We start from the raw sequence: 62,973 nt of genomic DNA on the forward strand, positions 1-62,973 counted from the left end.
CACACAGATCGTTCCAAGCTGTGTACAAAAATTAAAATTCGCTTAATTAAAAGCTTAATAGTTGTTAATTAAAAGCGTAATTAAGTAGTGTTCAATATTCATTGGTGTTCTAATTCAAAGCCATGTTGTATTCCAATACAGCTCACACAGCAAACGGAATTCAAACACGTGGATGACGGCATTACGTATCAGTAGAATTTGAAGTGCGGACGGAATATGCCTCACCACGTGCCGAATATTGCCACACACACAGTGACGGAATTATCGGAATATAGGGATTTGGTAGGTTTGCATTCTAAAGGCTTTTAAATAAATATGGCAACATTTTGTGACGTTTCGTTGTTGCCGACACGTAGTGCAGTGTTTTGAGAGTCACATAAAGCAAACGGAACTTGAGTAACGCATACGGTTATTTTTTTATAGTTTTTCATTTCTTGATGAGTCCTTAATGTGACGGAATATACCGCGTTTACCCTACCTACTCATGAAAGATAATGCTTGTATGTGGTATCCAAGAAAATAAATCTACTTATAAGAGTTGAGAATGAACTTGAAGAAGGCAATGAAAATGTTCTCCTTTGCTAGGCCAACTACCTATGGCTGATAGAAGTGAATTCATCTAGCATATATCTTGCAGCATAGGCTAGCTACCTTGTGGTAAATCTTTTAAAAATCTTCAGAATCTGTTCAGTTTAAATTTGGGTCAATGTGGTATATTCCAACACATTAAGGACGTAGCAAAAAATGAATGGCTATAAAAAAAATCACTATGCGCAACTTGAGTTCTGTTTGCCTTATGTCACTCTCAATTCTCAAACACCGCACTATGCACCAGCAACAATGAAACTTCACAAACTGTTGCCATGTTTATTTAAAAGCCTTTAGAATGCAAACCTACCAAATCCATATATTCCAGCACTGTGTGTGACTAAATTTGGCATTTTGTGAGACTAATTCTGGCTGCGCTTCAAACTACTAATTTGTAATTCTGACCCTCTTGTGTTCAAATTTTGATTGCTGTGAGCTGTAGGTATTGGAATACAACACAGCTCAGAATTAGAACACTATTGAATATTGAACACTATTTAATTAGGCTTCTAATTAAGAGTGTTTGAGCTTTTAATCAAGAGCTATTAAGCTTTTTACTTAAGAAAATTTTAATTTTTGCTCACACCTCACAGCCCGGCCCTTGAAACCAGCTGCGTCTGTGTGTGTCTAATTCCAAGCTGTGTCGGAATTAGATTTCATGTGTCTTAAACGACCGTCTCTAACTAAATCATCTTTTAATTTATTTACCACTTGAAATCAGCAAATACAAGCATACTTAAAGGATTCCTAATATATTCACAGAATTGTTTAAAAGTCTCAAATTATAATATAATATTCTTTCTACACAAACAGTTTATCACTATTTAGTAGAGCAAGGTCTACTATCAACTTTGACACTATGTTCTCACTGGGTGATGTGCACTGTCTCTCTTTGGATCTCAACATTTTCCCAGACACAGAGAACAACATAAAAAATTTTATACCCACCTAGCTCTATGGAACCACTCATATAATATAAAGCGGGAAACTAATGGGAAGTAAAACCAGATCGTTTTGAAGCAAATATGAAAGTAAAACCAGTAGTGGTAATTTGAAGATGTTAAATCATGAAATGTATAAAAACTTTCTTGTCCAATTGAATTTACCTGAATATCCATGGTGAACGCCGCACGCTCGTACTACCGAAGAAGACACATAACGAATACAACTGAGAATATGGTTCTTGACTCAAGTACTTGTAGTAGAGAGGCAGAGTGAAGAATTAAACGGAAATATTCAGGTACTCCACAAAATAAACAAATGCAATTATGTAGCTAATTGTTGATCTAATATTCTTCATTTTGGAAGATTAAAAAATTCAATATATCACCTTTTCAATATAAGAGGCAAATTTTGAATCGACGAATAGAAAGATATGTTCGAATATCACTAAAAATTATATAACATATATTACACTAAAAACTATCGGAAGACTCATTTTACTTTGAAGACTGAAACATAGAGTTACTTTGTTTAATATTACAAGTTCCTTGACTGCTAAACGTCAATAAACTACACGTCTCGGACAATTTTTTATTTCAAATTTGAATAAAATCCGTTCATAATTGACGGATTTATGAGTGCCAGAGTTGAAAATGAAGTTAGGTTTTGCATTCGAGCTCGCAGGCGAGTTCGCTGAAGTGTCGATTCGGTCGGCTGGACTCGCGGCCGTTCTCCAAATTCAGTGAGCAGGAATATCTCCATAACTAAAGAATGTAGCTCGATGGAGCATAGTACACGTATTCACCTAACGGACAGTGATGTTTAGCTCGTGATTTTTTTAATTTCGCCTTAATTCGTGAGTTATATGACAAAACGTGCCGAAATTTGCAGTGAGCAAGACTTTTTCTTTCAGAGTACTGAACAGATTCAAACGGAATTTTGAATATTCGCTCCTAACTATCTATCCAACGGTGATGTTTAGCTCGCGTGAATTTTTTTTCAATTTCCCTTCGTTCGCTATTTTTTCACTTTTCCCTCATTCGTGATTTAAACAGCAATACGTGTATAAATTCGCATTGAGCAAAAGATCTCTTTTAAAATACTTTCTTCACTTTGGGATATATTCCTTGCTCACTGAATTTGGAGACCGGCCGTAAAATTTTCTCCGAGACGTACTACACGCCTTAGGATTTCAAGGTACCTCTCCTCGACACATTTGCGACCACTTATGAGGCCAATTTCTATGTTTAAGAACTAAATTTTTATCAAACGAAGACAGGTCGTAAATTTTTCCATAACTAAATAGTGCAGTTCTAGTGCTGAAGCAATAGAACAGATATATCTTTCAAGAAATCCTCATGCTCATTTCCAAACTCCTCTACCACTCTCATAGCAATTTGGAAATAAATTTATCATTACCACGCAGAGAGAGCAGGAAATTTTTCGGTTGATGCGGATGGATGATAAGTCCAAAAACATATCTACTCAATAATGCGTAGATATTTACTTAATGCGTAGATATGTGATAGAAGCTCGTGAAGAGCTCATAAATGCTTCTATTAACTGCAGTTACAAATTGATTCCCATTTAGTCGTCTCCAACCAAATTCGGTAGAACGAAAAGGGATCCACGATGAGTTTTACAGCGATGCATTTCCGACAGTGAATTTTTGCTTTAATGTTGGCGTAATAAAAAATGTATCATGTTTATTAGATACCGATCGTATTAGAGACCCCAACAAGCTGTGAATGTCCTGTGATGTTAGGAGTCGGCGACTGCCTAATAACAGAAACCGCTATTTTAACATTATTATCTTTATTATCCTAGTGCAAATTTATTGAACGAAATGAAAGTAAATATTATTTTGAATAATATAGAAATAAGAGAAAATTATACTTTTTCTCAACGCCAGTGATCTACGTACATATCAACATATACATAACGCTTTGGAGTTGTTACGTAGAACTAATTCATTTGGTTAGAGATTTAGAGTTTTTATCGATAATTTCTCTGTCGTTATGTCGGGTTCCTGTCGTACCTCATTTATAGGCAGCTCAAACTGCACAGGGAGGTGCTATTTTTCGATGTGAGTTCAAGAAATGCATTGGTTACCTCGTATTTCAAACTTTTCTATTTGCTAACATATTTCCGTGTTTCTTTGTATTCCAATACTTGTGCCATCAGTGAATTACTATGGGACAAGCCTTCTTAATTCAGAGATGAGTTGCTAAAGAAGTAGAACGCTAGTGAGGAACAAGTGAAATACCTGTCCAATGAAACTATATATCAGTATAGGGTATTTCCTAGAGCACGATACCCGTTTCAATTTTACACTACGGAAACATGACAACACGAATATAGTTTTGCCTTTTACCTGCAATTAGTATCAAGTCGTCAATATTATGATCAATAGCCTACCGTCGTCTTCTCCTACACGATTTCTACTCAGTCTTCTAAATTGACGAATTGATTTTAAATCCCCATGGTTTCGCAACGCCGTGCCTGCATCGAGCAATGAATATAAAGAGTTGAGGTTCAGAGCACTTTAGCGGTCTAGCCGTTGTTGAGTTGGAAGTTTGCAAATAGCCAATTACTACATATTTAGGGTAATTATTTACAAACAATGTGGTGGTGCTGGTACTGCACCACAAGCTTGTCACCATCAGGCGTGTGGTGCCGGGGCTTCATCACAAAATTGTCACCATCACATGTGTGGTGCTTCACCACATGCTAGTCACCATCACACGTGTGGTGCTTCACCACATGCTAGTCACCATCACACGTGTGGTGCTTCACCACATGCTAGTCACCATCACACGTATGGTGCTTCACCACATGCTAGTCACCATCACACGTGTGGTGCTTCACCACATGCTAGTCACCATCACACGTGTGGTGCTTCACCACATGCTAGTCACCATCACACGTGTGGTGCTTCACCACATGCTAGTCACCATCACACGTGTGGTGCTTCACCACATGCTAGTCACCATCACACNGACTGCCTCCTCATCCTGAAATCTTGCATTTGATCTCCTTGCTTTTAATTACTACCAGACACTGCGACAGCCGAGCTGGTTTCCTTAACAAGGATCATATCAAGACGCTTACGAACGCAGCAATCGCAAGCCGCTTTACTTGGTAAATCAACACTCCAAGAAAATATTAAAATATTATCTTAGTTTTCTTACAGAAAACATTGAATTACTCAACAATAACCATCTCCACACGAGCATCTATAGAACATAATTTATTGTAGGCTTACGAAAATCACGCGTAGGTATTCAACAAGCAATAGCACGACAAACCGAATATAGACACAACAAAGCCGACAGCAATAAAAATTCATTTCATTCCTACGTGACAATATGTGAGCTCAATTCTCTAGTGGCATCGGCCCTTGTTACTATGACATGTTTCGATGCAAAGTAGCGAGTGTTCGCTCAGTCTATGTAAATAAAATATGTGGGGGGTTAGCAGACAGTCGAGAACTGGTGGTAGTAAACAACAGAGATGCTGCACACCACGACTTGCTTTACCCTCGTCTAGACCCTCACAAGCATACGTCTTGCATGGAACACGAGAGGGAAGAATACGGCTTTGACTCTTGATACCCATACTATTGTACAAATATTGTGGTAGACACATCATAAAGATGTTTCAATGCAAAGATTCTTATTTAAAGGATAATAAACTGATTCGTAATTGTTTACTTCCACCTATAGATATAAATAAACATCATTCAATATATTTTAATTGCTTCTCATGAATTCGCATTAAAATATTTATTTTGAAATCAACCATGTCAGAGTAACAAAATAATTTGTACACGTTTTAGGCTTCCGAAAATATTTCAAACCTCTATCAAAAATATCATAATTAATCATTCTCTTGCATTGAGCATATGAACGTTATGCCTCGTGCTGCCGCATCCGCAATCGTCATTCGTTTCTGTCAGTTGCATGCCGGGAGCCTGCTTTCATTGTTCTATGTAGTCTCGCTCCCATGAATTGCGTGTTTAGTGTGTGCATCATGGAAAAGTTCTTTGCTGTCACATTAAGAGACAAATCTTTAATGAACTAGTACTTTTTATAATTTTAATTGTTGAGTGCAAGCTGCCCTGCAGACACGCAACATTTCCAAGTGAAGTGATTACTTTATAGAAACTTTTTATACCTTTACCTATATATACGTGTTTAAGCATATAAGAAGTTTATTTTTTTGCCTCAAATAATGTTGTATCGAAAAACTGGTCTAGGTGTAGCGAAAATAATATATGAACTGTAAATTTTAGAATTCCATCCTGCTCTGCATGCATCAAATGTTTTAGGTATTAAGTTTTAGTTCAAGTGGGCCGGCTTACCCCATTCCCAAGGGTAATTAGGGATGCATTTATTTTGCATCTGGCACTTTACAAATAGCATATGGAATTATTTCATAGATGCCATGTGAAAGCCCTTGCAAAGACCTTTGAAATGAGCCCAACTTGTTGATGAAATGAATCATGGTAAGAAGTTATAAAAAAATGCTCAAAACCATCCCTTATTACCCCGTTTGACTATAGTTGGTCAAGCTTATTCAGTAGAAGCTTATTTAGCAGAAAGAAGACTTGTGTCTTGCCTATTCAAAATGAGCTCAAACTTCAGTGATATGCTTGCTGCATTGTTTGCACAACTTCAATCATTGCATGAATGTTGTACACAACTTTTGAAGTTGTTTTATGACATTCTAAAAGTCTACTTGCTAATTATGTGAAAATGAACAATGATGGATGCTTCGAACATGACGGTATTTCAGGCCTAACTTAGACACAATTAATCCGTTTTAAGTAAAAATTAGCAACAAATATTTATCTTCAAGTCCTGATTTGTAGCAAATATCAAAAACCAAATTCAACATTTCTGTCGAAATCTTATGCACATAAGATGCCAGATATATTTAGAGTAGATAATTAACGATATTCTATTAGCTTGAAAATCAAGAGGATGAGCAAAATGATTAAATGAACATCTATAAACTGCTTTTCACCTCCAAATTACCCAGGATTTCTACTGAAAACATTTTTCCAATAAAAAAGCATGGCACAAACATGGTGCTAAGAGGAGAGGGAACAAACTTGTTCTCTTGAAAATTTTTTGTCTTGTAAATTTGGAATCTAAACTATTTACATATTGATTGTTTGTAATGCATTATACTATGTTTCAGCAATATTAATAAATTTTCTACTTTTTTCCTATGACAATGAAATGTTCAGATTGGGTCCATTTAGAGAAATATTTGTTTTAGCATGGTGAATTTAGTGAGGTTGCTGTTATAGTGGCATTGGTGGTAGTTTAGCAAGAAATGAGCTAATATGAATGTGCTGCAGTGTGTCTTAAGCTTTTATTTCTGTAAATCCACTATTGTTTCAAGCGTTGTTTATTTTTTGGCTGTATAAACTTACTAAAAATGTTCTTTCCAGGTATTGTAAGCATAAACCTTCTTATTTCTGCAACCAATTCAACCAGCCATGTCAACAAATTCACTTACTACTCCAAAGGATGAGACCTTCTCACATGCCTTCAATGAAAATTTAACAGGAAAGAATTCTTGTCAAATTAATAATAACTTTACAGTGGCTTTGGACAAGCAGATGGGTATTGCTCATTCTGACAATGAATTGCAAACAACTAAAAATCACTCCTTGTCAGAGAGTGCCTTATTCTCACCAGCAATATGTGTTCATCAAGATGGCAACTCTTGCATATCAGTTCAAGATAACCAAGGCTTGAACATGCTAAGCAACTCTTGCAAAGTCAGCCAGCCATGGAAGGTTATAAAACATCTCTCAAGTTCAGAATGTAAGTTTTCATTAAAGTCATTGTATTCTAAGGTATTGAGAATACTAAAACAACTAAATTTCATGTATATACTTTTCTATTGTTTACAGGTGAAAAAAGTATAAAATTTGAGTCAAGTCTATATATGAATCTCTCTTTAAGAAGAATGGCCCACTTTTGGACTTGATTTGCTCGTAAAGTTCATGGGCTTGATGGTACAATTTTTTTAATATGTGAGATTGTTGATTACTTGATTTGAATTCTATGGAGAGGGATAAATATAATGTGTTCTTCATATTCACCTTCTGAATGAGAGAATGAACTGTCATTTATTAAAGTTATTAAAAATTTTAGATTGGTAAAAGTTTCAGCTAAGCATGTAAGACTGACCCTTAAATATGTTGCTAAGTAATTTTAGTGTATTTGCATTTCATCACATTGCCTGATATGTCCTTAGGATACCAAATGCTCTAATAGTATTTAATCACATTGCAGTGGAGGAGCTGAGTGTTGCTGAACTACGTCAAATTCTGGCAACCCTCCTCTCGGCTAGTCAGGGTGAGTGCACTCATAATGCATTTCAATTTTGAACCTAGTTGTTAAATATTTTAGCACATTTTCTCATTTATTGAAAAAATGCACTAGGTAGGTATTGTGCTTGTCATGTCCGTAGGTATGTCCGTCCGTCCGTTTGTCTGTCTGTCCGTGACTTCACGTTTTTATTGATGAGGAAATGTGCTCTCTGTCACTCACTGCAGTTAGTACTGAGTTATATTTTTAATGAATTTCATCATGGTAAATGTGTGTTTGTTTCTTGCTGAAATGGAATTACTACATTTTTGGTTGTCTGATTTATTTTGATACGTACTCATGAGTATGTTTCTGTTTTTAACTCTGTCCTTGGGAAAGCATTGAAATGTGCACAAAATCAAATTTGTGATACCAGTACAAGTAGTAAATGAAAACATACCTATTTAAGATAGGTATATTTAACTCATTCGTATTTTCTAGATTTTGCATATTAAAGGAATAGTTATGAGTTGAATAATATAGTAATTTAGTATACCCATACCTGTACTATAAATATTTTATATACCTAATTCAAATTTAAACAATAAAATGTATAGGTTCACCAAAAAACATCAATTCAATTTAACAAAGTTACCTACACTAATTATCTTGTATTTAAAAAAAATAAACAGTCGTTTCAATCCATGCCTACTGACAGAAATTTTTCATAAACAACCTATAAGTACAAATAGCATTTATGAAAGCTGATGTATCTGGAGTCAAAGGGTTATTCAAAAATTTTCAATTGTTGTAGTGTTATGAATGAAGGGTGGCTCTTAAATTACTGTTTTGACTGGTGACACATGTGTTATTTACAGTACTTAGTATCAGATTTGATCCTATTTGAATTGTATTATCTCTTAATCATTTGTCCTAATTTTGCATGTTGTTTAATAATATTAAAGAAGGAAGTTTATTTACAGGAGCGTCTCTCTGCCTGGTGTCGCTGCTGCAGTCCCGGCACGAGCTGGAAGAGCAAGTCGAGCTCCGCAACATTGCCATAGAGCAGCTGCTGCGGCTGGCTGAGAAGCATGCTTCCCTCTCGTCCTGCCCTTCTTCTCCTGCCATCACTGGCCGGGGCTGATCTACAATGCTTCTCTTACCCTTCTTCTCCAACTGCTCCTCGCCCTCATCTTGACACTCTTTCTTCTCTTCTTGACAATCTTTCTTGTCTTCTTGACACTCTTTCTTCTCTTCTTGACAATCTTTCTTGTCTTCTTGACACTCTTTCTTCTCTTATTGACACTTTTTTTTCTCTTATTGAGACTCTTTCTTCTCTTCTTGACTCTTTTTCTTGTCTTCTTGACACTCTTCTCTTATTGACACTCTTTCTTCTCTTCTTGACACTCTTTCTTCTATTCTTGACACTCTTTCTTCTATTCTTGACATTCTTTCTTCTTTCTTCTATTCTTGACACTCTTTCTTGTCTTCTTGACACTCTTATCTTCTTGACACTCCTTCTTCTATTCTTGACACTCTTTCTTGTCTTCTTGACACTCTTTCTTCTCTTCTTGCGCGGAGAGAAGCATGATTGTCGTCAGGCTTGAACCTTGAAGTGTGGCTGATAGTCAGTATTTATTTCTCTTGTCCGAGGCTTATTGGAATGTTTTCCATGGAATGTGCTCTTGCTCCTTGATGTCAATTTTTAGCAGTTGATGAGTTTCTAATATAGATTTTTCTTAATTGGGGACTTCTTAACACAATTGGAGATCGTATCATATAAGAATTTTATATATTTCATGAGATACGGACGTAGCTTAGGTACCTACCTAGATTTATTGGGCAAATTCATATTTTTGTAAAGTCGATTATGGGCTTTGTTATTTGATTCATCAACAACAGTATTTTTTTCTCCATTGTTGGGATACTAAAATTACAGCATATCTTCAATTTAATTTTTTTTTCAGCTTGAAAGTGTTCTTAGGAATTTCAACCAATAATTTTCTTTTGAAGTAACGTTTTATTCAATTCGTTCTCATGTCTGTCCATTATATTTATTCTCACAGTGACGAATTTCTGCTTCTTACAGACTTCTTAGTTTTGTCATTTCCTTTCATTTTTTATTTCTTTGTGAAGTGTTTTGGCGGCCATCGTTTTTGAAGGTAGTTTTTAGGTTTCTCAGGCTCTCTACCATATTTTCAGACCTTATTGAAAGTCGTAAGTTTATGTTTGTTTGTTGTCGACGCTTGTATATACGTCTTAATGACTTCAATCGTGCAATACTCTCACATATTTGGTTGCATCATGGCGAATGTTTTGAGCTGATTCGATCTAATTTGACATCTGAAATTTTATCTTTGAGGTTGAATGTACCTACACTCTCGAACTTAGTTTTAATTTCAAAATATTATCACTAGCGTCTAATATATAGTTTAAACAGAGGTATGAATTTTAAATTCTGGAGGGAGAACTAAATTGCATCTGTTGAAATAGAATAATAATTGCATTTTCTGGTATGGGAAAACGAATCCTCATTTTTCAGGGTTTTAAAAATGAACTTTCTACTTGTTATAAATGTTAAGAAGCTCCAAAAATTTTAAAATTTTCCAATCGTTCATTAATAAATACGGTACATAATCAGGAACAGTTAGCTCACCAACCGTTTCATTCGTATCTAGAACACGATGACGCTTGAATCTAAATATTCTCGGAGAAATTGTAAATCTACTTCTAAGCCACTATGATAAGCAATGTGCTTTCCCCGACTTCATCACACCCGTCGTGTGGTGTTGCCAATTTGTTTGGCAGTGAGATTAATTCACTAGTTTGTGTCCTGTGCTGTAAGTACCTCGATGTGATCTGGAGTCTATTTTAAATGGGTTCTGATAAGTCCTCCTCAACTCTTTTTTTGTTTCCTCACCACCTGTTTGGCAAGTTTTATTGTGCGTATGGGGTAGGGGTGATTCTTGCCCGGCTTGGGTGATTATTGCCCAGCTTCCCCTGTCGCTTCAACGAAAATGTTTAGAAATTATTTGTTAACTTTTACCAGATAATGTCCCAATTTTCGTCTTTTCCTTCCTCAGTTTTATTCACCCTCATATTGGGCGCTGAGAAATAGACGATAACTGAACGATTTCTGTATCGAATGATGAATTTAAAGTATCCCCCAATTTTAAAGACTAAAGTTGTAGATAGATTATTATTATAGAGTCCAATTGCCCATATTGGGCTTATACTGAGAATGCAACAGCCACACAGTGTATGTTCTGAACTAATATAACTCATTTGTATTAATTGACTTATTCTTCGCTAGAGGCTTGTTTGTATACACTCATAACTGCTTCAAGGACTGGGCATCAGGCATTTGCATTGATTCATGCACCAATAAATCAATTGCAAATTTTGTTATTTCTACCTCTATTTCATTGAATCATTATTTGTAGTGTTATTAATATCTGTATATCACTGGAAAGTTGTGAAACATATTATATTTACTTACTTTTCTTGAATTGTTTGGTATGAACGAATGCTTGGCGTTCGTTTCCATCATCAAATTATTGGGCATTTATGGAAAAATGATTGCTCCTTGTGGCGACTCGAGTCTCCCTATTGGTTCAATTAAACTCCAATTTCATCACAGCAAATATTTTGGTCACTGGGATATAATTATATAGATTCTTCATAGAAAAGGTTATTTCGTTACGGGGTTGAACAGAAACGAGTTGGGTTCCATAAAACTTCATTGTGTGTAGTTTTATTCTTCATCAATGTTTCGGAGAAATATCTGTATAGAGGCTCTTTACACCTGTAACTTGATGTTATTCGTCACTAATAATAATCGTGAAATTGTTAATTGTAACATTTTATCTTCATATTTGTATTAATTAGAAGGCAGTATTGTGTAATTCAAGTACAATTGTGGCTAGACTTCTGAACGTTATTCTTAAACAAGTTTGAAATTTTGTTAAAGATGAACTCCGATTTCTTCCCGGGTAGTAAAGTAAGAGTCAGTGTTAAGCTCTGTTCATATTGCCCACGTTAAGTATCCTTGCTGCTAATGTAACCTGTTACTAGTCTATATGTGATTGTAGGTATTTTAGTCGAATATTGTTTCTTGTGTAAGTCTTCTTTGTTACTTCATTTGTCTGCTCGGTTGTGGCGAGTGTCTGCTCGGTTGTGGCGAGTGTCTGCTCGGTTGTGGCGAGTGTCTGCTCGGTTGTGGCGCGTGTCTGCTCGGTTGTGGCGCGTATCTGTTCGGTTGTGGCGAGTGTCTGCTCGGTTGTGGCGCGTGTCTGCTCGGTTGTGGCGAGTATCTGCTCGGTTGTGGCGAGTGAATGGCGCCTGTATGATTGTCTTGATTGATTGTATTTCATTTAAATAGGAATTATTATGCGAGATTATTTGTATCACGGATTACCGCTTGCTGGATCGTCTCATATTTTAATAATTAATCATCTCCTAATCAGCCCGTATGGAATTTTGATCATGGGATGGATGGAAGTTAGTTCAATACTTGGATATAAATGTGCGTATCAATTTACTTAAAAACAAACAATTATTTCTATTTAACAAACAATTCCACGCGTTTTTGTGATGCCTTGGTGTTCGGGTAATTTTACCGCGTGTATTATGTGGGGTTTTTGTTTATAGAAGCGGAAACAAGATTTGTGACTTGAGAGTGAGCATAATTTTGTATTGCTTATTTGAATACTCTGTGCGATGTCGAATTAATGTCAAGTCTTAATATCCAGTGCAGGTTTCTTCGTTGCTTTCGAAATACACAATTTATGTCTGGCTTCATATTTCTTAATAAAACGTGCCGTTTTTGTGGAATTGCCAATTTTTTGTTAATTTTTAAAGCTTGATTACGTTTATTCGATCAAACGGAGATATTTTCAAAAGTTAATTTCTCCCATCCTGCTTCTCGTGCCAACGTATCACAGTGACATGAAAACAATAGCTTGTTCCTTCATGTGTTTGAAGCGCGATAGTCGAGCAAAAATGATAGATTACAGAGTTTGTGATGGATCAACAAGAATTTGATAATACTGGTTGTATTATTGTAGAAAATCCATTTGGCGATAAACTACACGTTGACTAGGCTCGTGGACACACGAGCTCGGAAAGCTGGAGACTATTGTGCTATGTTACGTGTCGCTGGGTCGAGGTTCTGTACGAAGATTTGGGAGTTAATGCTTGTGCGTGTGTGCGGGATATGGTCTGGGAATTTTCTCGTACGTTACGCTGACATTTATTTTGCATTATCTGATGCGATTGTGGGCCAGTACGCTGCTTTTCGGGTTCTAAGTTTTCACCGCGAAAACATTGGTGTGTTGATTTCGGATTGTTCACAATATACGTTAGAGTATTTTTTTCATTAAGAGTTTTTGCTACCGACGAATAGCTACTTCATTTTAGTTCGTTCGCATCAGTAGGTAGGAGGTACCTTGAGTGTCACGCATCATGCAAGCGTAGGTACCTCGATATGATAGCCACAGCAACTTGCGACGCCTGGAACGCAACGGACACTAGCGTTCTTCAGATTCAAATTCACATATTTGCTTGCAATCATCTCCTTGTCGTTCATCGTGAAGCTGTATGAATGGACATGCCTCATTTTCGCTATTCTCTTGAATTAAACGTTATGACACGTTTAAAATTATGATTCCGCAGGCAGACTTCAATCCATGTCAGGGCAACAGTACAAAAAATATTTCATTCGCGTCTCGTTCCCAGATTGCCTCCCTAGTATCAGGTTGCTCTCCCTAATATCAGGTTGGTCAAGTCTTACATGACGGTTCGGCATCCAGCATAAGAATAACATATCTGAATGTCTGACATTCCATGTATTCGCTACAAATAAACTTGAGTAAAATATCGTGCTATATAAATCCTTGTTACGTCTCGCAATAGCAGAGGTAAGTAATTAGGCGGACTCCTGACAGCAGTTTATTTAGAACTTGTTGAACTGCTTCTTGGCACCAGGAGCCTTGCTCACTTTCAGGACGTTGAAGCGCACTGTTTTGGACAGCGGCCGGCACTCTCCCACCGTCACGATGTCTCCGACCACTACGTCTCTGAAATGCAAATGATCCTTTGAAATAATCTCGCAGATCTAAGCATGTTACTTCGATCAGAATTACACACATTTAAAGAACTATCAGAAGCCGTACATAACAGCAGATCACGTGCTAAAATACTATAACTATAACAAACTTTATAAGCATTTGAGCCAACAGTGGCTATCAGTTGCCCTAACTACTTCACAAAAATAATTGTCAAAATAATAGACACGTGTGGCAGGAGATTGTGGGAGGTGGCCTAAGCCGCGTCCTCACCCGAACTCCTTGCCTTCGATCTCCTTGCACAATCAAGACCTCGGGCACTCGAGCGCTCTGGTATCCATGATACAAGGTGTCAATTACAATTACAATAATTTAAACCATTGAAATGGGTGCGTTTTTTGCCCTGCATGTTGGATCGCTGGGCGGGCAAAATTCTGGACCATAACTGTAGTGACGCAAGCAAATGATGTCGATGCGATGGTCAAGTGAGGCTAGGTAATGTTAGAACACCAATCATAACCCTAAGCTTGCGCTTCGAGTTTCAGATTTGATGTTCAGTTGCTTTGCCCTCTGCTTGACCCTCCCAAGCACAAAGCTTGCAAGGAACACGAGAGGAAACAAGCCAGTGCCAACATCGTGGATAAAACCCGACAGCTGAACAAGGAAATGAGGTTAGCAATAGAACCAAATACATTGCAACGAAACAACGTTCGTGAAAATCCTTAGCACAACACCAATAAAGAAAAGCATTCGGCTACTTTGTAAAATCTCGACTTTTGCCCAACTATAAATTGTGTTGAAAATAAAATTTTGTAGTTTATTCTTTGTATGTTCACTAATTACTTCAATAACTCAAGACCTAAATAATCCAATATGAAGCACTGGTAACCGAAATAAGACTGACAACGAGGTAAATATTTGACTGTCGTTTCCCAGAGCAGATAAAGATAATATGCTCCGTGCAAGATCAGTCATTTTACTCTGTCTCTGACTACATGTTCGGCAGCTCTGAGTCTGCAGCACTGGTGGCAGAGATCTAATCTTTCTCTTACGAAATACCAAAAACATGAGCAATATGCTGACCATTGCTTGTTATTGCCATACACAGAATAGATAGTTCATCATTATTGCTCAAAGCTTTGAAAACTACAACCCTGGCATAGCAAATTTTCTCATGGCACCCTTCAAATATAAGCAAGCAACTTCTCGTTAATACGTTGATTTCATTAGATCACTACGGGCAGGAATTCGTCTGTGATCTGAACAATGACAGATTCGCCGGCAGTCCCTACCCTTTTTTATTAAAAAGTGTAACAAAATAAATCAAGAATGACCGCAATGCGGCATCCTAGTCCTGATATTTTGAATTATTCTCCTTGTGGCTTCAAGACCAGAAGTGAACACCTGACCGCTGGTTTCAAACTTAACAAGGATTTTTACATCGAATTAATATACCTACTCATAACAATGATTAACAAACATCGCCATGGGAGGCTTGACAATAAAAATAATAAGTTATTCAAGCACAGCAACGGGCGACTATCAACTGGTCGTCGACGCATCTGAGCCTCAATAAGCGCACGAAAAACTTTTTTTTGTCACAACGTATCCAGTGACCCACAACAACCTTTCCATAGTGTAGATCATTAAATTTAAAAATATGAATTTCATTGCTAATAGCGCAATACTCATTTCATGGAACAGTCATAAGCTTCCTATACCCTGAGAATATATTTTGACTTTCCCCAGACGGATTTCGAATCGGCATTGTGTGAAGAACGCTAACCACAGGCACATCAAAAAGAACATAATTCAACCAAAACTAATAAATTTTAAAACAAAACTATCATTTGCCAGAGAAAAATCTGTGACAAGATTGATTGGGGATAACAGCCTTGACTGCCTCCTCATCCTGAAATCTTGCATTTGATCTCCTTGCTTTTAATTACTACCAGACACAGCAACAGCCGAGCTGGTTTCCTTAACAAGGATCATGTCAAGACGCTTACGAACGAAGTTATCGCAAGCCGCCATAACTTTGGAAATCATCAACACTCCAAGAAAAAATAAAATCTTACAGAGAGCATAGAATTGATCAACAATTAACGCATCACCACACAAGCATATAAAGAAAAGAATTTATTGTAGGCTTACGAAAATTACGCGTATTCACCGAGCAGTAGCATGATAAACGGAATATAGACACAACAAATATAACTCAGTACTCACTGCAGTGAGTGACAGAGAGCGCATTTTCTCGTCGACGAAAACGTGAAGGCACGCACGGACAACTCACGGACGGACATGACGAGCACAATAGCGCCTTTTTCATAAATGCGCTAAAAAGCTGACGACAATAAAAAATTCATTCCACTCCTACGTGACAATATGAAGTCTAGTCTCGATACAAAGAAATGTTTCGGTGCAAAGTAGCGAGTGTTCGCTCAATCTATGTGTGGGGCTGAGCAGACAGTCGAGAACTGGTGATAGAAAACAACAGATACGCTGCACGCCACGACTTGCTTTACCCTCGTCTAGACCCTCACAAGCATACGTCTTGCATGGAACACGAGAGGGAAGAATAGCAAGATGATAGAAAGTAATTCTGGCAAGCATAGGATGATTACTTTCAAGCTTTATCGGTAGGAAAAAAGAAATAGCTTAAAAGATTATCCATCAAGCATTAAAGAATAGTAATGACGAATGGAAAGAGCGGGTCCTTTCATTTCCAAGAAACTTATATTTCCAGGAAAAAGCATAATAAACTGAAATCGTGAACAGCGTTGACAGAAGAAACCAGATTACCAGACTAGCTCAATAGTTAAACGGCGGTTAAATAGAACGACGGTGAACCTACGAGGGACTGTCGAGAAGTTCAAGTGACTTCAGGGCTGTAGAGAATTTCACATTTATAACAAAATATCAAGTTGCATCTAAGGATTGACGAAGTAAATGTGTGACCGTCGTTTCCCAGAGCAAACAAGAAAGATAAGAAGCTCCGTGCAAGATCAGTCACTTTACTTTGTCTCTGACTACATGTTCGGCAGCTCTGAGTCTGCAGCACTGGTGGCAGAGATCGCTCAAGAGCTAAACTAATCTTCCGACAGAACAACACACAAACTTCATCAACACCTTATATTTTGTTATCCTAACAGAGGCCTCAGCTGACTTCAGCTTGAAGGGTTTCATTAGAGGTCTCAAGTTAGTGAAGACAAAGTATGATATTCATTTTGGTCTATATCTATCAAGTAGTTGGATTATTGCAATTTTGGACATTGCAATTTTTATTGCAATTATTTTGGACAAAAACTTCGATTAACTGGCTACTACTGCTTCAGATCACTTATCACAAAATATTTTGAAAATAAACGCCAAGGCGGTATTCTCATTACGTTACTTCATATTGTTCTCCTTGTGATTTTATTAAAGACCATGAAGGACCGCATGCCCGCGGGCTTCCATCGTAGGATAATTAGAATTAATGCATTAACATTAATGACACCATCGGAAGAGTTGAAAGCAATTTATTTTCATAAACGCCCTGAAGAAGGATATTTCTCTATACTTAGGATATTTTCGATACTAGAGTTGCAAAATCCCATCGTCGGCCTCGAATAGCTACACCAGAAACAAACGACAACAAAAAAATTCCATCAGGATTTGCAACACGAGAAATTATGAATATTTTTTAAACGATTATCAAGTCTAAAGATATCTTGCAAGTATTTATTTGATACACGATGATTAGCTTCTTGCAACATTTTGACATCATGGACGAATTTACGAACCTCTACTCCATATAAAATAAAATTATTAGTTCACCGTTCAAGACGCAGTAAATAACAGTTTGCGTAAAAACGTGAATTGGTTAGAGAGTACAACCAGAACCATTGGCAGAATAAAAAAAAATTAAAAATGCTCTCTGATGTATAACATTCAAGGTACAAAAGTCAAATTAAAAGTAAGTGGTTGCAAGGAAAATCTGCATCTGTGACAAGATTGATTGGGGATAACAGCCTTGACTGCCTCCTCATCCTGAAATCTTGCATTTGATCTCCTTGCTTTAATTACTACCAGACACAGCAACAGCCGGGCTGGTTTCCTTAACAAGGATCATGTCAAGACCATTTTGAGCCAATCGATCCCAGAAACAAGATCAGCGTAAAAATAGCACGTCAAAACTAGGAAAAGATGTCAGCCGAAGCTAAAACAATGAAATACTATGCATATAAAAGAAAAAGTAACATCTAATCAAAATGTTAACTAATGCATAGCAACAATCACACCGAGTGTTACAGAGTTGAGAACAACATGGACATGAACTCACCGGAAGGCAGGGGAGAGATGAACGGACATGTTGCGATGCCTCTTCTCGAACCTGAAATACAATAAACATTAGAGGACTCATGCTAAGAGCTGTACTGTGAACAACTATCAGAACCAAGTAAACCTCATCCTGCACACCAACCACTTCTGTTGCCAGCCTGCATGACTACACAATTCTCAGCACTGAATTTTAACAGCGCCGACTGCAATTAGTCCCTACTGCATTAAATGTGAGGACCTTCAAGTTATGATTACAGGAGCAAGTATGATGAACAGATGGATTGGACGCTCAATATTATACAAGGAATTTATGATAAATCGCGTTGCAAGAAGAGACTAAATGAGTTCAGATCATCTACACAACTACACACAATACTGATCAAGTCCTCAACCATACGACCATTATTTTTCAGGAAAGTCTGTAGCTGTTCACCATTGAAAGGCAAGATGATGGGAAAATAAATAAATTATTTGTATCAGTAAGAATCCACTCAACATCCTAGAATGCCAGGATGACCACAATACAACAATCTGCAAATAATTTATTAGAATAGGAAGCAAGATAAACGAGGGGCTGCACTATCAACACCCTAAAATGTTGATATTACGCATCTTGAATGCAATTCATATTTTAAGGCCTGATAATAATACTTACAGTGAGTAGTTGCATCGGTTAATACCACTCCAAGTGAAGCAAAATATTGCTTTTCAGGTAGTGACAGGTACAGCACGACAGACCTGTTCTATTTCTCAACAAAGTGAAGGCCTGACAACTACAGGTACCTATATAGTTACCGCCATAATTCATTGGAATAAATGCCACCTCAATGCCAGCAAAGTGCCGCTCTATATACAGAACGCCTCACCTGTTCTATTTCTCAACAAAGTGAAGGCCTGACAACTACAGATACCTATATAGTTACCGCCATAATTCATGGGAATAAATGCCACTTCAATGCCAGCAAAATACCGCTCTACATAGACCACGCCTCACCTGTTGTATTTCTTAACGAAGTGGAGGTAGTCGCGCCTGATGACGACCGTGCGTGTCATCTTCATCTTTATGATGACGCCGGTTAAGATGCGTCCTCTGATGCTCACATTTCCAGTGAAGGGGCATTTTTTATCAATATACGAGCCTTCCATCGCCTGTAATGATGAAAAAAATGAAAAACCTTAATATTTGCTATGTTGTATTTATTTACCTTTTGAAATAGACAGCTCTAAGCCATCTCATAAGGCACAATCTAAAGTGTATAATGCTGGACAACGCAATAAACCTTCCAGGAATGTTTGCAAGATTCAAGGTATAATAATAATAATCCCAACATACTATCCGCACATTTTTTTTCTCTTAGTACAATCATCAACAAGAAAAAATGAAGTCCACCATATTAAAACATGACATTTCCCTAACACAAATAAGAGCAAATTGAGAATAATTAGTTTGTCCTCACCTCACGAGGAGTTTTGAAGCCAAGTCCGACATTGCGCACATAGCGTTTGGGTGCCTTCTTCTTAAGCTGGCCCTTGATCCACCTGGGCTTAGCATTAAGAAATACTGTGGGCTGCTTCTGGAACGATTTCTCTGTCTGCAAGAAACATTTTGATTAGCATCTCAAATCTACTGAAAATGATTCTAAGAAATAGTACATGAATAACAATTTACTAAATCCACTAAGTATATAACTGGACTAGCTTCAGATCTGTACAAGTTTACCTGTTTAGTTAAAGCTACAATGTAGAGTTGACCATTATAGCAAAAAAAAAAAGGTTGTATAGATTCATGACTGTACAAGATCCTCTATATTGCATTCCAGTCATTTAGAAATATCAATGACATAAAAGCAAACAAGCAACTGCCAGACATCTCCATGTCAAAGCCTATTTTGCAAGTTAAGCAATTTCGCCAATACCGTATTCTGAGATTTTTTTTGCCACTTTGGTCACATCACTGCTCAAAGAATATATTTCAAAGTTTGATTGTGACAACTTTATGTTTGCATCAATTTTTTCAGCTTTAGCTAAAAAAGTAATCTAAATTGCAGGTTGAATTTTCTCAAAGAAAAAATATTAAAAGCACATTGGTGCAAAGAAGTCTTGTTTGCCACTTTAGCTACAATCTGTCAAGTTTGATTTAGAATATTATTATTATTAAGTGGTTGAGATAAAGACTTGAAGACAATATTACAATTAATAAGCAATTTAGATGAATTGATTAAAATAGTATTATAATTGTTGAATCATGAATTGCTATGCAGGATCAACCAGACCTCAGTTTGCCATTCCGGTGTTAAGTTGAACTCTAGTACTTGATCTGACTCTTAAAGATCTTGATATAATAATTAGTTGTCAAGGATACAAAACTAATGTACAATAATTATTTTCTTTACTTCACTCAAATCTTCAAGCTTCCCAAAAGTTGACAATCGTATTTATTATTGTCGCTTGCAACATTAAATTTTTGCCATCTTGAAAATTGATTTTGACTCAATATAAGAGCAACGGATGTCAGATGGTAAACTAGCAACAAAAACGTGCAGCACCCAAAAAATGTTGAGCTTACAAATAAATATTGGACTACAGAAATATCAAACAATTTCAACTCTAAAAAATCCAAAACTACAATGAAATTGTATCCCACAATAATTAATAAGCTGTTTGCATAGCAACTTCATTACCTATATTATAGTTAATAGGAAGTTTAGATAACTTGATTACAACATAATAAGCTGTTTACATTATGACTTCATTATAATATATTAATTAATAATGTAAATGCACCATATTGCAACACTTTAAGGACATAACAAGAAATGAATGGTTATAAAAGATCACCATATGCGCAACTCAAGTTCTGATTGCTTTACGTCACTCAAAACACCACACTATGTGCCAGCAATGATGAATCGTCACAAACTGTTGCCATATTTATTTAAAAGCCTTTAGAATTAAAATCTACAAAATCGCTGAATTTTAATTTAAATCTACAAATTTAAATCTAGATTTTAAATTTAATTTAAAATCTACAAAATCGCCAACACTGTGTGTGACTAAATTCGGTATATTGGAAAAATAATTCCGACATCGCTTCAAAACCATAATACGTAATTCCGACACCCTGTGTTGGAATTCCGACGCCCTGTGTGAGCTGTATTGGAATACAACACAGCACAGAACAAGCAGTGTGTGTCTAATTCCAAGCTGTATTGGAATTAGTTTTTATGTGTCTAAAACCATCTCTTAACTTAATCATCTATTAATTTATTTACCACTTAAAATCAGCAAATACAAGTATACTTAAAGGATTCCTAAAATATTCACCAACTTATTTAAAAGTCTCAAACCATAATATTCTTTCTACACAAACAGTTTATCACTATTTGGTAGAGCAAGGTCAACTATCAACTTTGACACGTTTTTCAATGTTCTCACTGGGTGATGTGGACTTTTGCGTTAAGGATCTCAACATTTTCCCACCCGACCTTTTGTTTTGCAGGAATCTGGCGTGCAATAGTATGACGTCACTATTTCAACCATCTATGCATGCGTGGAACTAAGACAAAGCTAAAAACAAAGGAAAAAGTTGAGAAGTATCAAAATTACCCACGATGTCGGAATATGGTGCGTTTACCCTAAGCTATTTAGATATATAGATAATGACTCAATTACAATATATACAATAATATATATGAACCACTAATGTTCTAGAATCAGTTTATTTGAAATTCCTAATCTACTGAATATTTTAATCAATTAGGGTTAGCACGGTATATTCTGACATCGTGGGTAATTCTGACACTTCTCAACTTTTTTCCTTTATATTAAGGGGAGCGTCTAGGGTAAAATTTATCTCGGCTATTTACAAACGGATCACTGAAACTTGGTACACATATGTAAAATAGAATTCTAAGACATTTTTGTTCGTGTGAATTTTTCGAAAAAAATGAAAGAAAACGTGAAATTCTTAGAAAACGGCCAAAAAAGGGGGTACCATAGAAATCTATCTCCTCCTAGGATTTTCAAGCTACAACATTGAGACACATATCATTCGATGCGTAAAGACCATATCTAAACCGCAACACGAGGGTTTTTAGGATTTCTCAGTTTTGTGGGTGTGGGAGCATTTTTCGTAAATTTTTCGAAAATTTGATTTTCCCCCCCGCCACCCCCCCTTTTGCGGAATAAAATCCAAACTATAATGAAATTAGAAAAACGCCCGTGTTACGTTCTAGATAATTTTGTTGCGCATCGAATGGTATATGTCTCATTGTTGTAGCTTAAAAACTCTAGGAGGAGATAGGTTTGCAGTGACAATAAGTTAACTTTTCAGTAGAGCCTGTCAAAGTACTGCGCGCATCGGAATAGGCACTCAATGTACCAAGGATACAAAACTAAACGTTACTGGAGCTTGATTCCAGTCAAGGATGGTGGGAGCGACTGCATGCACACCTCCTCATACGACGCCTAGAGATGGTTTTGGTACCGTTGGATAGATCAGAATGTCAGCTTTAAGATGAGACTAAAAACCAGAAAAGCCGAAATCCAAAATTTTACCCTAGACGCTCCCCTTAAGCTTTTTCTTTATTTCTTAGTTCCATGCATTTGTTGATTGAAATGGTGACGTCATACTTTTGCGTGCCTTACTATTGCCAAAACACTAGGTCTGGGCCGTCTGGCAGGAAAATGTTGAGATCCAAAGAGAGACGGTGCATGTCACCCAGTGAGCACATAGAAAAAGGTGTCAAAGTTGATAGTAGACCTTGCTCTACCAAATAGTGATTAACTGTTTGTGTAGAAAGAATATTATGGTTTGACTTTTAAATAAGTCTGTGAATATATTAGGAATCCTTTAAATATAAATGTATTTGCTCATTCCAAGCTGTGTGCAAAAATTAAAATTTTCTTAATTAAAAGCCTAATAAAGAAGTGTTCAATATGCAATAGTGTTCTAATTCAAAGCTGTGTTGTATTCTAATACAGCTCACACAGTGTTCAGAATTCAAACACAATAGTGTCGGCATTAAGAATTAGTAGAGTTTGAAGCACGGCCAGTGAGCCAGAATAAGTCTCACAAAATGCCAAATTTAGTCACACACAGTGTTGGAATATATGGATTTGGTAGGTTTGCATTCTAAAGGCATTTAAATAAATATGGCAACATTTTGTGACATTTCTTTGTTGCTGGCACGTAGTGCGGTGTTTTGAGAGTGACGTAAAGCAAACAGAACTCGAGTTGCACGTATGGTGTATTTTTTATAGCCATTCATTTTTTGCTACATCCTCAAAGTGTCGTAATATACCGTATTTACCCTACTCATGTAAGATAATGCTTGTACCTATGTGGTATCCAAGAAATAAGTCTACTTATAGGAGTCAAGAATGAACTTGAAGAAGGGCAACAAAAATGTTCTCCACAGCTAGGTAGGTAGGTTAAGGTAGGTACTATGGCTAATAAATTCATCTAGCAAAAATCTTGAAGCATAGTGGTAAAACCTTTTAGAAATCTTCAGAATCTGTTCAAATTTAATTTACTTATTGTTTCAAACCAATAATTTATTTAGGCCTATGATAATACTGGTACCTACTTCATGATTCCATGTCTATACCTGCTGGTACTGACTAGTGACTACTGTGTTGATTTAGTACTAGCTATAGCCATTAGCCTATAGGCTAGGACTCAAAATTGAACTTGAGGTACCTAGTTTTTTAAAAAAATCTCTTTGCTTTGCCACTATGCGGCTTCATGTGTCAATTAAGCATTTACCTAATTCAAGGTCAAACAAGTGATCCAGCTGAATTCATCTTCAATGTATGAACCATTAATCATTTGCACTCTAATTTTACCCAGGTTGCTAGGGTTTCAACTTCAAGTTAGAGTCTGTTAGACTTGTGATAAACTAGAAGAAACCAATTCACTTTAATTGCCTGAATTGTGGGCACTGTGCATGTGGCGCTGCTAAACCATAATATACAGTTACTTTAATTTTCAATTAGGTAGGTATAAATATAATTCAATATCCAGGGCGGGCAGGCTTTTTCAAACTTATTTTAATAACCATTTCTACAGAGTACAGAAAATACGGTATATATATCTTTTGCATGTTTTTAGCACCCAACTGCTGACATGCTGTTGATGAAGCAATAACACGATCGTCGCAATGCGAGCAAAATGAATGATATTTAGGTACGCAGAGAACACCAGTTAAAAAATTTTTAGCTCTATGGAACCACTCATATAATATAATGCGGGAAACTAATGGGAAGTAAAACCAGATCGTTTTGAAGCAAATATGAAAGTAAAACCAGTAGTGGTAATTTGAAGATGTTAAATCATGAAATGTATAAAAACTTTCTTGTCCAATTGAATTTACCTGAATATCCATGGTGAACGCCGCACGCTCGTACTACCGAAGAAGACACATAACGAATACAACTGAGAATATGGTTCTTGACTCAAGTACTTGTAGTAGAGAGGCAGAGTGAAGAATTAAACGGAAATATTCAGGTACTCCACAAAATAAACAAATGCAATTATGTAGCTAATTGTTGATCTAATATTCTTCATTTTGGAAGATTAAAAAATTCAATATATCACCTTTTCAATATAAGAGGCAAATTTTGAATCGACGAATAGAAAGATATGTTCGAATATCACTAAAAATTATATAACATATATTACACTAAAAACTATCGGAAGACTCATTTTACTTTGAAGACTGAAACATAGAGTTACTTTGTTTAATATTACAAGTTCCTTGACTGCTAAACGTCAATAAACTACACGTCTCGGACAATTTTACGGCCGGACCTGCTGCGGGTCTCGCGGCCGTCCTCCAAATTCAGTGAGCATGAATATCTCCCCAAGTAATGAACATAGATCGATGAAGCATGGTACACGTATTTACCTAACGGTGATGCTTAGCTAGTGAAATTTGCTTAAATTTCGCCTTCATTCGTGAGTTATATGACGATACGTGCTGAAATTTGCAGTTAACATGACATTTCTTCCAAAGTACTGAACAGATTTGAACGAAAATTTGCATATACACTCCTAATTATCCAACGGTGATATTAAGCTGGTAATGTTTTTTTTATTTGCCTTCGTTTCCCAGTTTTTTCCCTTTTCCCTCATTCGTGATTTAAACAGCAAAATTCGCAGTGAGCAAGAGCTTTCTTTAAAAATACGTTCAATACTTTGGGATATATTACTTGCTCACTGAATTTGGAGACCGGCCGCGAGTCCGGCTGTAGAATTGTTTCCGGGACGTACTACAAGCCTAATGATTTCATGGCACCTCTCTCACTTCGACACATTTGCGACCACTTATGAGGTCAATTTCTATGTTTAAGAACAAAATTTTTCGCCTACATTTTTATGAAAGAAGACAGGTCGTAAGTTTTTCCGTAGCTAATTAGTGCAGTTCTAGTGCTGATTCAATAGAACAGATATATCCTTCAAAATTTCTACACCATTTCTACTCAGTCTTCTAAGTTGACGAATCGATTTTAAATCCGCAATGGTTTCGCAACGCCGTGCCTGCATCGAGCAATGAATATAAAGAGTTGAGGTTCAGAGCACTTTTAACGGTCTAGCCCAGCGGTTCCCACAGTGGGCGATATCGCCCCCTAGGGGCGATGGAAAGAACTTACCCCCAGCTGGGTGCATGGACCACCCACCCCCCAACGCGGCGCTATACTTAATTGACATCGAAAATATTCACTAAATTGTATAATTTAAAATATTCCCTAAACATTTCTATAATCATTTTGACAAAGAGCTGGAAGTAATCTGGAAAATATTTCTCAGTAATGCGATGAGAAAGGAATATTGTTATATATTGAGCGAAAATTTTAATGGAACTGAAGAAAACACACACGCAGGTAAGACAGTTTATTATTGGAACTCAAGTGTGACCGAAAACTACCAATTCACAAATGAATAAATACGCTGAACTCTCAATAAAGCACGCTGATATGAAGCACCATTTATCTTATAAGTAGCATACATCATTTACGACATTTTATTAGTAGTTTTCAATGGCACGTTTTTTTCATAAATATCTAATAGAAAGAATAATACAACTAAAAAAATCCAATAAAACCGTTTAATAAGATGAAATAACTTCGACAAATGATATATTAATGATATAATGGTTGCATACGGCCTCTTATTTTGAAATATCATACTTGTGCAATAAATGATTTATTGGCTTAATAAATAAAAGACCAGTTAGCTCTAAGATATAAAATAGAAACTCTCTTTTTAAAAGCTCATCCCAAGATCAAGCGCATGTTTCAGTCAACAAACGAACCATTTCTGCAACCCTAACAAAATTGTTGTAATGGAAGAGCTTCTCAGCAGACTCGCTACAGTTGCATTTAAGCTGTACACGGGGACAGTATTGGCGACAAGTGAACATTGAGGAACCAACCGCATGTATTTACTATGCTAGTGGCTTCGTGCATATATAGGTGTTATACTGGCCACGGAAGGATCCAGTAACATTTTACCCGAGGCCAGTAGCACGGTAGTTTGTGGCGGTTAGCATTTGAAAGTTGTAGTGGCCGCCAATAGTGAGACTAGTGCAAGCAACTAGGTCCGATACGAAACTTTATTTTTACGTGTGAAGCGATGGTTTTACAGTAGTCGATAAAAATAACGAACATTATATTGCCATCTCAATCTGAGAATAATTCTTCAAACGTAGCATCACTATGTCTCAAGCATAAAGCTTTTGCTAACTACTCAAATTACTTGCTATAGATTATTTGTATTATTACCTACTATCGAATGAAGTTTCTTATTCGTCGAGTTTTTCCAGTTCCAAGCGTTTCAACGTGTCAAGTGTGTCAACGTGCCATGTATTCCAACGTAGTGTTAAGAAATGTCAGGAGTTTCAATGTGTCAAGAGTTACAACGTACCAAGTGGTATAATGCATCAGGAGTTTCAATGTGTCAAGAGTTACAACGTACCAAGTGGTATAATGCATCATGTGTTTCAATGTGTCAAGTGTCCACTTGCAGCTCTCCTTGCCAGTCTCGGCTGGCATTGTATAGTGTGGTTCACATAAACTTCCTGATTTAAAAGCTTGATAAAAATTGAACTAAATATGATATCATTACGATATGAATTTTATTGAAAAAGACATAACCTGAAATTTTTTTATGGTCTAGTTTTTAAGATGACATCGGGCAAAAGACGGCCCCCTTTGTCGATGAATTCAGTCGGTTGATTTTTGAAGTTCAGTGCAACTCGCTGAAGCATATTGACGGGTATGTTGACGAAGGCTTGGCGTATGTTGCTCTTCAAATGAGGTGTGGTCTTTGGACAGTCATTTTAGACTATTTATTTAAGATAACCCAATTAAAAAATAACACGGAGCCAAATCAGGGGATCGGGCTTGCGAAAGATCGGGCCAACGATATACTTCGGCGCGTTGAACGGAATTTAAAAATAAACTAACTAAATTCATTGAAAATGGGGGCCGTCATATGCACGATGTCATTTTTTAAACTAAACGATATAAAAATTCATGTGATATCTTTCTAAATAAAATTTATATTATAATACTATCAATGCCAGTTCTTTTCTTATTGAGTTTTCAAATCAGGTAGTTTTGATGAATCACCCTGCGCAACCAGGTCAGTGCACGTAGCAAGGCACGAAGCGTACCCAAGTCATTGAACTAATCGTGCCCGTATGCCCGCAGCGTTAAGAGCCTCTTGCCGCTACGACCGTGACCAACCCACATGCTTTTCATCGCACCTTCTCGCTGCTGATGGCTCGACCAATCACAGACGCGCGTCTTCAATGCACGCGCATCATCTCCATCAGCGACGCAAGACGCTGCTTAGCTCGGCCAATGTAATCGTGTGCAACACTTGGTGCTGGGTGGTGGCGGAGGTGCTCAGACTGAAGGTAATCGTGTGCAACACTTGGTGCTGGGTGGTGGTGGAGGTGCTCAGACTGAAGGTAATCGTGTGCAACACTTGGTGCTGGGTGGTGGCGGAGGTGCTCAGGCTGAAGGTAATCACAATAATCTTCTGCAATTATCTGTATTGGGTTGTTGTGATGTCATGAATGAAGGTAACCGATGAATTAAAAAAACATCATAAATGGTGATAGTTAGGGCTCTGTTTCTTATTAAATTGACATCCTTTGACGTGGCCAGAGACAGGCTTGAGCATTGTCCTCTGCTGAAGAATTTAAGTATTTTTAGGTTTATTTAGGTTTAATTTAGGTATTTGGTATTTAGTATTTAGGTTTAATTTCGAATAACTTTTTAAACGACTAGAATTGTAGACAAATTTCATCTTGACTGTATAAATATGATGCTATTGTTTTTGTTTAAACATTCCTTCGTTACTAACGTCCACCATTTTATTATATATCACGGCAAGTTTATTAAAATGTTTTTCATGGATTACAATTTCGCATTTCAAAACTACGGCTTTTCATTGAAACAAAATGTTCAGTTTGTGACAAGATATACAAGCTTGTGTTGGGCTGTGTGTCAGCAGGACGCTTGTGTGGCGCGCTGTGTGTTCTAAAACAAGGATAAATAATTTACAACATTGCCATTAGTGACAACAGTGTCCTCAGAACCATTAGTTCCTGCTATTAGTGTCATTAATGGCATTAGTGTAATTATAGTTCCATTACTGTCATAGGTGCTAGTATTAACGCTCACATATACAGTGTACGCCTTAACTGCGTCACTACGCCGGAGGGAAGGCAGCGACTGCGTCACTACGCCGGAGTGAAGGCAGCGACTGCGTCACTACGCCGGAGGGAAGGCAGCGACTGCGTCACTACGCCGGAGGGAAGGCAGCGACTGCGTCACTACGCCGGAGGGAAGGCAGCGACTGCGTCACTACGCCGGAGGGAAGGCAGCGACTGCGTCACTACGCCGGAGGGAAGGCAGCGACTGCGTCACTACGCCGGAGGGAAGGCAGCGACTGCGTCACTACGCCGGAGGGAAGGCAGCGACTGCGTCACTACGCCGGAGGGAAGGCAGCGACTGCGTCACTACGCCGGAGGGAAGGCAGCGACTGCGTCACTACGCCGGAGGGAAGGCAGCGACTGCGTCACTACGCCGGAGGGAAGGCAGCGACTGCGTCACTACGCCGGAGGGAAGGCAGCGACTGCGTCACTACGCCGGAGGGAAGGCAGCGACTGCGTCACTACGCCGGAGGGAAGGCAGCGACTGCGTCACTACGCCGGAGGGAAGGCAGCGACTGCGTCACTACGCCGGAGGGAAGGCAGCGACTGCGTCACTACGCCGGAGGGAAGGCAGCGACTGCGTCACTACGCCGGAGGGAAGGCAGCGACTGCGTCACTACGCCGGAGGGAAGGCAGCGACTGCGTCACTACGCCGGAGGGAAGGCAGCGACTGCGTCACTACGCCGGAGGGAAGGCAGCGACTGCGTCACTACGCCGGAGGGAAGGCAGCGACTGCGTCACTACGCCGGAGGGAAGGCAGCGACTGCGTCACTACGCCGGAGGGAAGGCAGCGACTGCGTCACTACGCCGGAGGGAAGGCAGCGACTGCGTCACTACGCCGGAGGGAAGGCAGCGACTGCGTCACTACGCCGGAGGGAAGGCAGCGACTGCGTCACTACGCCGGAGGGAAGGCAGCGACTGCGTCACTACGCCGGAGGGAAGGCAGCGACTGCGTCACTACGCCGGAGGGAAGGCAGCGACTGCGTCACTACGCCGGAGGGAAGGCAGCGACTGCGTCACTACGCCGGAGGGAAGGCAGCGACTGCGTCACTACGCCGGAGGGAAGGCAGCGACTGCGTCACTACGCCGGAGGGAAGGCAGCGACTGCGTCACTACGCCGGAGGGAAGGCAGCGACTGCGTCACTACGCCGGAGGGAAGGCAGCGACTGCGTCACTACGCCGGAGGGAAGGCAGCGACTGCGTCACTACGCCGGAGGGAAGGCAGCGACTGCGTCACTACGCCGGAGGGAAGGCAGCGACTGCGTCACTACGCCGGAGGGAAGGCAGCGACTGCGTCACTACGCCGGAGGGAAGGCAGCGACTGCGTCACTACGCCGGAGGGAAGGCAGCGACTGCGTCACTACGCCGGAGGGAAGGCAGCGACTGCGTCACTACGCCGGAGGGAAGGCAGCGACTGCGTCACTACGCCGGAGGGAAGGCAGCGACTGCGTCACTACGCCGGAGGGAAGGCAGCGACTGCGTCACTACGCCGGAGGGAAGGCAGCGACTGCGTCACTACGCCGGAGGGAAGGCAGCGACTGCGTCACTACGCCGGAGGGAAGGCAGCGACTGCGTCACTACGCCGGAGGGAAGGCAGCGACTGCGTCACTACGCCGGANAGGAATGCTTACAGATTCACTGTTGGTTCCTAAAATCATTGGAGTGACGGAGAACGACTTGTGGTGTCGTTACTGTGTGATTGTATTTTTGTCTGTATAGTGTTAGATACAGCACTTGTACATTGTTGAGATTGTGTTTATATAGTTGTTTAACTCGTTTATTGTTGAGAGTGTGTTTCTACTGTTGTTTGTATAGTGTAACATACATATATCACTTGTATATTGTTGAGAGTGTGTTCGTATTGTTGTTTGTATAGTGCAACATATATCACTTACATATTATTGGCTAATAGACTAATAGTTCGACATNTACTGCTCTTATAGTAATAATAATAGTAATAATGGTATTGATAGTAAGAACAGCAATAATAATAATTTTATTAATAATGTGATCGATAATAATAATAATATAAACAATAATACTCATAATAATGTTGATATAAATAACAATAATAATAATAAAACGCTAATATAGGGGTCAGCATTTATTAGGCCGTAGACTAGTCGCCGATTCTTAACATCGCAGAACATTCACAGCTTCTTGCGGTCTCGAACTCGCAACTCACTGCTACAATTTGTTGTGCTTAATAAATAAGTTTCTGGGCAGAATTTTTGCCGATTCTGACCAGAAATTGTCGCAGGTAGGTGGAATCGAACCCGCACCTCACTGGAGCTGTAACCACTGGGCCACAGTGTTCTATATTGACAATAATAACTATTCACGAGCTCTGTATAATTTTTGCATATGCAAAATTTATTGCAAAAACGATCATTCTTGAAGAATATGCAAAGAAAAAATAATTTAAATGGTATCCTTTTTTAGTGTACACAATAAGTCTCACTTTGATAATAAATATTGTGTATTGTTTCATTTTTTATTGTACATATTAAGCCTTGCTTTTAATATTAATAATGGGTATAAAATCCATATTTGTTGTACAGATTCAACTTTAATTTGAATACAAATATTTGATTTAAAATCCATATTTATTGTACATATTGAGCCTTGCTTTGATAACATATATTGGGCATAGCTTCCGTATTTATCAAGTACATATTAGTCCCCTGGAAAACAATAGCTCTAGTGAACCTACTTATTACCTACATCTATTTATTTATCTTCTTCCTCTGCAAATATCTGTAATATTTCTATTTTTTTGGCGAAGATTCAAGATGGGAGACTTTAGATCAGTACTCACTGCAGTGAGTGGCAGAGAGCGCATTTTCCCGGACGGGTGGAATTCACGGACGGACAGTCACGGACGGACGGACATGACGAGCTCAATATAGCGCCTTTTGCCACAAATGGGAAAATGCGCTATAAGTAAAAAATTTCAAAATATAAACGAATTTGATGCCAAGTGGCACCGTACTTTCATTATGATTTATTGGTGCGTTAGATTATAATTGTATGATATATCACAGCGTATATTATAGTATATATAATATATTATTATATTATATTATATTATATTATATTATATTATATTATATTATATTATATCAGGGAAAAATGATAGTAAAATATACCCCTTACCCCCAACTGTGGGCATGGACCCCCCACTCAAGATGCAACGCAGCGCTATACTTAGTTGACATCGAAAATATTTACTACACTTTAAATTTTGAAATATTCCCTAAAATTTTTTTATAGTTATTCAGTTGAATGTCGGAATATTTCCTGAAATTATGTGAAAGCGACAAAGCGCTGTAAGTAATCTGGACAATATTTCTCATTAATGCGATGAGAAAGGAATATTGCTATATATTGAGCCAAACTTTTAATGGAATTGAAGAAAACACACACGCGGGTAAGACAGTTTATTATTGGAACTCAAGTGTGACCGAAAACTGCCAATTCACAAATGAATAAATACGCTGAACTCTCAATACTACGCTGATATAAAGTACCATTTATCTTATAAGTAGCATACATCATTTACGACACTTTATTAGTAGTTTTCAATGGCACGTTTTTTTCATAAATATCTAATATAAAGAATAATACAACTAAGGAAATCCAATAAAACCGTTTAATAAAATTAAATAACTTCGACAAATTATATATTAATGATATAATGGTTGCATACGGCCTCTTATTTTTAAATATCATAATTGTGCAATAAATGAATTAATGGCTTAATAAATAAAAGACCAGTTGGCTCTAAGATATAAAATAAAAACTTTTTTTTTTAAAAGCTCATCCCAAGATCAAGCACATGTTTCAGTCAACAAACGAACCATTTCTGCAACCCTAACAAAATTGTTGTAATGGAAGAGCTTCTCAGCAGACTCGTTACAGTTGCATTTAAGCTGTACACGGGGACAGTATTGGCGGCCAGTGAACTTTCAGGAACCAACCGCATGCATTTACTATGCTAGTGGCCTCGTGCATATATAGGCGCTATACTGGCCACGGAAATATCCAGTAAACTTTTATCCTAGGTCGATGGCACAATAGTTAGTGGCGGGTAGCATTTGAAAGTGTAGTGGCCGCCAATACTGAGGCTAGTGCAAGCAACTAGGCTGATACGAAATATTGTTTTCACGCGTGGAAGCGATGGCTTATACTAGTAGTTAAAAAAATTGTTTTGCTGTCTTAATGTGAGAACTATTCTTCAAACATGGCATCATTATCTCTCAAGCTTTTATTTTTTGATACCTATCCGCTGGCTATAATTTGTATTAATGAATACTATTCAATGAAGTTTCTTATTCGTCGAGTATTTCAAGTTTCAAGTGTTTTACCGTGCCAAGTATTTCAACGTAGCAAGTGTCCCGAAATGTCAAGAGTTTCAATGTTCCCAGCGTTTCAATGTGTCAAGAGTTACAACGTACCAAGTGGTATAATGCATCATGTGTTTCAATGATTCATGTGTCCACTTGCAACTCTCTTTGCCAGTCTCAGCTGGTCTTGTATAGTGTGGTTCACATAAACTTCCTGATTTGAAAGCTAAATAAAAATGAAACTGGTTAAGATATCATTACGATATGAATTTTATTGAAAAACCCATAACCTGAAATTTTATTATAATTTAGTTTTTAAGATGACATTGGGCAAAAGACACCCCTTTCGTCGATGAATTCAGTCGGTTGATTTTTGAAGTTCAGAGCAACTCCCTGAAGCATATTGACGGGTATGTTGGCAACGATTTAGCGTATGTTGCTCTTCAAATGAGGTGTGGCCCTTGGACAGTCATTGTAAACTATTTATTTAAGATAAACCAAGCTTAAAAAATAACACGGAGCCAAATCAGGAGATTGGGCCGGGTAAAGATCGGGCCAACGATATACTTCAGCGAGTTGAACAGAATTTTAAAAATCAACATTGAATATGGGGGCCGTCATTTGTCAGATGTCAGATTTTAAATTAAACGATACAAAAAATCATATGATATCTTTTTAAATAAAATTATGTTATAATACTATCACTACCAGTTCATTTCTTATTGAGTCTTCAAATCAGGTAGTTTTCATGAGTCACCCTGTGCAATCAGGTCAGTGCACGTAGCAAGGATAAATAAAATAAGTATGGTTAAATGTTGCAAACATTATAAAAAGGCGATTGGATGATACAATATCATCAGTAAATAAAATAAGTATGGTTAAATGTTGCAAACATTATAAAAAGATGATTAGATGATACAATATCATCAGTAAATGAAACATGTATGGTTAAATGATAGAATATTATTATTAAATGAAGCATTATTCAGATCATTCAAGAGTTACAAAAACGATAAAATACGACAATAAATGGATAATACGACATATTTTGTCACTGTACAGAAATTAAAAGCACGCTGGATATTATTATCAGGACTACACACCACATTTCATACACCACACACACAACGCACACCACACACCACACACCCGCAGGCCACCATGGTGCCAGAAGGGGCGCATAACACTACACACCACACACCACACACACCACACACCACACACACCACACATCACACACCACACACCCGCAGGCCACCATGGTGCCAGAAGGAACGTATAACACTACACACCACACACCACACACACTACACATCACACACCACACACCCGCAGGCCACCATGGTGCCAGAAGGAACGTATAACACTACACACCACACACCACACACATCATACACCACACACCACACACATCATACACCACACACCACACACCATACACCACACACATCATACACCACACACCACACACCACACACCACACACACCACACATCACACACCACACACACCACACACCACACACCACACACCACACACACCACACCACACACCCGCAAGCCACCATGGTGCCAGAAGGGGCGTAAGCGCAGGCCATCACCCAGGTGGTTGCCATGGTGATGGCGTACTCCTTACGCGTCGAGAACGCATCCCATATAATTATCTTGCCGTCCTGTATATACATGTAGAATTATAGTATTTAATTAGTGCATTGAAATATTGAACTTATACATATTGTTAAAAACGCGTCCCATATAATTATCTTGCCGTCCTGTATATACATGCAGAATTATAATATAGTATAGGTTGGCAGAATTTCTTCTTTCAAGCAGGTTTCATTGAAGACCAGAGAATTTGTTTTATTCGCAATTTTCTTATTAGTTTTTTCAATATATCGAACAATATTTTTAGTTTGAAGAGGCAAATCNACTACGCCGGAGGGAAGGCAGCGACTGCGTCACTACGCCGGAGGGAAGGCAGCGACTGCGTCACTACGCCGGAGGGAAGGCAGCGACTGCGTCACTACGCCGGAGGGAAGGCAGCGACTGCGTCACTACGCCGGAGGGAAGGCAGCGACTGCGTCACTACGCCGGAGGGAAGGCAGCGACTGCGTCACTACGCCGGAGGGAAGGCAGCGACTGCGTCACTACGCCGGAGGGAAGGCAGCGACTGCGTCACTACGCCGGAGGGAAGGCAGCGACTGCGTCACTACGCCGGAGGGAAGGCAGCGACTGCGTCACTACGCCGGAGGGAAGGCAGCGACTGCGTCACTACGCCGGAGGGAAGGCAGCGACTGCGTCACTACGCCGGAGGGAAGGCAGCGACTGCGTCACTACGCCGGAGGGAAGGCAGCGACTGCGTCACTACGCCGGAGGGAAGGCAGCGACTGCGTCACTACGCCGGAGGGAAGGCAGCGACTGCGTCACTACGCCGGAGGGAAGGCAGCGACTGCGTCACTACGCCGGAGGGAAGGCAGCGACTGCGTCACTACGCCGGAGGGAAGGCAGCGACTGCGTCACTACGCCGGAGGGAAGGCAGCGACTGCGTCACTACGCCGGAGGGAAGGCAGCGACTGCGTCACTACGCCGGAGGGAAGGCAGCGACTGCGTCACTACGCCGGAGGGAAGGCAGCGACTGCGTCACTACGCCGGAGGGAAGGCAGCGACTGCGTCACTACGCCGGAGGGAAGGCAGCGACTGCGTCACTACGCCGGAGGGAAGGCAGCGACTGCGTCACTACGCCGGAGGGAAGGCAGCGACTGCGTCACTACGCCGGAGGGAAGGCAGCGACTGCGTCACTACGCCGGAGGGAAGGCAGCGACTGCGTCACTACGCCGGAGGGAAGGCAGCGACTGCGTCACTACGCCGGAGGGAAGGCAGCGACTGCGTCACTACGCCGGAGGGAAGGCAGCGACTGCGTCACTACGCCGGAGGGAAGGCAGCGACTGCGTCACTACGCCGGAGGGAAGGCAGCGACTGCGTCACTACGCCGGAGGGAAGGCAGCGACTGCGTCACTACGCCGGAGGGAAGGCAGCGACTGCGTCACTACGCCGGAGGGAAGGCAGCGACTGCGTCACTACGCCGGAGGGAAGGCAGCGACTGCGTCACTACGCCGGAGGGAAGGCAGCGACTGCGTCACTACGCCGGAGGGAAGGCAGCGACTGCGTCACTACGCCGGAGGGAAGGCAGCGACTGCGTCACTACGCCGGAGGGAAGGCAGCGACTGCGTCACTACGCCGGAGGGAAGGCAGCGACTGCGTCACTACGCCGGAGGGAAGGCAGTGACTGCGTCACTACGCCGGAGGGAAGGCAGCGACTGCGTCACTACGCCGGAGGGAAGGCAGCGACTGCGTCACTACAACAATACAGGCGCTCTAAATTGGCGCCATTCAGTCGAGCTGTGAAGTGTTGAAAAATTTGTACGCATGCGCTGTGTGTTCCTTGTATGCCGTGCAACATGTATTGTGTAGTTGTATAATTCAGTGTATACAAGTATAGCAGTTATATGGCTGAGAGTACACAAGTGTAGAGCAGTTGTATAGCTGAGTGTACACAAGTGTAGAGCAGTTGTATAGCTGAGTGTACACAAGTGTAGAGCAGTTGTATGGCTGAGTACACAAGTGTAGAGCAGTTGTATGGCTGAGTACACAAGTGTAGAGCAGTTGTATGGCTGAGTACACAAGTGAAGAGCAGTTGTATGGCTGAGTACACAAGTGTAGAGCAGTTGTATGGCTGAGTACACAAGTGTAGAGCAGTTGTATGGCTGAGAGTACACAAGTCTACACTAGTCTCTTCAGTGCTCTAGATGACCATACAATGCAGCAACAGCCACTTTAATAACGTAGATGTACACATGTACATGTTTCGTACTATATCTTCATGCGTGGCATGTACTGAACGTATGTTAGTACACAATGCACACACTGTATTGCCAGCACTTGCGCAATATCAATTGTATTAACGTTTATTGATGCTGTGAAGGAAACTATTTGGCTAAGGTCTAAACCAAGACCTAAAAAATTGTGGGGTAATATATTTATATATTCAGTTCGCAAAGATCTCAATGTAAAAAGAAAAAGGACTTTAGGTAAACTCATTAAATCCATACTGTAAACATTTCCGAGCTCGTATTCTTTGCTTGTAAATTCATAATGGATTCCGTTAACATTCATCTTTCGTTGAAAACTGTCTCAGTTAACCGCCATCTCAGTTAACTATTCGTGTTGGCCCACAAAAAAACATGCTTTATCAAAAGCACTTTTCAGAGATAAAGTTCGATTCTTCATACACGACATATGTTAGCAGTATTTGAAAATTTAAATTCAGCCTTGCAACCCTTGAGCTCTGCGTTAAAGGGTTGAATAGCTTATAAAAATGTCAATTATGTGCTTCAGGGATTATCTTTTCAGTTGGATGAGGATTAAAAAATTCACTGATCATGCGTCAAATGACTTTCATATTAGGTACTAAGAAAGGGGTTGGACAAAATAAGGGAAACACCTGATATTTTGATGTAATTTTTTAACATGTTATAAACAATGAAAACGTGACATATTTTCATGTTTTATTGTTCATTGATGTTTATAGATATTTTATCCCTGCACAGATATTTTTGGTAAATTTTTGTGTCTAAATGACCTAACCTCTATAACCTATAAATGGTAAACCTCTCTGACTTTCAAAGAGACCAAATTGTTGGTGCCCGTAAACAGGGTGATAGTGTGACAGAAATTTCCCGAATGAAAGTACTGTCTCAAAAGGAACGACTGCTTTTGAAAGAGAAAGAAAAACGTTCTCATCCGCCCAACCGTAAAACATGGCGAGAGATCTGTGATGATATGGGGTGTTATTTCTTGGAAATCCAGCGGACCAATGATTTCTTTTCATGGAAGAATCAACATCCGTGGTTATTTAAGAATTTTAGAGGACCAAATTCATGCAATGGTTAGGCACTGTACTCGGAGTGTAACGCCATATTTCAAGATGATAATGCAGCGATCCACATAGCTGGAATTGTTAAAAGTTAAACAAAAAATATAATTTATAGTACTCAATGCAGTGAGTGACAGAGAGCGCATTTTCTCGTCGACGAAAACAAGAAGTCACGGACGGACAGATAGACGGACGGACAGACGGACATGGCGAGCACAATAGTGCATTTTTTCATTAATGAGAAAATGCGCGAAAAATGGCACGAAGAACATTCTAATGAAGTTGAGCATCTCATTTGGCCACACAAATTACCAGACCTGAATATTATCGAGCATTCATGGTCGATTTTAGAGATGCAAGTCAGAAGTCGATTTCGCCGCCATCATCTTTAAATGAGCTTAAGAGAATTTCAACTGAAGAATGGGTTAAAATTCATTTAAAAGCAATTCACAATTTCTACATGTCAACAATACCTCAGAGATTTGAGGCTGGAATTGCCGCAAAAGGTGGACCTACACCATACTAAAAATATTTTGTGGATTTCTTGGGTGTTTCTCTTATTTTGTCTAACCCCTGTATGGGTTTTCAACAATTCTCAAAATGGGTTTTCAACAATTGCATGTATTCCTGACGAGAAAAAATTTTCCGCTGTTTCTGAACAACACAGTTTCTTCTATTAATATCTGTATAATCTGTTTTAGTTAAATTATATAGTGACAAATTCTACGTTATTTCAAGTTTAACATTCCGCCATTGAAGGCTTTGTTAATATTGATTTTTACTTCAATGTTATAGTTATGTTAGAAAACTATCGCTAATATAGGAACATGTGAGATATTCTCAAAATAGTGAATAAATTTTTCCCCTTTTACGGGTCATCCTGACTCAATTTGACCTGGCCAGAGGATGCATCAGTGTTTTGGTAGAAAGTGTGTCACTATTTGAACATTAGGAACCATGCATATATTTATCTAAGCGAAATGATATCCTTATTTCATTTTGCAGGTGCGAAAGATAACAGCGTTGAACGTCGACACAGGATTCCAAAGCCGGAGATTGAGTACTTAATTTACTACAGTAAATAGAGTGTAAAAGTACTATAAAAAGAGTAGTAAAGTACTAGAGTAAATAGAGAAGAAAAGTACTAAAATAGACAGTGCATCAAAATACGGCGTCGCATCGCAGTATGGCGGTGAGAACGTCACTTCTGACGCTTGTCTTCATAGCTTGGTGAGTGATAACTTTATCTTCATAGCTTGGTGAGTGATGACTTTATCTTCATAGCTTGGTGAGTGATAACTTTATCTTCATAGCTTGGTGAGTGATATATTTATCTTCATAGCTTTGTGAGTGATAACTTTATCTTCATAGCTTGGTGAGTGATATATTTATCTTCATAGCTTGGTGAGTGATAACTTTATCTTCATAGCTTGGTGAGTGATATCTTTATCTTCATAGCTTGGTGAGTGATAACTTTGTCTTCGTAGCTTGGTGAGTGATAACTTTATCTTCATGGCTTGGTGAGTGATGACTTTATCTTCATAGCTTGGTGAATGATAACTTTATCTTCGTAGCTTGGTGAGTGATAACTTTATCTTCATAGCTTGGTGAGTGATAACTTTATCTTCATAGCTTGGTGAGTGATGACTTTATCTTCATAGCTTGGTGAGTGATGACTTTATCTTCATAGCTTGGTGAGTGATGACTTTATCTTCATAGCTTGGTGAGTGATGACTTTATCTTCATAGCTTGGTGAGTGTTAATTTTATCTCAATTATAGTTGGATTTATTCACCTCGTATTCATGATTACCTGATCCGCTATTTGCATATAATTCCATAATTTAACATGAAAGAAAATTCACAATATAAGTGGTAAAAATTTTCAATTTAAATATGATTGCGATAAATTTTTAAAACCATTTATTTGTTTTCTTATTTTAGGGATATTTGATGAATTTATAGGTAGGAATTCCTTGCAATGCTTGGTGAAAAATGCGATATTTGAGTGAAATTATTTTTACTTGATCACTGCGAATTTTTCATCAATTTAATTTATTTCTTCAATCAATATGCACATCACAGTACGCACCATAAGTTGCACATCACAGTACGCACCATAAGTTGCACATCACAGTACGCACCATAAGTTGCACATCGCAGTACACACCACAAGTTGCACATCACACTACGCACCATAATTTGCACATCACAGTACGCACCATAAGTTGCACATCGCAGTACACACTATAAGTTGCACATCACACTACGCACCATAAGTTGCACATCACAGTACGCACCACAAGTTGCACATCACAGTATGCATCACAGTGAACGCAATTTACGCCGTTGACGAGTTTGTAGCAACTTAAAGTTAAAGTTAGGAAGAACCTCAGTTGAAGTTGAGAAGTTTGTCAACTTGTTAAGTTGAAGTTCAAACTTCAACGTTGCGAGTGTCGCTACTAATTTAATGGAAGTTTGTGGCTTGTTAGTAAAGATTTTTTTCTCTACGTTCTTCCTCCAAGAATTGTATATTTGGTATTCTTATATATTTTTTATTTATGTTTTATCTGTTAGGAACGAATGAATTTAATTTTTTGTTCAAGTATTAGTAACTAAAACAAAATTTAGTGAATGCGAGTTTTATTTCCACTTTAAATTTGTATGTTTAAAATTAATTTCATATTGATTTTACTATGAAATTTTTATGAAAATTCATCAGTTTTAATTTGAGTTTTAATGTTTTTTTTATGCCTCTTGATATCCAATTTCTTTTTGATCTACTGATTGATTTTCACCATAATATGATTTTCTTTTAAATTTTACATATAATTAGAAATGAGCTTGTATATTATTCTGAAAACTGCGTTTATATTCAAGTCATGAATTCTATTAATGGACAAATAAGTAAAATATCATAAAATTAAATCGTGAGACATAAAACACACCACACACCACACACCACACAACGTCACTATGTGTTAGCGCATCTTCTTTAAGACTCGCGCTGCTGCCTCCCTGACTCACCATCACCACTATCACCACTAGCACCACTATTGCCACTATCACCACTATCATCACTGTCACCACTAGCACCACTATTGCCACTATCACCACTATCATCACTGTCACCACTAGCACCACTATCACCNTCTCAATTTACTATCCATTACCAATAAGTACTTCTTGCATTTATACTATAATAAAGGGAGTATGTATTGCTTCGTGCAATGGCAATCGTAGTGCTCTTATAACGGACGAGTAAAAAACCAAGAGACTTGGTGAACAATTGAGAGCACTCACAGCAAAAAAGAAATACATCCAATCACAGCATTTCCAGCGTACATGACGAGCGAAAATTATAAATTGAAGTGAAATGGGGATACGTCGTTTAATTGTCCTTCTTCAGTAGAATTGCAGACTTTAAAATAACAGGAATTTATTTTTTATTTAAAGAATCATTCGAGTTGATCGCAATTTACTGGTGTTTCTTTATTTTCCGCAAATCTACTTCAACATTATATAATATAATATAATATAATATAATATAATATAATATAATATAATATAATATAATATAATATAATATAGTACAAGCTTAGTATTATTATTTGATACTAATTACTACTACCGTTATTTTCAAAGCTGCGAATAAGATGCCCTCACATAAATCGAATTATCACTTAAATCTCAGCAGTTTTTCATTTTCAACCGAAACTCTACGAAAATGAAGGCATTACCACGGGTGAACTATTCACTAATTTCACCAAATATGGTTTCCCGGCTTACACGCATCTAGTTCCAGCTTTCTTTCGCGGAGTCAAATTTATCAGTTTTCATAGCTTCCAAGTGTCTAATTAACACAACATTCGGTTTTACACTTTTCAATGAAGCCGGTTTTCTGGTTTTCTCAGCATTTTTCCTTACCGAAAAGCGTCCAATTTTTAAACTATAAACCAAAATTACAATCGATGTGAAGTCGGCAGGCGATGTTTACGCGGGTTCGATATTGAACTGCGATGTTTGAACTGCACAAGCGGCCAATATATTGCATTTTTAGGTAACTGGCAATTCTGAAAACCTGGATAATTCCAAAATACCTTATCAATTTAACCTTCTACATTCGTTTTAGACCAAAATATTTTTCTACAGTCCACTTTATGCTTTTTTCTTACTTTTCCGCTTAATCCAGTAATCTTTCAATAAATAAACCCTCTAACCTGTCGTACAATTTATTCCTTTAACCACGAGTTTGCACATTATAATTAATATGTAAGGATAAGACATAATTATCCTTACAGCTAGATTATTTCTTACCCCTTACGGCTAGATAATTCCTACCCCTTACGGCTAGATTATTCCTACCCCTTACGGCTAGATTATTCCTACTCCTTAATGCAGCTTAGCCCAATTGGGCATTTCTCATCTAATTAAGCGCAAGGAAGAAGAATGTCAAAATATTCTATATTTTATTTTGGAAAACATGTCTAAATTTTTGCAGCACGAGGCTATAGCCACATTTAGTTAATAGCCACACTAAGTGTTATATATTTTTATATATTTTCTGATGTATTTATTGAACTACCAGCCTCATGGAACCAAGTGCATGTAAATTAAACGTGATGTCTAGGTTTGTGCTGGATTGTTGTCGAATTGTTTATATGTAAAAATTATAAGAGTATGTAATTCAGAATGAAATAACGGATCTGATGCAGTCTTTATTCTTCTTTCTTAAGTTCCTCAAGAAAGTCACAGTTCATTTAGCGTGTGTACTACATGTACTGATTGTTCTCGAATAGATGAATATATATGTCGATCCTGAATTCATAAATCCATTTTGATTTCTTTACAGAGTATTCAGTTTAAGATACATTTTTAGCATTTTTAATATTTGGAATTTTAGATGAAAAAGCTGCTTTATTTTTTGTAAATGTTGCCGGAATTTTGAACAATTCCAGAATGCTCAGAATATTTGTAATTAACCTTAATCGAAATTTATTCGATGTTTTCTACTGTAATGAAAAATTACCCTTAGGAAAGACTCTCTAAAAGAACTTTCTACATAAAGAGTTGATGGATTAATATGAGGGAAATGGGATTGAAATATTTGTTATTTAGGATGAAATGGGATTTGCAAAACAATACATTTTCAGGTACTTACTGTAATATGTAAAAGTTCCACAAAAACAGCACAGAGCAAATGTAAGTGAGCAATCAATTTACATGAATTAATCTCAAACCTTTGTGTTTGCAATAAAATTGTGGACGAAACGAGCAATGTATGGAGAGTTTGTACAGTCATATATAGAGAATAATTATTTGTATAGTAATGTATAGAGAATTTGTATAGAGCCAACGCCTCTTTATTTGTATGCAATACACGGGCGCTTCAGAGTCGCTTCAATAATTCACGGACCGGAAGCTGTTAAATTCTTTCGCTCGCTTTAATGTTTTCACGACCGTACATTTGACTGAGCTTTGTGAGGCTAAAAACAGTGACTTCGGTTGTAAATACAACCGTCTAACGACACCCGACTACGGCTGTATATATGACCGTCTAACGACACCCGACTACGGCTGTAAATGCAAAAGCTTTTCTACAATCGACTACGGTTGTAAATACAACCGTCTTTCTAAACCGACTATGGCTGTAAATACAACCGTCTCTCTACAACCGACTACGGTTGTAAATACAACCGTCTCTCTACAACCGACTACGGCTGTATATACAACCGTATCTCTACACTCGACTACGGTTGTACATACAACCGTCTAACTACACTCGACTACGGGTGTAAATATAACCGTCTCACTACATTCGACTACGGCTGTAAGTATAACCGTCTCACTACACCCGACTACGGCTGTGCATATAACCGTCTCACTACACTCGACTACGGCTGTAAATATAACCGTCTCACTACACCCGACTCCGGCTGTTGAAAAAATCGAACGGAAACTTTAGTTGGGCACTAAGAAAAATCAGCAGGTCATGTTGTCCAAGTAGTGAAACACTCTCTTACCCTCAGCACGAACAAAGAGTGGACACAGTAACGATCCACATTTTGCATGGCCAAACTGAGTCCAGGTGACCCACATAAGATCAAGAAATACCAGGCCATTTAGGCACAGTTTCTCCAGCGTTGATGCACTAGCTCCTCGATCTGTTAATTCCAAAGGAAGGAAAACGCTCGGCTAACAACCTATTGGTTTCAGTAACAAAAGTACTCAAACGAATGATTAATAAGCATAGAATATTATTATGTTATTATCAAATTATTTTGCATAATAAATTGGATTTACAGGTCCAACATATTAGTCTGGAAGCTTCAAATGGCTGATTATAGAAGAAACTTGTCCTGGAAAAGATTAAATTGTTTAATTTGCTAAAATTATCTAATTATACAGATTATTTAATGATTAACACGTTTAAATTATCTAAATTCTTTAAGAAAAATTGATTGATGAAGAATTGGTTGTGTTAGAGTTAGACGGAGAGAATTTATACCGGAATAGATTAAATGTTTAAAGCTACTGAAACTGCCTGATTATGTAAATTATTTAATGATACACATGTTTAAATTATCTAAATTCTTTAAGATTAAATGATTGATGAAGCATTTATGTGTTAGACGGAGAGAACTCATACCGGAATAGATTAAAATTTTTAATTTACCAAAATTACCTAATTCTATAGATTATTTAATGATACACATCTTTAAATTATCTAAATTCTTTAAGATTAAATGATTGATGAAGCATTTATGTTAGACGTTGTACGTTTTACCCGCAGGTGTGACGTACATCAACGTGTCCGTGGTGCTCAACAGTCTCGAGATGATAGACAACCGACGCGTGAGTATCGTGATTAATAATTGTTACAATTAACATTTGTAACAATTAAAATTTGTAGCAATTAAGATTTTTAGCAATTAATATTAGTAAAAATTGAAAATTTTTACAATTAATATTTGTAACAATTAACATTAAAGGCTCCCGGCAGAAATACGTGCAATAAAATAGGTTCCCCTAGGTTGCCATGGAAATAACTGTTAGAAATAAGTTTACCAGTGAAAACATTACGGGTTTCAAACAGTTATTATTTATAGCAAATAACATTTCTAACAGTTAACAATAGTAACAAATAAACTGTGTTACAATTAACATTTGTGACAACTAGCATTAGTAACAATTAACCAATGTAACAATTAACATTTGCAGCAATTAACATTTGTAACAATTAACAATAGTAACAATCACCATCATCGCAAGAACTTTATTTAAAATTAATCTTTTTCCAACGAGCTTTTTCACCTCTCTCGTAGACTTCAAGTGCAGTAATTAGGAATTAGTCTGATGACTAATCCATCATTAAATCCTTATTTTGCTCTTTATTTCCGTCACTTATGTTCTCTCGTATCGAATTATCTTGAGGTCACTTTCCCACACTAATTAATCTCAGAGTTAATGTTTAATCAGCATTATTACCTTAAGCGTTCTTTAGTTAATGCTCTGCTCTCATCTGGCTAAACTTAATGTGAGTAACTTTTATTATATTGTTCAAAACATATTAATGCAAGTCTTGAGCTACTAAAGAAGACTGGCCAATCCGCAAATTGGACGCCCCTAAACCGACCAAAACTGCCGGAGCTCGACAGAGGAAAAACATTAACCATCTACAACAACAATAACGGCTATTCTTCAGCCACCTAAAACTACAATAACAATAACGGCTCTCCTTCAGCCACCTACAATAACAATAACGGCCCTCCCTCAGCAACATACAATAACAATAACAGCTCTTCTTCAGCCACCTACAATAACAATAACGGCCCTTCTTCAGCCACCTACAATAACAATAACGGCCCTTCTTCAACCACCTACAATAACAATAACGGCCCTTCTTCAACCACCTACAATAACAATAACGGCTCTCCTTCAGCCACATACAATAACAATAACAGCTCATCTTCAGCCACCTACAATAACAATAACGGCTCTCCTTCAGCCACCTACAATAACAATAACGGCCCTCCCTCAGCCACATACAATAACAATAACGGCCCTCCCACAGCCACATACAATAACAATAACGGCCCTCCCTCAGCAACATACAATAACAATAACAGCTCATCTTCAGCCACCTACAATAACAATAACGGCTCTCCTTCAGCCACCTACAATAACAATAACAGCTCATCTTCAGCCACCTACAATAACAATAACGGCTCTCCTTCAGCCACCTACAATAACAATAACAATAACGGCATGCTCACTTCAATTAATTGTTAATACACCTGAGTATATCATTCACAATTATTACATTATTAATAAAAGTAGCTTCTTTCTTCACCGTTCCCCTAAACAAGACCTGATATATCGACGTAACCCAAATTACTGATGAAACAGCATCCTTCTTCCGATTTACGGTTGATTTTTGACTTCAATCAACTCTTAAGCTAATAAAAGTTTTTCATGCAATTAGGTTACAAATTTAGCATTATTTAGTCTCAAGAAAAATATATTTTTAACATGATTTTTCTAGCAATCCTTCGTCCATGTTAAAAAAATTACAAATACTTTCATGTTATTATTGAATGAAATTTAATTTGAATCCATTAATATTGAATGTAAATTTTAGTTTCAATCGAGGCGATCAAACGATCGCGTCTCGAAATATTCAGTTCCCAGGCACCCGAAAGAAACGTCTTGTAGTTTTTACGTTAATTCCAATCAACGTTCTAGTAAAAACGTTACTTCGGTGATCACAGTTTTGGGGACGACGAAGGTACGTCTGAAATTGTCGCTGCGTTTTTTGAGTGACGACATTCAAAAATTGAATTCGTATTTGTTGCTGTTGTTGTTGTTGTTGGTACGTGAGCGGGAAATGTGAATTTAGCTGTTGTTTTACAGTGTGCTGACATCTTTACTGTTTTTTTGGCAGTTGACTTGAACATATTGTTGTTACTTCTACCGGTGTTGTTGTTGTTTTGAAGTGAGCTGCCATCTTTACTGTTGTTTTGTACTGTTCTTTACGCGTTCTAGTAACAATAAAGGCTTCTTACAAAGACATCGCATGAAGATCAGAGGCTAAGTGAGATATGCTCGGGTTTTTTCACCGATATATCCTGTATCCATGATTTATATATCGATTAAAAGATTGTTTCCAGATCAATTTACTTTGATTCAAGAAAAAAAAGTCACGAAACTTATACCTTTATTCTGGGACAGTGTCGTTCGTGTCGTTAGCAACATATATCATTCGGACATGAATATCTAAAATATATTGGAGAATATGAGCAGAATTCCCCTGTCACTTTCATGCATTTTTATACCTTTTTTTCGAACAGTGCTACTCACGTTGCATTCATTATATAATTTAATCATTCATTAAATGGTAATAAAATCATTATATCTTTTGCATTCAATATCATTTTCTTAGGCAATAATAAAGACTAGGAAGTTCCTTGTATGACATGAAGTGCTCCATGAATGACAGAAGCCGCCAGCCATGTGAGCAGTGAATGTATTGTTGTGTTTCTTTTGCCCACACGCTGTATTGTGTTGTAAAAATAATTGGATAGTGAAATCATTAATTATTCCACTTAATAGTACGACAGTCTGAGTCAATAATTTAATCTAAATTAATCGACAATTTATTATGAAAATTATGAATTTGCTGTCATTCTTGGTGACTAGAACTAAGCAAGAAGATCAGAAATGGTTCATAGTTGACAGTCAGAGGTCTGTATCCAGCTTTTATTTCTATACATTGATAAATTTACATTAATTTCTATACATTTGACATTTTTCACAGTTTTTTTCGTCGGGCCTATAGCTTGGCAAATAATTAAATTTATATATATTCAAATGGAGATAATTGATTCAATAAAATTTAAATCATTATCACAACAACACAGTTCATATTTGTGATTTTAATTTGGATCAAGCGCAATTAATATCATAAATTTACATTTGGTTAGGAAAAAAGTGTAGTTTCTCGTAAATGTTAGTCATGAAGATTTGTTAGAATTTTCGTATATTATTTGAAGAAGAAGAAAGAGAAGAATGAAGAGACTGGTTATTGTAACTGGTCACGTTAAAAGAATTCGAAATGAAAATTTAAATGCGGAAAACTTCTCTATAGGATTTTTTCTGGAAAAAGAAAATTGGCTTACAGATGTCCAATTTCAGGTCGTCGGGGCAGTTGAATGTCATGTAAAATAGGGATCAACAATAATTTATCTTGTAACTTATCTACAATAAAGATTTGACAACTAATAACAGTTAACAACATTTTCGTAAGTGTGTGGCCTCACATGAGCGTGTCCTCACATGAGCGTGTCCTCACATGAGCGTGTCCTCACATGAGCGTGTCCTAACATGAGCGTGTCCTCACATGAGCGTGTCCTCACATGAGCGTGTCCTCACATGAGCGTGTCCTCACATGAGTGTGTCCTCACATGAGCGTGTCCTCACATGAGCGTGTCCTCACATGAGTGTATATCTTTAGCCTCAATTGCTCTTATTCCCAAAGCTATTATACATTCTTAGAAATTATGTTTTTATAGTAAATTTATTTAGAGTAAAAATCCAGTAATCGTCTGGTTTAAGTTATCTAAATTTTAATATCATGCCTTGCAAGATTTACCATCGATGTTTCTTGATTTCCGCAAACATTTCTTGATATTTTTCTTAGGAAATGCAGTATTTTCGTCGAAATTGAATAATTTTTAGGTTGAAGGAAGCTTACAAATTATCCGGAGTCCTCATTTGAAGCATAATTTGCAAACTAACGATAAAATTGTACATTTTTTAGAATTAGAAACAATAAAGAATTTACGGAAAAGAATTCGCGAGTCTTCCGAGGGCAAAAAATTTTTGTGTCATCGCAGAATTTTTCTCAATTAGAGGACAGAAATAGCGGGCTTTCCCTCTAGACGTCAGACGCGGGCATTCAGAGTTTGTACGGATACTGTTTTTATTTATTATATGTGGCCTTTTATGTTGCGACATTTTTGTGTTACAGAAATGCTAGGGACAGGGATTGTTTAACGGCATAATAGGAAGCTGTGCGGCAAATAGCTTGAAACTACGTTCACTCAGATTTTTTCTTTGTTTTGTGTTGTGTTTTGTGTTTTTAATCTTTTATCTGGGTTAGTTTGCGAACTCACTTCGAAAATTATGATCGAATTATCGCTGGACATCGGGCACCTACACAAGCCCCAGTAATAAAAATCAGACGAACTTTTCGATCAGACGAACTTTTTCGCCCCACCAGCATTGAATAATTTTCATGCAACCGCTTTTGTTTTCACTGTCAAATGATTCCGCGAATAAAAATATATTTTTCCTTTCTTGGTGATATCCCGACACGACAAGTATCCTGGATACGCGCCCCAACATCCCCTATATATAATACCCCAACACAATAGGTATCCTGGATACGCGCCCCAACAGCCCCTATATACAATATCCCGACACGATAAGTATCCTGGATACGCGCCCCAACAGCTCCTATATACAATATCCCGACACGATAAGTATCCTGGATACGCGCCCCAACAACACCTATATACAATATCCCGACACGATAAGTATCCTGGATACGCGCCCCAACAGCACCTATTTATTTATTGTGCCATGCTACAACTACACAGAACACTTTGAAAGATATTAACAAGATTTAAAAAATTAAATGGAATATTGGCTACATTCTTGATTTTGAAGTGCATTATCAATAAGTTTTAAGTAATGTACTATCATACCACTCAGAATTTGCGTGACGCAATGAAGCCGACCGGTCGTACAATACAGTGACTACACCGTGTGCAATGAAGCCTGTCAGCCGCACTGAACAGTAATTGCGCACTGACTTTACAATGACGCACAATGATGATGCATAATGATTTTACAATGAAGCCTCCAGTCGCACTGTTCAACGACAGCCTCCGTATGCATCGGTGGCTACGCACACGGCGCCCTCAGGAGCTTTCCTCCGTATTTCCCTCCCTTTAATTTCATCACACGAATATAAAAACAGAATAAACACAGGCAGATAATTTTGGGGAATGGGGCCTCTTGGCTCAATTGGGGAAGCCCCCGGGAAAGCTTAGGGAAAACTGCCAGAAACTATGCCGCACAATTCACTTTTTGGAGGTTTTCCCGCTAGGCTCTTGCCATGCATTAGAAATAAAGGCGGGGCAATCAGCCGTGCTGAGGGAATGCCGCTAAATGAACAGCTAAATAATGGAGAGCGGTTAATGGGTTAATTAATTGCGGTAATGGGTACTCGACTACTTGCACTTGTTGGAATTGTACAGTAGTATGTATTGCATCATACTATATGTACTTAATATTAAAGCAATTATTGGTCAATCTCGTAATCAGGGATGATATAAAGAGAACTTATAAAACAAAACTATTCCTTAGAGCTTTCAAAACTACATGAACACGAAGGATGAAAATTTATCCTGACAATTACTGCATTTAATAAACCATTGAACGTTAATATTAGTGAGACTAAGCAATCGCTCTTTAAGCCGTCTGATGAACTACGCTCATATTCAAATGTAATTAAAAAAAATTTATATTCCTTTTATTCTAAGTGTTCTAGTCGATTATTTAATACACAAAATTTTTTTAAAATTGCAAAAAATTAGAATTTATTTAATTTTATTCTTGTGAGCGATCAAAAGCCGCTCAGCTCTATTAAAATTCTTGAATCTCACCTCTCATACTAGCGCACTAGCCGCATATGTCGACCTGGTATAACTCTATTATAAAGTGGAGTGATCCCTCAGTTGATTGCTATACTCACCGTTAAACTTAAAATATATTTGTATTTATTGAACGCACGTAAATGAATCTATTCTTCATCGAGCTCTCAACCAATTTTTATACATTAATTAATCTTTTCATTAATAAGCTTTTTCTTCTAAATATTTATTAACCTAAAATGATTAACTCTATTCATTATTAAACTCATCTCCCATTTATATTCATTGAACCTACTCGTTTATAATTATTTGTTCAACAAAGTGAAAATCGATGCTTTTAATAATGAATACCGTGGTATTCAGTATTAAAATCCTCACTTATTCTTATTCATTTATTCACTTAACATGATTAACTCTATCCATTATTAAACTCAAGCCCCATTCACATTCATTGAACTTTATCTTTAATTATTATCTATTCAATAACGTGGATAACTGTAATCATTATGAATAATTATGATTAGAGTTATGACGTACATAGCATAATAATTCAATGACGTGCCTAACTCTAATTAAAATAATCGCTTATTCATATTTATGTAACCTGAATAATATAAGTATAATATTATTTATAATAATAATACCACGAGTTTGCACATTATAATTAATATGTAAGGATAAGACATAATTATCCTTACAGCTATATTATTTCTTAACCCTTTCGGCTAGATTATTCCTATTTCCTAGTGCATACGGCTAGATTATCCCTAGTGCATACGGCTAGATTATCCCTAATGCATACGGCTAGATTATCCCTAATGCATACGGCTAGATTATTTCTAACCCTCACGGCTAGATTATTAATTTATTACTAACCCTTACGGTAAGATTATTCCCAACCCTTACGGCCAGATTATTACTAACCCTTACGGCCAGATTATTCCTAACCCTTACGGATATATATCATAACGAAACAATATCATCCCGTGGCGTATGTTCCAAATGCTCACACAAAACAATAAAAGTGTTTCATGAACTCACAATATTATAAGGTTTCTCGCTGCCATTGTCGCGATTGTATTTCCAGTCTGTATGACAGCCAGGCAGAGGATTTACCTAAACTGTCTTACAAAGGACAACTGTGAGATTCACGCTGATCTTCGAGCGTATTTAGGCCGTCAATTATTCGCATATACGCTTGATAATTACAGGGAGTCGTCGTATCTCGGGGTCCGCTAAGGCGATTACCTAATTGCCCCGCAGTGCAGCTAAATCGCCCCTAAATCGCCTCTAAATCGCCTCTAAATCGCCTCTAAATCGTGGACTTCAAATGGAATCAAAGCAAGCGATGAATGTTGGTGTTGGGGTGGTGGTGTTGGGGTGGTGGTGTTGGGGTGGTGGTGTTGGGGTGGTGGTGTTGGGGTGGTGGTGTTGGGGTGGTGGTGAGCCCTAGTTGGTCATTAAATCATTTCATCATAATCACCAGATAGTCACCACATAATCGTCTCACTACCAAAATCTTGTGTACCACCACCTGAAACTTGTGTACCTTGACCTAAAACTTGTGTACACCACCCAAAACTTGTGTACACCCCCCAAAACTTGAGTACCACCCAAAACTTGTGTCCAACCACCTTGAACTTGCGTACACCTCCCAAAACTTGTGTACCACCACCTTGAACTTGTGTACCACCACCCAAAACTTGTGTACAACCCAAAACTTATGTACCACCACTCAAAACTTGTGTACCACCACCCAAAACTTGTGTACCACCACTCAAAACTTGTGTACCACCACCCAAAACTTGTGTACCACAACCCAAATCTTGTGTACAACCCAAAACTTGTGTTCCCAGTTTCAGCGCGACCGTGCCGTGCGAGATGGAGCTTGCCTACTACCCCTTCGAGAACTACCGCTGCCTCCTCATGTTCCACAGCCGTGAGTCACAAAAACTCAACAAATATTCCTCATATTTATTTATATTTATTATATTTTTTCATATTAACATCATTTATTCATCTACCATTCAATAATAATAATAATAATATCAATACAGTAAATTGTATCAAATAGGGTGGTCATGGTTGTTGGTGTTTAATAAGTTTTATTAAATTCGGGTTCTAAACGTTTAGTCAAGATAAATAGCCGAAAATTAATTAATTCATTCACATTAATTCATTAATTAATTAATTCACCATGCCCCGTAACACTCACTGGTGTTCACCATGTTCCATAACACTCACGGGTGTTCACCAAGTCCCGTAACACTCACGAGTGTTCACCACGTCCCATAACACTCACGGGCGTTCACCACGCCCCGTAACACTCACGGATGTTCACCACGCACTGTAACACTCACCGGTGTTCACCACACCCCGTCACAATCACGGGTGTTCACCACGTCCCATAACACTCACAGGTGTTCATCACATCCCATAACACTCACGGGTGTTAATTACGCCCCGTAGCACTCACGGGTGTTCACCACGCCGCGTAACACTCAAAAGTGTTCACCACATCCCATAACACTCACGGGTGTTAACTACGCCCCGTAGCACTCACGGATGTTCACCACGCCCCGTAAAACTCACGGGTGTTCACCACGCCCCATAATAATCACGGGTGTTCACCACGCCTCCGTAACACTGACGCGTGTTCTCCACGTCCCATAATACTCACGGCCCAACATTCATGGGTGTTCACCACTCCCCATAATACTCACTGGTGTTCACCTTGTCCCATAACACTCACGGGTCTTCACCATGCCCCGTAATAGTCACGGGTGTTTACCACGCCCCGTACCACTCACGGGTGTTCACAACGTCCTATAACACTCACGCCCCATAACACTCACGGGTCTTCACCACGCCCGTAACACTCACGGGTGTTCACCACGTCCAATAACACTCACATCCCGTAACACTCATGGGTGTCCACCCCGTCCCATAACACTCACACCTCGTAACACTCACGGGTGTTCACCATGCCCCATAACACTCACGCCCCGTAACACTCACGGGTCTTCACCACGCCCCGTAACACTCACACCCCGTAACACTAACGGATGTTCCCCACGTCTCAGAACACCCTCGGGTGTTCACCACGTCCCATAACACTCACACCTCGTAACACTCACGGGTGTTCACCACTTCCATTACACTCACGGGTGTTCACCACGCCCCATAACACTTACGCCCCGTAACACTCACGGGTGTTCATCACGCCCCACAACACTCACGGGTGTTCACCACGCCCCGTAACACTCACGGGTGTTCACCACACCTCATAACACTCACGGGTGTCCACCACCAGTGGGGTACGACACCGAGGAGCTACGCCCCAGCTGGGCCGACGAGCCCGCCGTGCACTTCACGGACACGCAGGTGTCGCTGCCCTGCGAGATCGACGACGTCGTCATCGAACACAACACCTTCGTCACCACCAACCGTGAGTGCTGGGGTTACAGCTGCTGCATCTGGTGTGTCAGGTGCTGCATCTGGTGTGTCAGGTGATGCATCTGGTGTGTCAGGTGCTGCATCTGGTGTGTCAGGTGCTGCATCTGGTGTGTCAGGTGCTGCATCTGATGTGTCAGGTGGTGCATCGTCACCACCAGCCGTGAGTGCTGGGGTTACAGGTGATGCATCTGGTGTGTCAGGTGCTGCATCGTCACCACCAACCGTGAGTGGTGGGGTTACAGGTGATGCATCTGAGGCGTCAGGTGCTGCATCTGATATGTCCTAGCTGGTCTGTCAGGTGCTGCATCTAATGTGATTCCAGATCCTACACCTCGTCTGTCAGGTGATGCACCTGGTTTGTCAGTTGCAATGGTACACCTGGCGCAGGTGTAGATCAAGTTAAGGATTTAATAACATGCAGAAAAAATCCAATGGAAGGGTTAAATCAGGTGCAATAGATAATCAGCTGCACACGAAGATAAAATAGCTTGCCAAATCGCTAAACAGATTCTATTTCTAATTTGAAATTTGTGATGATGACATGAAAAAAACTTGCTTTTTGTTTATGATATAGAGCGAACATCTGGCTTTATGGATGCAAGTATAAATGCTGCATATCTGTTGATATGTGAATATGTTATATATCTAAATATCAGTGAATATGTTAAATGTGATGGGTTCCAATAATTATGTCATTGGTTTGCTTAAATCACTTGTTTAATCAAAATTTAAAAGCAAAAACAATGTGCCGAAAAAATAATCCAATGTTGGTCATTTAAATACATAAGGAATACTTGAGAAATATAGACATTATTACACTGAGAAAAATACCCGAGTAATATCCTTGTTTGGACCCAGGCGCGCGGCGGCGGCTGGAGGCTGAGATTGAGATGGAATGCTACAGCGGCTGGACCATCAAGCATACCGTGGTGCCTTTCATGCTAACCGTCACGCTAGCATACCTCGCATTCTTCCTGCACCCCCGGGGTGAGTGTTCCCGTCACGCTAGCATACCTCGCATTTTTCCTGCATCTCAGGAACGAGAATTTTTCCCCCATTAATTTCCACACTCCCTTAATAATTAATTTATTAATTTATTAATTATTAAGGGAGTGTGGCAATAATTTCCACCAGACATTCGACATTAAATTGGCGTGGTTTCGTTGAATTAAACGTTATTTAAACGATGTTTCAACGTCATTTGCCCACTGAAGAAGCTTTTAATTACGTATTGCACTGAATGATACGTCTCAGAATTCGTTCAAAAATGTGCCCATAATATGCAAAATTACTTCAAATCCTCGCTTGCTATTACTGTCAGACCTTGTTTAAGTCAATACAGGGATTGTTGTTAAATTGGATCTTTGTTCGACACAGGATTAATCAAGTCAAGCGTAATACCTTTGTAGGGTTTATATAAACAAGTATCAGGAAAAGCTGCTAGCCTGTGCGGTGTGATCTTTCTTCCTTGGCTCCATTGTAAACTAAGAAATAAAATCTATTATGCAAATATTGAAAAAAAAATTATAGCCGCTTGAAATTTTCATTATTTAATTTAGTTCAAACATCCTCACTTCAGTTGTGAAAAACTTACTGAAGACAATTAGGATGAAGTCAGCAAGAGACTTGAGTGAAAACCGACATAGGTCAAGGTTACTTATGTTTAATGATAAACTTGGTCTTAAACTCAAAGTTAAACTTAGTGTTAAACCTAGAGATAAACTCAATGTTAAACTTAGTGTTGAACTTGGTATAAAGTTGGCTTGGTACAGCTACTGAAAAATAATATTTCATTTTATTCGGAGACTTTCCTGAGAAAATGGCAAATTTTTTAATACGATGATTCCGTTACGAAATATTTTGAAAGAACTCTAATTTTTTTCAAAAACATCGAAATCGGGAGGCACTTTGGGGACATGGGTGTCCAAGATAAGCTATAAGTAACCTGTACAAATGCACATTTCTCGCATAATAAATGTTCACCTCCTCTCACATTATAAAATGTACATCTCTATAAATTAGTACTAAATCAAAATATAGTGACGTTTACAAAAGTCATGTCGGGACCCGTGCCCAAACAAAAGGCTAATTAAGTAGTTTATTAGCCGCGCTAACGACCTCCCAGTTCAGGATAACTGCCGCTTTGACAAGCGGGAGAGTCCTCTGGGTCCTACACTCCAAAAAATGAATGAATCATATTGTCCAAAAAGTGACACACTTACTCACCTATAGCCTGAGCAGAGATCGGACGCAGCATTTCCAAGCCCACAAGCTAGGGGTCATACTTTCAAAACTCGCTAATTGAACGTAAGTACTTACGCTCAATTTTCTTGTCTATGATTGGTGGATTTTGCTTGAAAGGCCGTCAATGATTGGCACATGAACTTACGATCTCTTAACTTTTTTTGAAAGTATGGGCCCAGGTCAAGAGGGATAAAGTTTATCGTTATTTGGACAGTCTAGGACATTTCATTGAGTGTATGACACGCACTTGACTTCACCCTACGCCCCGAGATACGAACTTCATGACAGCGCCTCTCAAAACTTCCAAAACTCGAAGGCTTTCCAATTTTTCCGTGAGGTCAATCTTTCAAGTTGCGGCTGATACCAAACTCTGAGCCGGAAACCCCCAACTTTCGGGCTGGGATAGGATAAAAAACTTTCTAACGGGTTCGCCAAATATTGGAGTTTGTGACGGCAACCTGACACGTGAACGCAAAACTATTTCCTTGCCTAACTCATACGGCTTCGTATAAGCGAGACTTGCATGTTTAATGATTTAAATTGATTAGGGAATGTCAAGTAACTCATTGCAAGAGAGCTGAACTACGTAGAATATGTGAATATATATAAAAATTGCGTAGAATATATGAATATACATGCCAAATTACGTAGAATATAGGAATATACGTAAAAATTGCAATCAGTGGGCGCAATGATGTTAGACTAAATTATTAATCGAATGATATTGTCAATCGGAAAATTCTTGGAAATTCTTATGAAAAAGAGAATTGATTTACATTTTGGTTGCTGCTGTGCGCTAAATTAGAGTTCATTAAACAATCGTAATGAATAATAATAATTAAAGCCGATAATTATGATTATGTCCACGTAATTATGATTTTGTCCATCCTGCCACCAGCCGTGACCGCCCGACTGATGGTCAGCTTCTTGTCCTTCGTCATCGCCATGATGGTTCATGAGAAGACCTACAGCCAAGTGCCCCAATACCCCTACACCATGGTGAGTGGTGAGTGGTGAGTGGTGGTGAGTGGTGGTGAGTGGTGGTGAGTGGTGGTGGAGAGTGGTGGCTGTCTCTTATACACATCTAGATGTGTATAAGAGACAGCCCCCGGGGTGAGTGTTCCCCGTCACGCTAGCATACCTCGCATTCTTCCTGCACCCCCNGTAACCGGAGCAATATTAGTAGTATATTAGTATTATTAATATAATATAATAATAGTATAATTAATAATATTAGTAACCGGAGCAATATTGTCACAAGCCCACTTCCCAAAAAGGATACGTTCTAGTGAGCGCAAAATGACTTGCACTGATGGTTGCCGCCACGTACAACAACTTTTAAATGTTCACAAGTTGCTACACTCAATAGCTTACGTATAATTTAAGATGAAAGTTATGTTCGTGGAGAGTGACATACGGCGGTAGGGGGAAAAATAATTCATACAAATAGTTTCGAATACTTCATTTTCAATTGTAATAATTTGTGCAGGCAATCGAAGTGTTCACTGGGACTTGCTTGGGTTTCATCTTCTGCACGGTCGTCGAGACGCTCGTCGTGGATGTCATCTGCCGCAGCAACGACAAACTCACGGCCGCTTCCTACGCCAGGGAGGTGAGGGCATCGCAGGATCCATTGTTGAACTAGTATAAGGTTGACCCATCAGAAGCCCATTTTTGCGAATGTAGTTCGTTGTTCGCCTGTGACGTCACTGATCTCAGTGACGTCACGGGCATTAACTAATCACCGAAATGCGATCAAACCAATCAACCAATCCGTCATGGGTAAGACGGGATTGATTACGTCTCTCGATCTACGTGACGTAACAAGAAAGCTGAACTGAAAGACGGAACTTCTCGCGGGTCAACCTTATATAGTTCAACAATGGCAGGATCTAACCAATGTCACGCTCGATATATTGTGGAAAAGAACATAAATGACACAATTCCGGTGTCAAAAGAAAATTTCAAAATCCTATTGCAATAAAAGATTTAGTTCTGAGATGTGTCCCGAGCCAGAGAGATATAGACATGGAGTATCGCATGCTAGTTCTAAATGTAAACACACAATGTATTTCTAGAACAAAAGCGGTAATTAGTCCATCATGAGTGGTCATTATCTGGGGGTATCTAATTTCAGAGATATAGAGAAGAGGCAGCGTAAATATAAAATTTAAAAAAGGCTGATGAGACGTATTTGTAGCCATATCCTGCACCTGCAAGATGGTGGAAAACAAAAGCCTGTAGTATGAAGTCCCATGCGTGCCGTTCGAGTTGAGGTGGATTGAAAGGGAAAACATTTTCATCGATAAATATTTGAATGTTCTATGTTGTTGAACAAATCGTGCGACATGCATTGAAGACGATTCAAACGTTCAGCGTTGATAAACCAATTAAACGTTCGCTTTGCTGAATAAATTGAAGGTTGTAAATTGATAACGATACAAACGTTTTGCATAAAGGTTGATTCAAGCATTTTGGACTGAGACCAATTTAGAGAGATTTGGACGATGGAGTTAAACGTTGGAGTTTCCATTTCCCTGTCATTTTCCCTTGTAATAATTTTCCAAGAACTTTCTCAAATGCATTCATTTGTCTAATTTTTTTCTAATTGAATTGTACGCTATACATAGTGGATCAGAGTAGCTCGTCAATCGAGGTAAGAAAAAAGAAAAATTTAAAAAACCTGCCTGAATTAAAATTTTTATTTTACTAATTGTTATTTAAAATGTGAATACAATTTAAAATTTGAGTCTTGTTTAGCTTCGTGTCTTTGTATGTACTTCTGGATATGCACTTACGAAAACCAATGGATGAACCTGTTCTTTCACCAATAAATTAGCTGTGTTTCTCTGTCAAAATTTATTTCTCGTTCAACACTGAACAGATTTGACTCAAGTTATTATGACCAAAATTGACTCGTTTAAAAAAAATGACAAAAACTTACTCGTGTTATTGCAAGCAGAGAGCAACACTCTGACGTAACCCAATAAAACCTCGTCAAAGGCAGCGAACAACAGCGAGGGCCGCTACACAAAAACAACCATTTAAATTCATCAGGATTTTGTTTACAGACGAAGCTGCAATGCTCACTTCAGGGCGATCAGCAGACGAAGCTGCAATGCTCACTTCAGTGCGATCAGTCGCACGATTTTGTTTACAGACGAAGCTGCAATACTCACTTCGGTGCGATCAGTCGCACGATTTTGTTTACAGACGAAGCTGCAATGCTCACTTCAGTGCGATCAGTCGCAGGATTTTGTTTACAGACGAAGCTGCAATGCTCACTTCAGGACGACCAGTCATCCTAAATTCAGACTACTTTCATAGTCGTCAAGCAAGGCCAGTTTGTTTGTCCTATTCTCGTTTATTTTGTCCTTAACAGCGTATAGATTATCTTATCTGCATTGCATCTTGATATGTAATGCGAAAGTTATTTCACGTAGCAGGTTTAGGGATAGCATTGATATCGAGCGGACGAATTATTGGTCTTTGGGTAGTTAATAGCTTGCCTATCTGGACAGGTATAGGCAGGAATAGCATTACCAAGTAGGGGACGAATTCTTCAATTTGGGTGGTGAAAGACGGGCTTTCAGTACAGGCTCGGGTAGGAATAGCATATGATCACTCTTCCTCCCCCTTTTTCCTTTTTCCTCCGCGAAAAAATGTTAATATATATAAATAATGAAGTTAAAACTATAACTATAAAAAAATAAACGCGCTGCTTATTTATATTTCAGATAGGGATGGTGTTTCGAAAAAATAAAATTTCCAGATTGTATTCATGGGCCGTTAACATCAATTTACTTAAATTATAAACTAAATTTGATTAAAAGTTAAAATTCCTTAATTTATTAGCAGGACGGGGCTGACTTTATTTTTATTACGACTAACAATTTTGGTAAACGGCTTAAATTTTGTACCCTGTAGGGTTGACAAGTCATAACAACTAGTCAACCCTAACTAGTAACTAATATTAATATATAAAATCGATGATGAATCCTAATCGAAAGTTACTAATTGCGTTCCGAATACATATAATTAAAGTTATTGCTTATTGAGCGTGGTAACATAAAGAAATGCATCAGGATATTTATGCTTTAAGTCACGATGATTGTGTGATGAACAAATGCCATGAGATATAATGTTTTAATGGGGTATTATTTCTTGGTTTCACTAAATATTTAAGTTTACGTTCATTTGTAGAAATTACAGAATTATTAACGAATGAGAAATGAATTGAACAAGACCTGCTGATATTAGTTACCTCTTAAACAAAACAAGATTTTTCATAAATCACGAAAAAACGAATTATCAAAATTTTGCTTTTTCAGCTAACTATGATCAATTATGATTGCTGAATATTTTAACTAAACTATAATTTCAATTTCAACTTTAAATTTCCGTACGTATAAATATTAATACATAACCGATTCCAATAATTGATTAATCAGTATTGCATAATTTAATTTATAAATTAAAAATTAGAAATAAATTATATTAAAATAAAAACTGAAGTAAAATGCAAATAACCATTATTGAGATTAAGATCTTTGTTTAGTTTATTCTGAGAAGGGATAATTTACGATTATATTTTACAAATAAAATTCATTTTTTTACCGTTTTGGACTTGAAGAAATATTAAGACAAATAAATTCTGTTCCTGATCTCTTGCAGGACTGTGAACTGAAGAAAGGTCCTAAGGTACGTTATTGTAGAATAGTTCCTCCTCAAATTAACAAAACATAACGAATATTGCACAAAAAAATCAAATTTTGATAAATTCTTAACAAATGATTATTTAATGTGTTAATATCACATTATTGAGACTCAAGATCTTTTCAGAATTAACGAATTAGTTATTCACTGCAAAATTTTAGTAAAAATTTAGGTATTATACATCTACGAAATTATTTTTTGTGGTTCACTCCATAAATCGACGTAATCGAACAAAATTTAATTGATTGGGACATTCGAAGAATATGAATCGTTATGATTAGTTCTAGAATAAATTATGCATAAATGTTGGGAAATTATTAAGATGAAAATTATAATGATTGGCTTCAATAAAGAAATGCATGCCTAAATGTGAATTGCATCTTGAGGCTTTCTGCAGGTGCGAATAAAGTCTACGGATTTTAGAAGAACATTTAAATAACTTCATTTAACTAACATTTATTATGCAAAATTTCTTTTTAAATTGAAAATTTCTAACTGATGAATTTTCTTGGGACTAACATAATTAAACACATTTTACATCATCTCCAATTGAAAATTAATGTGAATTACAATGGGACAAGGCTCTACATTTTTTTTCAGGTATTCAGTGTTCTGCATCTTTCTACTAACATATTTGGACGTGGGTAACTCTATTGCTTCATTTATTCTTTTAATCTACTTGTCTATATTTATCTAGTTCAGTTATCTAATATTCAATCACTGGTTTTTATTTGAGCCTCCATAGCTGTTTGATTAATGAGACATTAATTTATAAGAGGATTGTCTTTCTAAATACTTTAACAAGCTTTGAAATGACAGTCAAAAGCTATTTTGCGTTTTGATTTTTTGCCTAAATTACTACTAATTAACTTACTATGATCCCAGCGTGCGCGAGGTGAGCTACAGTGACCACGAAAAAATTATATTCGTGCAATTTTCTCCACCATGTGGTTTTCTCCACCATGTGGCAAAACACATTTTCTCCACCATGTGGTTTTCTCCACCATATATTGGTAATTTTTTCCATCATGTGGCACAATTTTCTCCAGCATATGTTACGATTTTCTCCACCAAATGGCACAATCATATCCACTATTTGGCATAATTATCTCCACCATATGGCACAATTATCTCCACCATATGGCACAATTATCTCCACCATATGGCACATTTTCTCCACCATATCGCACAATTATCACCACCATATGGCACAATTATCTCTGCCACATTTCACAATTATCCCCACTATATTGCACAATTATCTAAACCATAGGGCGCATTTATCTCCACCATATGGCACAATTATCCCCACCATAGGACACAATTATCTAAACCATAGGGCACATTTATCTCCACCATATGGCACATTTATCCCACCATATGGCACAATTATCTAAACCATAGGGCACATTTATCTCCACCACATGGTACAATTATCTCCTCCATATGGCAAAATTATCTCCACCATATGGCACAATTATCTCCACCATATGGCACAATTATCTCCACCATATGGCACAATTATCTCCACCATATGGCACAATTATCTCCACCATATGGCACAATTATCTCCACCATATGGCACA

At 38.2% G+C, this 62,973-nt stretch overlaps 4 protein-coding genes across 4 annotated transcripts in view; 3 read left to right on the top strand and 1 right to left on the bottom strand.

Annotated features, from left to right (window-relative positions):
- Nucleotides 1-6,979: 6,979 nt before the first annotated feature.
- LOC108676083 lies at nt 6,980-9,105 on the top strand. Its single transcript, XM_018164125.2, has 3 exons — nt 6,980-7,370; nt 7,845-7,907; nt 8,843-9,105. The coding sequence occupies exons 1-3, from the start codon at nt 7,040-7,042 to the stop codon at nt 9,001-9,003; spliced, it is 555 nt and encodes a 184-aa protein (XP_018019614.1). The 5' UTR covers nt 6,980-7,039; the 3' UTR covers nt 9,004-9,105.
- A 4,690-nt stretch (nt 9,106-13,795) lies between these two features.
- LOC108676085 (40S ribosomal protein S11) lies at nt 13,796-24,708 on the bottom strand. The gene is made up of 5 exons (XM_018164126.2): nt 24,625-24,708; nt 19,708-19,842; nt 19,245-19,399; nt 18,252-18,302; nt 13,796-13,936 (listed from the first exon to the last, which is right to left on the bottom strand). The coding sequence occupies exons 1-5, from the start codon at nt 24,634-24,636 to the stop codon at nt 13,813-13,815; spliced, it is 477 nt and encodes a 158-aa protein (XP_018019615.1). The 5' UTR covers nt 24,637-24,708; the 3' UTR covers nt 13,796-13,812.
- A 19,613-nt stretch (nt 24,709-44,321) lies between these two features.
- LOC108676075 (uncharacterized protein DDB_G0287625-like) lies at nt 44,322-46,544 on the top strand. The gene is made up of 3 exons (XM_018164116.1): nt 44,322-44,340; nt 45,046-45,111; nt 45,997-46,544. Exons 1-3 carry the CDS (start codon nt 44,322-44,324, stop codon nt 46,542-46,544), a joined length of 633 nt encoding a protein of 210 aa, XP_018019605.1.
- A 6,289-nt stretch (nt 46,545-52,833) lies between these two features.
- The window catches only part of LOC108676076 (probable ligand-gated ion channel 46), an 18,086-nt gene continuing 7,946 nt past the window's right edge, over nt 52,834-62,973 (top strand). Inside the window, exons 1-6 of the mRNA XM_018164117.1 lie at nt 52,834-52,910; nt 54,285-54,419; nt 55,286-55,414; nt 57,570-57,670; nt 58,161-58,283; nt 61,346-61,372. Coding sequence (XP_018019606.1) covers nt 52,853-52,910; nt 54,285-54,419; nt 55,286-55,414; nt 57,570-57,670; nt 58,161-58,283; nt 61,346-61,372 — 573 coding nt within the window. The 5' untranslated portion in view covers nt 52,834-52,852. The remainder of the gene's footprint in view (nt 52,911-54,284; nt 54,420-55,285; nt 55,415-57,569; nt 57,671-58,160; nt 58,284-61,345; nt 61,373-62,973) is intronic.

Source organism: Hyalella azteca, unplaced genomic scaffold (assembly GCF_000764305.2).
Source record: "Hyalella azteca isolate HAZT.00-mixed unplaced genomic scaffold, Hazt_2.0.2 contig15098, whole genome shotgun sequence".
NCBI lineage: Eukaryota > Metazoa > Arthropoda > Malacostraca > Amphipoda > Hyalellidae > Hyalella > Hyalella azteca.

Excerpts from the sequence above, each read along its gene's own strand:
- LOC108676083 (XM_018164125.2), top strand. The coding sequence starts at position 7,040 with ATGTCAACAAATTCACTTACTACTCCAAAGGATGAGACCTTCTCACAT. Across the intron at positions 7,371-7,844 it reads ACATCTCTCAAGTTCAGAAT|TGGAGGAGCTGAGTGTTGCT; the intron begins GTAAGTTTTCAT and ends ATCACATTGCAG. Across the intron at positions 7,908-8,842 it reads CCTCCTCTCGGCTAGTCAGG|GAGCGTCTCTCTGCCTGGTG; the intron begins GTGAGTGCACTC and ends GTTTATTTACAG.
- LOC108676075 (XM_018164116.1), top strand. Across the intron at positions 45,112-45,996 it reads GATAGACAACCGACGCGTGA|CCACCTACAATAACAATAAC; the intron begins GTATCGTGATTA and ends GCTCTCCTTCAG.
- LOC108676085 (XM_018164126.2), bottom strand. Across the intron at positions 18,303-19,244 it reads TTCGTTAAGAAATACAACAG|GTTCGAGAAGAGGCATCGCA; the intron begins GTGAGGCGTGGT and ends ATTGTATTTCAG. Across the intron at positions 13,937-18,251 it reads CATCTCTCCCCTGCCTTCCG|AGACGTAGTGGTCGGAGACA; the intron begins GTGAGTTCATGT and ends TTTGCATTTCAG.